The sequence below is a fragment of the Rousettus aegyptiacus genome, unplaced genomic scaffold (assembly GCF_014176215.1).
Source record: "Rousettus aegyptiacus isolate mRouAeg1 unplaced genomic scaffold, mRouAeg1.p scaffold_m13_p_12, whole genome shotgun sequence".
NCBI classification, from domain to species: Eukaryota; Metazoa; Chordata; class Mammalia; order Chiroptera; family Pteropodidae; genus Rousettus; species Rousettus aegyptiacus.
Window position 1 is genome coordinate 20417598 of NW_023416287.1, and position 69512 is coordinate 20487109.

At 46.5% G+C, this 69512-nt stretch overlaps 4 protein-coding genes across 7 annotated transcripts in view; 3 read left to right on the top strand and 1 right to left on the bottom strand.

The window, feature by feature from the left end:
* The first annotated feature begins 1338 nt into the window (after positions 1-1338).
* Positions 1339-7863, top strand: PDRG1 (p53 and DNA damage regulated 1). Its single transcript, XM_016148834.2, has 5 exons — positions 1339-1502; positions 3003-3078; positions 4120-4194; positions 6213-6293; positions 6909-7863. Exons 1-5 carry the CDS (start codon positions 1416-1418, stop codon positions 6989-6991), a joined length of 402 nt encoding a protein of 133 aa, XP_016004320.1. The 5' UTR covers positions 1339-1415; the 3' UTR covers positions 6992-7863.
* A 382-nt stretch (positions 7864-8245) lies between these two features.
* TTLL9 (tubulin tyrosine ligase like 9) lies at positions 8246-44393 on the bottom strand. 3 transcript variants are annotated; one of them, XM_016148831.2, is made up of 15 exons: positions 44321-44386; positions 41565-41608; positions 38601-38693; positions 34690-34801; positions 33749-33934; positions 26812-26880; positions 26072-26146; positions 24794-24884; positions 23169-23209; positions 22273-22360; positions 17826-17884; positions 16748-16944; positions 15136-15249; positions 13893-14017; positions 8246-9973 (listed from the first exon to the last, which is right to left on the bottom strand). In XM_016148831.2, the coding sequence occupies exons 1-15, from the start codon at positions 44333-44335 to the stop codon at positions 9897-9899; spliced, it is 1386 nt and encodes a 461-aa protein (XP_016004317.1). In that variant the 5' UTR covers positions 44336-44386; the 3' UTR covers positions 8246-9896. The 3 variants fall into 3 exon arrangements, with proteins under 3 accessions (XP_016004317.1, XP_016004318.1, XP_016004319.1); XM_016148832.2 differs by lacking the exon at positions 26072-26146 and having other exon boundaries at positions 44321-44393; XM_016148833.2 differs by lacking the exons at positions 41565-41608; positions 44321-44386 and having other exon boundaries at positions 38552-38629.
* A 6552-nt stretch (positions 44394-50945) lies between these two features.
* On the top strand, positions 50946-59324 carry DUSP15 (dual specificity phosphatase 15). 2 transcript variants are annotated; one of them, XM_016148839.2, is made up of 7 exons: positions 50946-51086; positions 51876-51909; positions 53462-53544; positions 55580-55629; positions 56595-56669; positions 57781-57952; positions 58830-59324. In XM_016148839.2, exons 1-7 carry the CDS (start codon positions 51066-51068, stop codon positions 59100-59102), a joined length of 708 nt encoding a protein of 235 aa, XP_016004325.1. In that variant the 5' UTR covers positions 50946-51065; the 3' UTR covers positions 59103-59324. The 2 variants fall into 2 exon arrangements, with proteins under 2 accessions (XP_016004325.1, XP_016004326.1); XM_016148840.2 differs by lacking the exon at positions 51876-51909 and having other exon boundaries at positions 51016-51086.
* Positions 59325-62083: 2759 nt separating this feature from the next.
* LOC107512883 (interferon regulatory factor 4) overlaps positions 62084-69512 on the top strand; it is an 8549-nt gene continuing 1120 nt past the window's right edge. Inside the window, exons 1-5 of the mRNA XM_036229539.1 lie at positions 62084-62440; positions 67191-67380; positions 67688-67788; positions 68599-68713; positions 68827-68892. Coding sequence (XP_036085432.1) covers positions 62210-62440; positions 67191-67380; positions 67688-67788; positions 68599-68713; positions 68827-68892 — 703 coding nt within the window. The 5' untranslated portion in view covers positions 62084-62209. The remainder of the gene's footprint in view (positions 62441-67190; positions 67381-67687; positions 67789-68598; positions 68714-68826; positions 68893-69512) is intronic.

A 69512-nucleotide genomic window follows, 5' to 3' on the forward strand; every position in this document is an offset into this window, starting at 1 on the left:
TTCTCCCTTCCTTCCCAGGGCTTGTGTCTGTGTTTCTGAACCAGAAGGTGTTTACACAAAACACCCTGATTTTGGCGACAAATTCACCCTCAATGAGGAATCCTTAATGAATCTTTCTTTCCCTATACCAGGCGGCTACAGGGAAAATTAGCTCTGCCTCTGGCAGTTGAAGACAGCCAAAAGCCAAGCAAAGAGGAGGTGCCACTGAGACTTCTAGGGCCACGGTTCAGGGGAGGGCTTTTATTCAGGATCCAGAGATAGCTGCGGTATGGAGACCGGAGAGCTTCTAGACCCACGTTGGCTCCTGATTTTCTGCCTGACAAGACATTGATTGCCCTTCTTCCAGCCTGAATCTGCAGCTGTGAAATGGGGAAGGAATAACCCACCCATACAAGGTTGTGAAATTCAAAGTAAGGCAAGGGATGTAATAATGCTTGGTCACAAGGAGCCAAAAGGATAAATAGAAAGCTAGACTTAGGGAGGCAGGAGGTAAGAGTTCTAATACCAGGCCTGTTCTTGATTTTTAAAAGTCCTCGCCACTCTCTGAGCCTTGGTTTTCCAGCTGTACAATGAGGGGTTTGGGCATGATCTCTAGGGAATCCTCTGGTTCTGAAGGACAGCCAGTTTTCACTTGCCAGCCTCTTCTTGGAGGTCCTCTTGGATCATACGGCCCACACGGATTCACTTCCCAGCACTTACAGACCTTCTTTTTCAAGCTGGCACTTCGTTGCTCACTGTCTATGGTTTTCCAGCCCCTTCCTTGGGTCTAGATCAACTACTCCCGACATTGAGCCCAACACAAGGGGTCAATGAACACTGGTCAAAGTGAATTAAAAATGATTCCTGCCTCCTTCTGATCCTGGGGAAAGACGAGGAGGGTTTTTATTCACTTCCATGGAAACTGAAGGTGTCAGAGGTTAAATATGTCACACTGCCACACAGGCCTCCTTGGTGCACCCCAAACGGCGGAAGAATGATATATTTTTCCAAAGCCCTATCACTGCCTGCCAGAGTATATAATTATTTGTTTTGTCATTAATTGTCGGTGTTTCCCACTAGAATGAAGTTGCAATGAGGGTAGGGACTTTGTTTTGTTCACTGCTGCATCCTCAGTACCTAAAACTGCCCGGCACATAATAGCTGCTCAGGAATACGTAAAAGGAAGAAGGGAGAGGTTGAGGCCGCATTGCGGACAGCGCTCTCCGGGCCTGCAGGGGGAACTCCAGCCCCGCCCCCAAACGAGGCCCCGCCTCTTGCGTTCTGCTGACGCGCGTGCATTGGACCTTGCGCACCGCCGTGCGTGTTTAATGCGCATGCGCACCGGAAGCCTGCCTCAGAGCAGCGCTTGCGCAGGCAGAGCTAGAGGGGAGCTTGAGGCCTGGTGTCGCCTAGTGGGGTCGGAGCTGGCGGGTACCATGCTGTCACCTGAGGCCGAACGGGTGCTGCAGTACCTGGTAGAAGTGGAGGAGCTCGCCGAGGCGGTGCTAGCGGACAAGCGGCAGGTGGGCGGGCCGTCCGTGGCGCTGGGGCCGGGGTTCGGCGGTTGGGGCCTGGTGGCGAGCGCTGTAGGGAAGCATAGGGAATCTAGCTCCAGCACTAACTGGCAGTGAGTTGACCCTAGTTGGTGCCCTAACAGCTGTGACCATAGACAGGGCAGTTGTGAGGTAATGTGGTCGAACGCTTGGCACAGCGCCTCGCTGCACCGATTTAAACGGCACATATTAGATGATTGCCTGCCCTGTACTAGGCATCCCCTCTCTCTGTCCTTCCTCTGCCCCTTACCGTGCTCTCCGGATCCCGATCCATTGCCCCTTGGATCCATTGGGCGCTTTACCTGAACCCTTTTTTCAAAATGCAATTCCTGGGCCCCCTCATTGACCTGGCCTGTACCGTCCCAATCAAGTCCCTTAGGGGGAGGAGAGGAATTGAAGAGAGGCCTGAGTTTTTTGCACAAGGGTGGGGACGCGGGAGGAACATGGGTCCTGAATCATGGAGGGCCTTGTAGACCTTAACAGGAAGTTTAGATCTGGTTCTAATCGAAGTGCCAAGTGTTTGAAGGGATTTCATGGGGGGCAGAAGGACGAGATCATTGGATTTGGGTTTTAAAAGGATCCCTCTGGCCGCTCCGTGGAGCACAGAATATACTGGGACAAGGGCCTGGTGGGGGCCATTGCCAAAGACTAGGAAAGGGATGGGTCAAAATATATTTTGGAGATGGACCAAGTAGGTATCGAACAGGAGTGAGGGAATAGGAGGAGTCAAGAAGATGGAGTCATGACTCTTCTCTAGTTAAAATGATTGGCCTGCGGGGTGTTTACTGAGAAAGGGAAGATATGGGTAAGAGCCTGTATTAAACACTGCATCATGGTGTGCTTGTTGATGATAATAGCAGTTCACCAAGTACTTACTGTGTGTCAGGTACTGTCCTAATTCATTTTGTTGCTAGCTCAGGAACCTATGAGGTAGGTACTGATCATATCTTCATTTTTCAGAGAAGTAAATAGGGAGGTGAAATTGTACAGTGCACAGCAGGCAGCAGGATTCAAACCTGGGTATTCTGGCTCCAGAGCCACCTTTCTCTAGCACCACATTATACTGCCTCGCTTCCTTGGTAGCTGTTGTGTTGTTACCATCCCAGTGCCCTACCCCCTGCCGATCCAATCTAGTATTGTTGGGCTTCTCTTGATACTAGTTAAGGATCAGCTGGAAGAGCTTGTTTATTCTCCTGGTGATTCTGAAATGCCCTAAAGCTTGAGAACTAGCATTCCAGTTCTCTCGGGGCGGGAAAGACACCTGCACAAAGCATGGTCTTTAAGGACCTGGAAGCTGAGTGGGGGTAAGAAAGACATTCACACATCAATCTATTTTAGACTGGACACTAAAAGTAACCCAGGAATGATGTCTTATTGTTTCTGTTAGGTTTTAATAGCTTCTGGTCTATTGGGAGGTGACAGGCTGGGGCAAGAGGTAGCTGAGTTCCCTCTTGCATTTGTGCTTCTCAGATTGTGGACCTGGACACCAAAAGGAATCAGAACCGAGAGGGCCTGAGGGCCCTGCAGAAGGATCTCAGCCTCTCTGGTAAGTCAAGACCCTCACTGTAGCCCAGGAGGCCTGTTCAACTTTCTGTTTAAGGCCTTTGCCTTGTCCTTAATAGAGACCAGGCAGGAGGCCACAGGTATGTGACACAGCCTGTGGAGATAGGAGAGAAAATTTTGCAGGTCTGACACAGACTGTGGTTCAGTATTTTAGCTGCTCACCTCGATGACAGGTCATCAATGATGGCACTGGAAAACTGGGAGGCAGGGAATAAAACAGTTCGATTTCTAACCTTGTGTTCTACAGATGATATAACAACATAAATACATCCTTGAAAACTGAGAAAGCTGAAGAAAGGACTGGACGTGAGATAGGTGTTGTGTTGAAGGAGGAGCTCTTTAGAGGTCAAGTAGCTGTGACAGAGTAAGCAAGGGGGAGGGGCATGTGACAAAGTTGGAAAGATGGGTAGAGGCCAGGCCATAATGAAGGGAAGAAGTTTGAATTTTGTTTAAAGTACATTGGAAAATCTGAAACCTTCCAGTTGCTTCTCATCTCACCAGAGTAAAATCCAGAGTCCTGTAAGACCCCATGTAATCCACATGCCCTTGAACTCTAATATCATCTCTACTCTCCCCCTCACTCATCGACTCCATTCTCACCGGTCTCCTTGCTGTTCCTCTAACACCCCAAGCATGTTACTGATCTTCACTGTTCCTGATTCCTCTGCTTGGCTCACTCTTTCCCCAAATGTCTGCAGGGCTCATATCCTCACTTTATTCTAATCTCTGACCAGATGTCACATAATTAGTAAGGCTTTCTCAGACCACTTGGTATAAAAAGTCCCTCTCCTATTATAGCATTCTGTCTTACCCTGGTTTATTTTCCTCTACAGTTCTTAAGACTTGTCAGGGTCTGACAAATGATGTCTTTGGTTGTTTATTCCCCCTCCTCCACTTTAACTTAAGCTCTGCAAGAGCAGGAACTTTGTCTTGTTCTTCTGTGTTCTCAGCATCTAAAACAATGCCTGGCAGGTAGTAGGTGCTCAAAGATATTTGTTGAAGGAATGACCATTTACCATTTCAGAAGATGTGATGGTTTGCTTCGGGAACATGTTTATCAAGATGCCTCACCCTCAGACAAAGGAAATGATTGAGAAAGGTAAGACTTTCCAGGCATGGGTCAGGGACACAGCTGCCTCCCTCACCAGCCTTAGTCTAAACACAGAACTGAGAGTCAGGCTTTGGACAGCTCTATGAGAACTGGCTGTGTTAAAGGGTTCAGACCGATGTAAGTTTCAATACCTGCCTCTATTTCATCATCTCTAAAGGGGGTGGTACATCTCTAAAGGGGGTGGTACATCTTTGTAGCATAGTTGTGAAGTTGAAAACAAAATAGTGTGTGTGTCTAGCATACTGCTTGTTTAATAGTGAGAAACAAGTTGGACCACAAACAACAGAAAACCCAACAAATTGAGGCTTGAGATAATACGGTCTGTTTTTCTCATGAAAGAAGTCGTATAGAGGTCAGCAGTCTAAGGCTGGCATTGCTGCTCTGCATTGTCACCTTAGTACATCCTCATGGTTATGGTACATCATTGCAGGCCTCATGCCCACATGAAAGCCTGGAGGAAAGGCAAAGGGCTTTCTCCATATTTGGCCTTGCCTTCCATTTTGGAATTAAGATTGTCATCCTCTGCTCACATCTCTATGGCCAGAATTAAGTCACATGGCCACCCACAGCTGCAAGGGAGCCTGGCAGAGTGAGCTTTTATTTTTTACATCCCCAGCAAGACACACTGGGCTGAAAATGGAGGTTTGGACAGAGTGAACCTCTAGGGTCTACCACAGCTTGGGTGCTCAATAGATGTTACTCAGTCTCACCACAATCCTTGAAGCTCTTTGGAGAGGCATCATAAAGGCAAAAAGTCAGGTGGCAAGTGAGTCCTTAGCTGGGGGAAGGGCAGGTTCTACATATTTTGTCTTTCCCACCCTTGAAAATGTAAGGGCCAAGAGGACCAGCAAGGTTGTCTCCATCCCTGAAGACAGATTGTCTTTATTGAAATCAAAATTCTAGCAAAGGAAACTAGACAAGGTTGGGGGAGAATTTTCCAGCTGCCCTGTTAAACCACATACACTAATATTATGTTTATAAAATTAAGAGTTGTCATTGTACTTGGGTGGTGGGCTGGAGGCCACTCAGGCTAGGCTTTCATAGGGGTCACTTACATGGGTTCAGAATCTGGTCCTCAGCTCTCTTGGCCCACAAATGTGGTCTTGTCACCAAATTAGAAGGATTCTGGGACATCATCATCTCTGGTTCTCAGAGATTGACATAGGCTAAACAATCTCATGAGATACTGGGCTGATTGTTTACATTGAGTAAACCACTTTAAAACATTGAGTAGAACCATTTCCCAGGCCAGGAGGCTCGGCTGGTCAGGAGTTCTCCCCATGAGAAAGAATGAAAGTATGGGGAAGACAAACCTGCTGGAATGTCTCTCATGAGCAGGGAAAAATGGAGCAGGTAGAGTGGGTTGGGTGGCATTAATCAGTTACATCATTGAGCTTATTAGCCTTCACGTCTCATAATGCAGTTTGCCTTCAGGTACCATCTGTAAGATAACCTTTTTTATTTACTGTGGCTAATTAGGTTAAACTTGAGCATTTGGCTTGCCCATTGATTGTTTAGGTTGTTTAGTTTGTGTGTTACTACAATCATGCTTTTCTAAAAACTCCTCACCTTCATGGACTTGGGTTCATAAAATCCATTAGTCACCCATTTTCCAACCATCTTAGGGTAGACTGAGTCTAGGTTCTTCATTTTGTCCTCACATTTGAATTTCCATAATTTCACTATGCGAGGGTGACCTAAAATCGTCATGTTGCCTTATATATTGACCAGCCCAAGGTACTTTGCATAATGAAAACAGATCAGGGGACTGAGAGGGGACTGGTGTGCTCGATCTGGTTCTGGGCTCACTCAGTGGTTGTGAGCAGGTCACATCCCTTTTCTAGCCTTTAGGTATTTTCCTCAATTGGTCTCCGAAGTCCCCTTTTCCTTCCCAAATGCTAAGAGCATTTGCTGTCAAGGAGAGCTAGAGAGAGGCTGACATCCCCAACTCCTTTTCAGTCAGTCTGTAGTATAACCTCATCCTGTTTGTTTATCTCATTTTTCAGATCAGGATCATCTGGATAAAGAAATAGAGAGACTCCGGAAACAACTTAAAGTGAAGGTCAACCGCCTACTTGAGGCTCAAGGTATTGGCCTGGGAGGTTTGGAGGGGGACTAGAAACCAGGAGGGGAGAGAACCGTCAACACGGACTTGAAAGGGCAGGGGTGAGAAGCACCCCCAGGTGGGCAGTGGCCTGGGCAATGGCCTGAGTGGCACTGAGGCTGTGGGAAGTGGGCAGTGGGCAGTGGTTGTCTCTAGTTTATGGGGTCTTGTTTCTGTCATAGGTTCTTTTCCAGGTACCAGGATGAGACTGAGGTATCTCACATTATATGCCAGGGCATGGTGTAGGGACCAGGATAGCTCTGACTAAAAGGACTCAGAAGGCCTGAGTTAGGTGATTGAGGTCAGAGCTGAATTTCTAGGTAAACCTAACCACTCCAGATTGGCTGGCAGAAATCTGGAGGTCTCTGTGTAGCAGAGTCATGACTCTGCAGGTTCTTGGTAACTCAGGAGTGGGTGTCAGTATATGTTAGTCAGTGCATTGCACATTTGAGGCCATTCCCCATCAGAACCCAAGGTCAAGTGTTTGGCAGCATGAATATATAGTATAAGCCCCTTTCTTGGGCCTGACTTCAGGGCCAGTAGGTTGGAAAGCAGGAGGCCTGACTCACTCATTGATAGATTGTTTTTCTTCCCCTAGGCAAACCAGAGCTGAAGGGTTTTAATCTGAACCCCCTCAACCAGGATGAGCTTAAAGCTCTCAAGGTCATCTTGAAAGGATGAAACTCAAGAACCAAGATGGGAGACCTAAGACCAGCATCCACACTGGGGTCATGAAGGACCTAGGACTCTCCAACCTTGAAACCTAAAAGGACAGGATTTACTCTGTAAAGGGACAGGCGTCAGGAATTCAGCCATGACTTCTGTCCGAAGCCTCTTTATCTATAGCACTTGGCTGCTGTGATGGCGGGAGGGAACCCTTCACTTGCCAGTGTCTGCTTGGCCTAACCACTGGGGCTGAATGGACACAAGACCCATTGACAGGCCTTGGCAGCCACCAGTGAGTGTGTGGGGGTATGAGAATGACTGCAACAGGCACTTCTCAACAGTGGCCTGCTGTTCAGATGGGCCCCGGGCAAGAACGAAGGGCGAGGGGAAGAATAGGAGCTTCATTCCAGCATTCCTCTAAGAAAAGGAGAAAGACATTTTCAACAGAATTAGAATAAAAACAGGAGGCCCACAGGTGGTTTCTGAACTAAGGACAGAATCTTGGTGCTTCATGGTTCACCACAGTCATCTGTGGAGGAGACACACCATTTTCCTCCACTGTCTCCATTTTAACCTGTTTTTCCTACTTTCTCCCAGATGGAGCCCTGAGTGGGCACTGCTTATCCATCCCCTGCAGCTGCTTTTTAGTCAGGAACGCCTTGTAGAACCCTGCACCGGAGATGAGTGAGGGGGACTGCCTCAACATGCTGCGTGCATTCAGGATGTCCCTCCACCATCTCTGAAAAAAAAGCAGGTCCTGGGGCCAGTGCTGCTTTCAGAGTTCCCGTCTGCCTTCAGTGGTCTCGGGTCCTAATGTAAATGTGCTGTGAGGACAACACAGTGTCTTTCCTGTTCATTGAGGGCTCAATAAATGTTCCCTAAATGAATGAATAGTACCTACTAGTCTTTACCACATTCAGTCCTTGAGAGCACACCATTCCCTTTAGGATGCCACCTGTGAAGGGACAGTGGTTCCTCCTTAAAATGATGGGATTAGACGGGCAGTAACAACAAATGGCAGAATGGAGAGGGCTCACTGCCATTCCCCTTGCTCCACTCAGCGCCTGCCAATAATTATGTGGGAAAACAGGCTGGTATGGCCAAATCTTAAGTTTTCTTTAAGAGGGCTAGAAATTTGGATTTTTAAGTTGAATTTTTTGTTTTTTAAATCTTGCTAATTTAGAAAATTTTGGTAATGGGTATTGGCCAAACAAAATACATAAGTCAGATTTGGCTTAGACCTATGATTATGCATCCTCTTGAGTTTTGTTTTTTTTTTTTTTTTAGTAGAAATTCTTGTGTTTTTCCCATGATGGCCCAAGAAGTAGGAAGATGGACTTGGAAACTAAGTCTGCTCACAGTAGACTAATTAAAGGAACTGATTTAACTCTAGGTAGTGGAATACTACACAGCTATAAACAAGAATAAAGAAACTCTTTGGGCACTGATTTGGAACAAGTCCAATTAAGTCAGAAAAGCAAGCAGCAGGCAGGTGTCTAATAAGCTGGTGATTTGTAATCACTAATGATGTGGTTCCGTTGGAACAGAAACTACATGGTTGGGGTGAAGAGAATGTTGCCGTTACTTGCATATTTTTAAATATAAATTTTAAAAGTTGGGAGTTGCAGCATTCACTTTGGTGGATACTATCTGATATTAATGCCTGTTTTATAATTTCTGTGTGAACATTGCCCCTGCCTGTCTGGCAAGGTGGATGCTATGCGAAAAAGCCAAACATTCTGCTGGAAAGGTGGAACCTATGCTTGAGGCTGTCTGGACTTGCCACAGTATCAAGGATGGAGGGAAGTCACCATGCTCAAGGCAGGCCCAGAGTGGCCTGGCTTCCGGCCTTCCAAGGTTAACCGGATTTGCCAGTATTTTCCTTCCAAAAGCCCTTCTCTGGGCAGTTAGATTCTGCTATCTGCAGCCAATAGAGCTATCCTGAAGCAGAGAGAATGGTAGAGGAAGCTGCCTGGGGTCTGATGTGAGGTCCCCCATGGAGTAGTTAGCCTATCAGACCACTCTTGCCGTAGCCCCTATTAAACCAAGAGGTGGCATGGGAGTGTAGGAATGAAAAATGCAGACATTTTTTTACTTGCGCCCAGCTCCCCAAGCCATCTCCTTGTCTGCCAGCCCAAGGCTTTCCGGTACAAAAAGCTCAGCTCCCAACCTGAGCAGGAAGGCCCAGAAAGGCACCAACATCACCCAGCTGATTTAAAGTACACCTTTGCAGGGAACCTCACTAAGCAGTTCTGCCTTCCTTATCGTTCCATTATCCATCTGAGAAATGGGGATGCTCTGGTGTACTGGTTTTCAGATGATCAGGAGAGCTCTATGGCTTCCCTGACATGAAAGGTCAGGGTATTACAAAGAGGGGAAGATGTACTTAAGGTTCAGTCCTCCATAACCCCAATAAACAATCTCATTACTTGCTTTGCAAGCGCAGCTTAAGACAAGTTCCCCAGCCCCTGAGCTTTTGTTCCTGGAGGATCCTTTCAGCACTGACCTCTTGGGGGACATCAATGGGTCAAAGTCAGGAGGATGTGGCTGCAGTTGATAGCATCCCCTGAGTGAGGCCCGGTGCCCAGTGACTGAGTAAGGGCTGAGCTCATTTATTAGACGTGATCTCTCTGGTATAGCAGAACTTGCTGCACTTACTCTCTTTGGGCCTGATCACTAAGCCAATCTGTTAAGGTTAAAATCTATCCAGTCCTAGGAGACCTATCTGTCTCCTGGTGCAAATGCCCAGGGGTGAGGTGTGGAAATCCAGGGGGCCTGGCCCAAGCAGCAAGCAGTAGGCATGTCTCAGCCAGAGAGAGGGAGGAGGTGATCTGAGGTGCTGCTGTGCTGGAAACGGAGTGAGGAGAGGACCGGCTGGCATGGTACCTCCCAGAGTCGCTTTCCTCCCAGTGGCTGGGTATTAGCCGGAAGCTTTCTTCTGGCCTTGAAGGGAGTGGAACAGCTGCCTCAGCTGTTTTTTCCGATCATTGATGCAACCTGGAAGGAAAGTGGAGTTAGCTGGGATGGTCTGTCCTTAGGAAAGGGTGTTGGGGGGGCGCGGAGTGGAGTGGCCTGTACTTCCACCATCTGGAGCCAGGGGGGCATAGCGGGAGCCATGCAACCATGGGTGGCCTATGGTTTGCATCTTGGCTCCACTCCTGAAGTGCCGTGGCCCTTAAGCAGGTCATTTTCCTATTTAAGCATCAGTTTTCTCATCTGTAAACCAGGATACCTGCTTCATGGGATAAGTGTAAGAATCATCAAAAGAAGGTAACATTCATTTGGGACTTAGCTCAGGTGCTAAATGTCAATTAACTTGTTAAGCACTTGCCAGAATGATGTGTAGAAGAGAAAACAGGTTCAGAGTGGTTAAGTAATTTGCTCTAAAACACACAGTAAGGAGATCCAGGGTTTTAACCCAGGTCATCTAGCTCCAGAGGTCAAGCTCTTAACTACTGCCCACATTGCCTTCCTTCTGGGCTTTGCTCAGTGAAAATGCATTTATAGCTATCACAGTGCCTGGTACCTAATAGGTTAAATGTTAGCTTTCTTCCCTTAGTCAACCCTACGTGTCAGGCACAATCAGCTAAGAGATGAATCTTCCCCACAAGTGGCACCTAATGGAAGTGTGTTCCAGGCAGTCCATACTGAGAGGCTGATGTGAGCCTCCGAGACACCTCCCCCAGTTCATGGTGTCACCCACTTCCTTTCTGCTTTCAGAGCTGATCCTGAAGGCATTTCCATTGGTCATTTAATCTTCTGCCAGGCACATTAATGGCACTCTCAAATGCTGGTTGAATGACTGAATCCTCAAGGCCATAGCTACTGACCAGGAGGTGCTAGCCAACTTTCTTAGCACTTCAAAGACTGTCCCTGCCTCCTAAGCACTCACAGGCCATCAAGGCTTCACTGAGCTGAGAGCCCACTATCTGCAGCCCCAGGATTTTCCAAAGTGAGTTCCATGGAACCCTAGCTTTGTAATTGGCTCATTCATAACTCCTAAATCTTTGTGTTTAACGCAAACCTCTTCTTGGAGTTCTAGACTCCTCTCTGAGTTACTTACTGATCTTTTCACCAGGAGATCCCTCAACACATCTCTAAATCATCTTATCAATACTCTTCCCATTCCCAATCTGCTCCTCTTATATTCACCACCATCTTCCCAGACACTCCACTGGAGACTTGGGGATTATTCTAGAGACTTCTGAATCAGTGGTTCTTAACCTAGGCTATGCTTTAAGAGTCATCTGGGAGCTTTAATAAAAGACTGATGCCCAGACCAACCATATCTTTATCTCCAGCAGGCATTAGTCTTTTTTAAAGCTCCTGTGTGATTCTAATATGCAGCCAAGGTGGAGAACCACTGTTCTGAATCTTTGCTACTCAAATAGGGTCAAGGAACCAGCAGCACTGATATCTGAGGTGGATTGTCAGCAGAGAGCTGCAACAATTTCTCCCATTCCTATATGCACACCTCTCTGCAAGGTGACTTTGTCACCCTACTCACCAAGAGGTGGGCTCTATTTCCTCACACCATGAAATTGGGCTGAACTAGCTTAAACTAGTGGATTGTGGCAGAATGACACTGTGGGACTTCTAAGCCTACCTCAAGAAGCTTCACTGTCTTCTCTCGCCTTCTGGGAATACTGAGACTACCATGGGAAGAAGCCCAGACAGCACTGCTGGAGAACAGATGGCCACCTGAAAGAGGCCCAGCCGACAGTATCAACCGCCACACATGGGAATAGGCTATCTTAGGCCATCGAGTCTCAGTAAATCTGACAGGTGCCTGCAGCCCTATGAGTGATCCTGGGTGACACCTGAAGAATGAATAGCAAATAAGATAGTTGTTTTGAGCTATGAGGTTTGGGGAAGATTTATTTCACAGTAATAGTAACTCATAGAGCATCACCTGGGAGCTTGTTAGATATGCAGAATCTGAGGCCCCATCCAGACCTATTAAATCTGCATTTAAACAATACTTCCATGTGATTGTGTGCACAGCTTAAGAGCACTGTATAGTCATCCTCCAACAACACAGTGTGGCAGACACTAGGGATCTGCTGTGGAAGAGCCATTCACAAATCCCACTTTTGCCTTCCTCAAGGCAAACTATCTGACACCCTAGGCTTCCTTGAAGCTGGGGTGGCTATGTGACCCAGTTCTGGTGGGTAAGGTATCAACAGAAATCTCTGAGAGGGCTCCCCTTTTGAAATAAAGAGTCAAAGCTTGAAGGAAAGGTTTTGGCATTAGGGCTTTCCTATTTCTTCCTCCCTGGGACAAAGACATAATGTCTGGAGTTAGAGCAAGCTATCTTGCAACCACGAGGCAACGAGCATGAGCATCATGGCAACCTGCTGAGTGGTGAAGCAGAAAAGAGGAAAGATCAGGGTTCTTGGGGGCCTCGTGCAGCCATTGTGTCAGCCCTGTATGGCCAACCCTAAGACTTCCTGTAGCTCAAGACAAGTCAGTACCTCTCTGTGTAAGTAGTTGGCTTTTTAATTGCTTGCAGCCGAACCCGATCCTAAATCATACCAAACCCTCAAGTTTTAAAACATCATCAAAAAAGAAGATGCTGCAAACAAAATTTAAAAGGCAAATTACAAACTCAGGAAAATGTTTACAGTAAGTTTGACAGAGGGGTAATATCCTCAACATGTTACTATCCAAGGCCTTTATACATTTAGGAAAATGTAAACAACCCATTAAAAAATAGATAAAGAGTATGATCAGCTTACAAAAAAAGATATGCAAATTTAAAAATCTGAAACCTTACCAGTAATCAATGGAATGCGTAAACTGGCAAAGTTTTTTGTTTGTTTTTTTGTTTAAATTCAGTGCTAGCAAATTCATGTACTTTTTTAGAAAGCAATTTGGCTGTAATAAGTCCATCCCCTTGACCCAGGAATTCTACTTCTAAAGATCTGTCCTAAAGAAACAGCCAGATTTTTAGTTGAGCTTTATATGAAAGGAAGTTCATCATGGCATTATTTATAAAAGTAAAAAATTGAAATCATGCCAAGTGCTCAATTATAAGAAATTGGTTTAGCAAATTTGGCATCTATACAAGCTAGAATATTTTGTAGCCATATGGTAATTTTATCTTTAATTGCATGAAGGGACAGGAGAACCTAGCAGTCAGGCATTCAGGTTTTGGAGTCAGACAGATTGGAGTTCAAGACCCAGCTCACCACTTATAACTGAGACCTTAAGCAAGTTGTATAACATCTGGAGACCATTTCTTCATCTATAAAATGATAATAAAAGCCTAAAATGAAATTAGATAATATATGTAAATATTTAGTCTGGACCTGGCCAAAAAGTGTTTCCAAAAGGGAGGCTCATATTAATGTTGCTGAATAATGTGGAAAATGCTATGTGGAAAAATGGGACTCAAAACTCCAGCCTAATGCCAATTTCGAAAAAGAAAAAGTATGAATATATGCATTTTTGAAAAACTGGAAGGAAATACACCAGATTGTTAAAGATGGTTATGTCTGGATGTTTTTTAATTTCCTTCTTAAGTTTTCAAATATTCTACAATAAGTGTGAATAATTTTTATAATCGGAGAAAGTTTTTATTTTTTTAAATACCAAGTTTAAAGTCCTGAAGTCCTTAGTTTCTCTTAACATATTGTGCAGGGTTTTTTTCCTAGGCCTTTTGAAATCCATTTCCTGATTAGTATCTCTCAGATGTGCCAGGCAGTATTCTAGGCACATATTGAGATAGTAAATATTTAATCTCCATTTTACAGATGAAGAACAGAGAGGTTAAGTCCTTTGCCCAAGGTCACACAGCTGGTAAATTGTAGATCAAATTAAAACGGTTTAACCACTGTGCCAAGCTGCCTCCAAGAATACCTGGCACCTCCCATGATATATCCCTGGTACCCCTTCCCCACCTGGCCCCACATACCGAGGTGTGTGTTGGTCACAAAGTTCCCCATCCCCGACAGGTCAGGTGTCCCCTCTTCTCTGCTGACAGGGCCATCATTCCACATGAGGTCAAAGCCTCCTACTCGCTTCTCCCTTCCAGTGAGTCTGGACAGACAAGAGACATAAAAGATTAATGAACGTGCATCTGGTGGGGTCTGAGGACCCGAGCCAGGTTCCTGATTCACCCTGTACTCTACTGGTTCCCACACTGTCAAAATTCCTTCCTTTGTCCGTCCATCCATTCACTGGCTGTTTCCCAGGTGCCCACACAGGTCTCAGAGGGGTTGTCCTTAGGCTCCCACACTTGCCCTTGGTAATGTACACCTACTTGTGCATTCTGGTTTAAAGTCTGCTGTCCTCCCCAGATCATAAACTCCATGAAAACAGAGACTGGGTCTATCATGTCCTTTACTGTGTCCCCAGGGCCTGGCACACAGTAAGGGCTCAGATATTTGTTGAATAAATAAGCGATGGTAGACATAGTGGACACTTGAGTTTCTGCCTACTCAGCATCCATTTCACCTTCTTTCAGTCTAAGAGTACCTTGGTTTTTCCTTTGAGAATCATTCCTTCCTCTCTCACTCATATGGCTCAGGTGGGTTTAATCTCACCACATGGGTGGTGGGCATAAGACTTAGGCCTGCCCAATCAGAGTCATAATGATTGGTTAATAGATGGGCATGTGACCCAATCCCCACCAATGAGCAATCAGAGTCAGCCTTCAAACTCTTGCTGGAATAACAGAAAAAGCTAATATAGCAGAAAAAGATGAGAGAGGGGGAAGATATAGGAGAAAAAGAGAGAGAGGAAGAAGATAGATCAACCGACATTGACTGAGCACCTGGATTCAGCCACTCCTGAAGTCAGACTCTGGATTTTTCCATTATATACAAATTATTATAACAATATATAGTCTCTTATTGAGCACTTACTGTAGCAAGATGCTTGGCTATAAATTACCTTGGTAGATTAATCTAACAGTTGTGAGAGGTAGATATGATGTTTCTTATTTTACAGAAGAGGAAACTGAGGCTCAGAGAGGTGAAGCAACTGGTCCAGGTTCCCAAAGTCAGGAAGTGTCAAGGAAATCTTGCTGGACAAAATCCAGAAAATGCAGGGCAGGCCCAAGTCATCTCTGAGGGCTGCTCAAGTCCCAAGGTTCTGAGTTCTTCCTTGGGGGGAGCTCTGACTGTCATGTATAGGGGCATATAAGCAATGCTCACCTGGCCTCCATGTCCACAATGTGCAGGGTGTCTTCCAGGAGGCAGGTCTTGAGCTCGTAGTCCTCCTGGCTACTGGCTGTCAGAGATGGGGATGCATTGACCTCTAAGAGCCATCTGGGAAGGAAGGGAAATGGGAAGCCTTAAGGTTACCTGGTCCCTGGAGTCCATGGAATTTCATCGAGAGGCTAAATGAGGTGCCTGGGTCCTACCCTCAATGCAACCAGAGTCCACTTTTCCATTAGAAGAAAGATTTCAGTGGCTAAAAATTTTAAAAACGATTGCCACAAACTTGAGAGCCCCACAGGGGCCAGGAGGTAACTTGAATGAGGGGAACGGGTGGGCTTAGAATGATTATTGCTTTTCCTTCTTCCAGTAATGCTGTGAGGAAAAGAAAGCCTTTCCTTCCCTACCGAAAGTTTACCCACCTGCCCTGTCAGAAGCTGGGGAGTAGGAGGGGAGAGGCGGGGATTGTCGCGAACAGGAAAGAACATTGCACCATCTAAAGGGGTGGCTATGGCCAGCTCCGGGAAAGTGTTGCCCTGTGTGAATGTGAACCCAGAATTTTGAGATTGTCTGAGTTTTCGAGAAAAGCCCAAATTCCAGATTTTTGTGTAAACATCTCCCAGTTTTTAGAAATTGTCGATGAATTTAAATAAAAACCAAACAAGAAAAAAAAACATTCTGAAAGTCAAACTCAAAGTGTCTGCAGGCCGAAGCAGCCCAAGGGCCTCCAGCTTGCAATCTCTTGCTTTGTGCAACCTGGTCATTTATGGACAGAAACGTGGGCAGAGAGGGAAGGGCTCATTCGGTAGGATGGTGGGAGACTGGGGCCCTACTTTCCACTCTTGGCTGCCTCCTCCCAAACTTGTTTCTACCATCAGTCTCCACTCTAATGCCCAAGGCCACATCTTGTCCCAGGGACAAAGGAGACAGACCCACTGCTGCCAGGACTCTTTCTCTTTAATATGGGCCCAACTTAGGTCTTGCTCTATGACTCCTACTCCTGGCTCAGAAAGCCCCTTAACACCAAACTGTGACTATGGGGAGGGGCTGGGTCTAGGAGCTGCAGTGCTGGGGGGGAGTAACTCAGCCCAGGGACTATGACCCTGAGCCTGGCTCTGCCCTTGACCTATTGTGTGACCTCAAACTCCTAGAACAACCCCACTGGGCTTCCTCGTACTATTGTATCATGTGAGGGCCATTGCTGTGGTCCTGCCATCTCAGGCTTATTCTATTTGTCAGCTCACCTTCCTCATGGGCCCTGTAGGAGTGCACCAAATTCCTGGCAGGGGTCGACATGGTGACAATACTCTCTTACATGGCACTTTGCATCCCCAACGCTTACAGAGGAGAAGTTCTTGTCTAGTACCAGGGTGGCAGGGTGGGATCTCTCACTCAGAAGTTATTCAGGAAAGGCCTCTTAGTGCCAGGCAAAGGGCTCAGTGCTCAGATGATACCTCATTCATTCCTCGTAAGAATGACCATTTCGCAGATGGGCAAACTGAGGCACTGAAGAAGGAAGCGGCAGAGCTAAGCTTGAACCCTGGCAGTCTGAGTGCAGGGGGTGTAAAATGTCCCCCCGGATCTCCAGGCGGCCTGCCCACCCACTTACGGCTTAAGGTCCTGGTCTATGAGGATGTCGTAGCCGTACAGCTCGAAGCAATGCTTGTCACTGATGATCACCTTCTGCACACTCTGCAGGCTCCTGATGAAGATGTTGTCCATGTCACTGAAGAGTGTCTCCACTGCCTCGGGCCCGTGCTTGGACGCCAGGTACTGTCGGAAGCGTTGGAGCATCCACTTGCAGCCCTAGGGCCCAAGCACCAGGTTGGGAGAGGGAACCTCAGTTAACCGGGAGCCAGCTGCGGGGGCCCTCCAACAGTCACCATCAGCATGGCTCTCAGGCTTAGACAAGAGGCCTGGACCTGAGTCCTGTGGTTAGGAGAACCCCAAGTGTGCCCCTCCTTGTCAGGTGAAGGTTCTGTATTCCCAAGGGAATGTGCCTACCCAGAGCCTGTGTCTCTAGAGCACAGCCTGGGTAGCCAAGACCCCAGATGTTCCTGCCCCAATGCCCTGCACAGGCCTCTTCCATGGGCCTGCTTCCCTGGGGACAGACTGCACTGACCACGTGTGTACCCCAAGGCCCAAGGGGTGACCAGCAGGCTGCTGTTTGTGGTGGGGGTGGTGGGGGAATGCAGGAGGTCCCCTCTGTGTGTGACGGAGCTGGGCATGAAGAGAGTAGGTACGAGTTGGGGACTAGCATTCCTGTTCTGGAATGTCAGAGTTCCAAATTTGAACCCAGCCTTGCAGATTACTAGATGATGGATGGATGGATGGATGGATGGATGGATGGATGGATGGATGGATGGACGGACAGATGGATGGACAGACAGACAGATAGATAGATGATAGATGGGCAGGTAAAGCATATCTGTCAAGACAGGAGGATGGAACACATTTTGTTAAAGGGTGTGTTGGTTTAATTTGTAGCTTTTACATATCTAGATATATAATGCACAGGCCTCCATTTTTGCTCTTGCCTTGGGCCCTGCAAATGGGAGGATGGGCCTGACCTCGTTGGTGAACTAAGAGTCCAAGACAGGACTGTCCTGGGCTCCTCAGCACTCTACCTCCCCACCCAAGCAAGTCCCAGAGACTATACCTAGAGGGCAGAAGCCAAACTTTCTCACCTTCTTTGGGTGGTAGTCCGGGGACGTCTTTTGCACTGCAACATTGGTGAGGTGAACATCTGGCAGAGGATGATTGTCAAGGACCAGTGTGAGAAAGAAGGGGAAGCCCTGTTCCACGTAGTCCCTATGGACCAAACTAAGGCCCTTGCTTGGAAATTGATGGGGAAGGCTATGAAACAGTCCAGAGGTCATGTGCATGGGCTTTGGAGTCAGATGGGCCTGAGTTCAAATCCCGCCTTAATGTTTACTGGCTGTGGGCCCCTGAGCTAGTCACTTAACCTCCCTGAGCCTATTTCCCAGCCTACTAAATGGGGGTACATAGTAGCATACTGACCTCGCAGGGTTATTTGCAAGATCAGATAAGATACTATATAGAAGTGCCTCTTACAGTGCCTGGCATAGCTGATATTATATTAAGATTTTTCAGCTCAAGAGGAGAGAACACTCTCTAACAAAGAGAGAGACTAAATGTAGAACAGCCATCTCAGGACATTCTGGGCTCTCTGCCACTAGAGGGGTACAGGGATACTGGAGAAGTGATCCAGTTTAGGGTGAGGTCAAGACTGGTCAGCTGACCTCAGAGTCTCCCCTCTGCACAGATGGACCTGAAATCAGGTTCCAGTGGACCAAACAGCCAAGTAGCAAAGAGTAAGCAAACAACCTGAACCAATCCACAGAGTAGTGGAACTGATTAGTTGTGAAATCTTTCGGGGGAAACAATTTTCTGAGCTTAGAAATGATAGTAGAAATCACAAAAAAATCAGTGGACAGAGTCAACTATGTCAAAATAACAATAATGAGATACCAAGAAAAATGAAAGGCAAATATGACTAGAGAAACGATTTCTGGACGCGGTTCCACAGTATAATAGTCAGCACGTCTGCTTTATGTGCATCTCAGTGGAGCCATAATCCATGGTCTGTGGCCATGACACCCTGAATAAGCCCAATGTCTGATTTTGGAACCTAAGCAGGTTTGGGCCTGGTTAGTATTTGGTATGGGAGACCACCTAAGAAGACCAGGCACTGTAGCATAAATAATAAAAAAAATTTCTTTTAAAGAGAAAAGATTTATAGCAAATATGACAGGCTGAAGTTTTTGTCACATGAAAAAATCACATAAATTGTTAACAATGAAATTTTATGATCCTAATAGATAATGGATATGAAAACATAAAAGAGAAAATATAACTGGTAAAGACCTTTTGGGAATATGCCCAAAGTTTCTAGTAATAAAAGATATACAATCTTAAAGGAATGCAAACGGGAACAAAATGCTAATTGGAAGACATGGAAAATCTAAGGCAAAACTCTGCTGCTTCCCCATCAAGTCAGTTACATTTTTAAAAACTTTTTATCTGGAAAAACTCAAAATCCACAGAATAGTTACAAGAATAATATAGTGACTACCCATATATGCTTCACCTAGACATGCCAATTCTTTCAGAAATGACTTTAAAAAAATGATTGTCCCCAGTACTGGGTAGCGGGGGTAAAATGAATCCTGTCAGTGGGAGGGTAAAAATGCCAAGAAATCTTCTGGAAAACAATCTGGCCACACACCCTTGACCCAGTATTCATGTGACATTATCCAAAAGAAAAATTATAATATAGTACAATATTTATGAAAAAAATATTCCTTTGCAGCATTGTATGTCATACTAGGAAGAAACTGAATACTTCTCAAATGCCTGCAGCACGGAGGCTTAGTAAACCAATAAATTTACCCAGTGGAATATTCTGTAACTGATAAAAAATGTCTACAAGAAAAATAGTGATATAATGTTTAGTGAAAAAAAAAAGGTTATATTTATACAGTGGAATCACTTGTAAATAAAAGGCAAACAATAATAAAAAACTGTACAAATGAACCTGGGAGGAGTACATCGGAATAGTAAGTAGTTATCTCTAGAAAATGTGACTAAACAAGGTTTTTCTTTTTTTTTTCCTTTTTATACGTTTCTGCATTTTCTGATTTGTCTTTAAAAAGTCATACTACTTTTATTATGAAAGCTATGTTCTTTAAATGTTTTATTAATTTTATTATTTAAAGTAACACATATCAGTTGTAAAAACAATTCGTAATATAGGAAAATGGGTAAAGTTGAAAATAAAGTTTCCTGACCTGATTCTAATCCTCTGCTGTTTCAGAGTTAATAGATTAGTGAACATCTTTCATGCCTCCTTAAAAGCAAAAATGGGATTACAAACACACCAATGCTCTACCTCGCATGTTGTTTTTCATTGAATGGCCTATCTTAAATTCCTTTCTGTGACATGTCAATCAACTCATTGTATTTTACAGCTGCACAATCTCATGAAGATGCTTTATCATTCATCTCACCATCCCTTAAGGGTGGTTTAAATTATTTCTATTTGTTTACTATTATGGTGTTAAGGTGAATATTTTTGTGTTTTGTGTTTTGTGTGTGTGTTTGTATGTGTATATATTTAAATAATTGTGTGTAAAGTATATATATGTGAATATATATTTAATATCAGGTTAAAAAAGTCATATTATTTTGTGATCCAAAATTGCTTTATTATTTTAAAAGTCAGTATGTACCACCTGAAGCAAATATGGCAAAATGTGAATATCTGTTAAATTTGAATGGTAGATGTATGGATTTCTGTTATAGTCTTTTCTGCAGTTTTCTACCTATTTTAACTCTTTCAATATTAAAAATTAAAAACAATTAAAAGAAAGGGTGGAAAATTACATGCATTCGCTCACTGTGAAAACAACAAAGCTTCATTAACTAGAAACTAGCACTGGGTCTCTGTTTGTTTAATGAGGCCCCATGATGCCCAGAGGCCTGCAAATACTCGGAAAAGAGGGAGGGGAGACCACTATGTGTCTTGAGTAGTCATTCTGGGCTCAGTACTGTTATAAATGCTTTACCTATATCATTTAATTTTAATAAGATATGAGATGACATACAAAATCAAAACTAAAATAAAGTTGATGACTTGCATTTGATAAATGCTTGTTAGAATTACAGAATAAAAAAACAAACACACTGGAAATGTCGAAGTTGCCGAAATAGAAAAATACAAATTATGAAAAATTCCCAGGAGGACCTACTCCCATTCTAACACACAGGCAAGGCATATGCATTACCCCGGACACACACTTAATTGAATGATGAAATTAAGGCAGAGGGCTGTGAATTAGCTAAAGGCATTAGCTGGACTGTCCGAGCCAGAAGTTTGGCAGCCTCACCTTCCATTCCCATCTCTCGCATATGCAGGGAATCTAGTCCTGCAGAGCTAGTTCTGATATTTTTTCTGGGTTGTTTGCTCCTTTTCTTCTGATGCTCAGGTCAGAAATCTTAAAAACGTTTTTTGATGTTGATATTTTAACCAGATAATATATTTACATGGTTCAAAATTCAGAAGGTATAAAAATGTGTATAAGGAAATCTTTCCTTCCCACCCCTGGCCCCACCCACCCATTTCTCCTCCCAAAGGTAACTTCTGTCTCCAGTTTCTTATACATCCTTTCAGAGATGTCTATGCACAGATAAAAATATAGAGAGAGATATCATTTTTTTAACATGAGTGGGCGTATACTTTTCACAGAGTTCTATACTTTATTTTTTCTTCCCATTAACAGTACATCATGGAGATGATTCATATCAGTGCATAAAGCACTTCCCCCATTCCTTTTTTAACAGATACATAGTATTTCACTGTATAAATGATTCATTTAGTTGTTTTCTTTTTCTTTTTTCTTTTTTATTCTTACAAACAAGGCTGTGCAGTGAATAACCTCCCTTTCCCTACATTCTAAGTGTACCTGAAGGAGAAATTCCCTGAAGAAGAATTGCTGGGTCAGAGGGAATGTGCATTTTTGTCTTTTGATAGACGTTTTCCAGATTGCCTCCCAAGAAGTACCAATTTACACTCCTACCAGCAACATATGTATTCTCCCAGACTTGCCAACACAGTGTCTTATCAAGATTTTGATCCCTGTCAATTTGATGGGTAAAAAACGGCATTATATGTGAGCGAATGAGTGAGCCAATGACTAGGCACTCAAGAAAAGGCAGTAAAAGGATGCAAATGTTCTCCAAAGGGGCTTAAACTGCCCAGTCTTATGCAAATCATTGTGAATGTTAGATCCTATGAATACGAATCAAGGTGAATGTTAGGCATGCCACCAATATGAGGATCAAATAGAGCAATTTGGAGTTAGTTTTTCTGAGCAGAGCAGGGCTGCTTTCCTCTGGTCACTGGGGGATCCCCTAGCCCCACAAAACTGTAAGCTTTGGAAGGAAGGGAAGAGGCCTGCCTTTTTCACTGTTTTACCTCCTGTGCCCAGACCAAAACTCGGCATTCAGCAGGCCCTCAGCAAACATTGTAGAATGGATGAGCTCTCTCAGGACCCGCCAGAGGACAAGAAGGGCAGGGTCCATAGGGGATGGGGAGGTGGGATTCTAGGATACACTGGTCATCAATGCTGCTGAGCGTGAAGCGGGTGTTGGAGAAGCGGGCGAAGCCATCTCGGTACAGCCAGGCCCGCAGGGGGATGTACTGTGGCACACGGGGGAACAGAGGGAGGAAGAGGGAAGGGGAATAAATGCACACTAATAACCTCCTGGCTTTTGCACGTGTTATTCCTTCCATCTGGAAGGCCTTTCCTTCCATCCCGAATCGCCCTTTAAGAATCTGCTCCAATACCAGCCTCCTTTGAGGCTGGGAAGTGAATAAATTAATGGGACTCTTCTCTGCTCCACCGCCAGCTCTGGGTGTGTCCTTGGTCCCCACCAGATGTTGAGCCTGTCTGGACACCTCTATCTCCTTGTGCCCAGCAAAGAGTAGTACACCATGAAGGTTTTATGTGTTTGTAGAATGAATGAATGAATGAATGAATGAGTGGAGGTAATGTAGCAACTACTTGCTTAAGAGACTAGGCTCTTGGGCTTGGCTGCCTGGATTTCTAATTCCAGCTGAGTGACTTTGGGCAAGTCATTCAAACCCTCTGTATCTGTTTTCTCACTGGTAAAATGAATAATAGAACTTACCTCCCTGGTTATTAGAAGGACCGAATAAGATAAAACCTACTAAATAGCTGGGCCTGGGACTTAGTAGTGCTTAATAAATGTTCACTGTGGTTACCATGGATGACTGAATGAATAAAGGACAGGTGGAGGACAAATCCGGATGCTGGGGAATCTAAGATGGTAAAACTTGGATCTGTTTAACTGTCCCCACCTCCTCTCCCAGGGGGGTAAAAGCAGAGAAGCTCACACAGGCGCCCCAGAATGGCTTCTGCTCCCAGTCTCTGAGTTCGGCTGCCCCTTACCCGCTGCTGGAGGAGGGCCCCTGTCTTATTGCTTACCGACATCACCAGCACATAGACACGCAGGTCAAACTTGCGGCCTGTCAGGCAAGGAAAAAATTAATTGGTGTGACAAATATTGATCGAGGGCCAGGCACCATGCTAGGTTTGGGAGATACAGCAGAGGACAGACAGAGACAAATCCCAATAAAACCACATGAGGTACAAGATGCCTGCCTAGCCCAGAGGGGCAGAGGCCCAGAGTGGGCAAAGAGCACGCTCCAAGGGCAGAGCGGAGGAAGACAAGGTCGGTGAGGTTAGCAGATACTAGCTCATGTGCAATTTTTGGACTTTGTTTCACCGACCATGGGAAGCTGCTGAAGGGTGTCTGATGCCTCTGGCTACAGTGTTGGAGAGGGAGAGAAGATGGCTAGAGCAGCAGCAGGCAGCACCAGTGAGGAGGCCAGCACAGTTGTCCAGGAGGAAAATGACAGTGGCCAGGATTGGGCTGGAGATGGCCAGACAGATTCAAGAGCTGCGTGGGAGCTTGATGAAGAACCGATGTGAGAGGGGGAAAGAGAGATGCACCCAGAACGGTCTCCGACTTCTGGCTTAGCAAGTGGGGGGTAGAGAAGCTATGTCCGCAGATGGGGAGGCTAGGGAATGAGCCAGATGCTGGGGGAAGTACAGAGGCTGGATTTCAGTCGTGTTGGGTTTGTGTTGCTGGGAGATACCCAGGAGGGGATGTCACAAGCTGTGGGACATCAAAATTTGAGGTGTGGGGGCAAAACCTTGGCTGGAGATGGAAAGCTGGGAGTCACTGGCAACTGGGGGGCATTAAAAGACACATAAAGAGGATAAGGTTGCTGGGGGAGGAAGAGTGGAGAGGAGAAGAGACCCAAGGACTGCCCCTGGGGAAAGACATTACCCACGGAGGTGAGAAGAGGCAAGTGGCATGAACGCTATTTAGTGATGCCTCTTACAGTACCTGGCCCCTCTGAGATGAAAACTTCCAGAGCCATGCCCCTTCTCACACAGAACCTGATATGCTGTATTTCAGACCCCATGTGGCAAAAGCAGATGTATAGACAGCCTGGGGAAATCTGTGAAGGCTTCACGCGGGAGGCTCGGTTCTACCACAGGCCCTAGGCCCTTGCAGCTCCCTCTTCCTCCAAATCTACCCACAGGTGAATCCTAGTTGTCACTCAGGTTTCATGTGACCTTTCACCTCCTCAGAGAGGCCCTCCCTCACTCTGTCCCATCGTCCTGCTTGATTTACTTCATAACACTCACCATGTGTGGAACTATCATTTCCGTTTCCGGTTTATTACTCTCTACTCATCTGGGGTATAAGCTGCATAAGAGAAGGGTGGGCAGCCAGCTCCCTGGACAGTAACTGGCACTGAGTAAGCTCTTTATAAATATTTGTTGGAATAACACATGAATGAGTTGGTTCTTGACAACTGAGGGGAATTTTAGAGAACCAAGAAGGGAGTGGGAAGGGCATGCCAGGCAGAGGAAGTGCATAGGCAACGGCTAGGAGGCAGGAGGGTGCAGGATAGATCTCCGTCTTTGCAGCCCATCATGCCTGGTGTCAGGTCGAGCCCACAGCAGGCTGCTAGTCGAGGTTTGTTGACTGACTGACCATTCAGTGGAGGGGCAGGGAACACAGACAGGCATCTTACCTCCTATCAGGTAGGGATTTTCAATATACCGCTGAGCTACATAGTTCTCCACAGGAATTTCTTCTTTCTGGTCATCTGAACTTCTTGCATCCTAGTTGTAATAATAATTATGATTAACATGAGCACTTTCTGTGTATTAGGCATTGTGTTAGGCACTCTACTTGGGATATATCGTTTGATCCTTAAATCAACCCTATCAGGGGAGTACTAATGTTATCCCCATTTGACAGATGAGAAACTGAAGCATAGTGAGGGGGGATGACTTATCCAAGGTCACACAGCCGATTAGTGGTGCAGCCGGGAAGTGGACCCACATAGGCTGGGCCCCGGGTCTGGGCATTTAACCTCTAGACATGTGCTGCTCAGTAAGTCAGCCACTGGCCACAAGTGGCTATGTACACTTAAACTGATTAAAAGTGAAATTACATGCTACAACATGGATGAGCCTTGAAAATAGAATACTAAGTGAAATAAGCCATCCATAGATGAACAAATATGGTATGATTCTGCTTATAAGACGTACCTAAATCAAATTCAGAGAGACAGAAAGTAGAATGGTGGCTGCCAGAGGATAGAGGGAAATGGGGAGTTAGTGTTTAATGGGTACAGAGTTTCAGTTGGGGAAGATGAAAATGAGTTCTGGAGATGGTTGGTGGTGATTGTTACACAACAATGGGAATGTACTTACTGCCATTGAATTGTGCACTTAAAAAGGGTTAAAATGATACCCTTTATGTATATTTTACCACAATAAAAAAGGAAATAAATTAAACATCCAGTTGTTCAGTCACACTAATCACATTTCAGTGGCTCGATATCAACACATGGCTAGTGGTCACCATATCAGAAAGCATAGGTATACACCATTTCCACCACTGTGGAAAGTTCTTTTGGTCAGTGCTGCCTAGAGCACCACACAGGCCCTCAAGGACACTCCTCTTCTTTCTCTGCCTGCTAATTCTTTCCCGGCCAGCCCCGTTGAGGAAGACAGCAATGCTCTCTCATACGTGCGCATGGCACCTCGTAGTCTGCAAAGCTCTTGCCTACCCACTGTCCCCTTCACAGTAACCCAGTGAGGAAACCAGGCCCAAAGGCAAGTATCACATACTAGGTGCGGTCACACAACAGTCCAGCGATGAGGAGCACTGGAACCAGGGCTTCTGGCTCCAAGGGCAGAGCTTTAACCCCTACCATCACCCTCTGGCCTAAGCTGCTTCAGGACAGAAACAGCCAGGCCTTCCCTTCCTGGGGCTTGGGGCTGCCCCCAGGTATACTCACATGGCTGCCAGAGGGATTGACAGTGTTCCTGGCCAGTTGAGCCTCCATGCTGGTGAGCTTCTTCCCAGCAGTACCCTGACAGTTTCGTGGGAGGAATCAGGACACATGGTGGAGGGGGGAAATTCATTTACTGAGCACCTGCTGTGAGCCTGCTAGTGCAGTAGGTGCTGGTTGTGTAGGATTTTGGTCATCCTGCTCCTCCTGCCCGCCCCTGCTCTATTACCATCTCTAAGGTTTAGAGTGGTTCAGAAATTTTCCCTAAACCACACAGCTTCTGAGTATAGAGGCAGGACTGGAACCAGGATTTCTACTACACTGTATCTTGGGACAAGGATTAGGGGCAGGGGGAGCAAGGGAACTACTTCAAGCTCCGTCTAGGACTTAGAGAAATTAAGCCAAATTCTCCCCAGTCAGGTGAGCAGGGGGTCCAGGTAAAGAACGAAATGTTCTCAGGTTTTGGGCATATTAACTCATTGCATTCTCAGCAGGTACTATTACTATTCCCCGTTTGCTTGGGCGCAGAGAAGCGAAGTAACTTGCCTAAGGTCATACAGCTATTAAGTGGCAAGGTCTGAATTTGAACTCAGGCAACCTGGCTTCAGAGACCCCGCATCCATGGGCAGGTCCTTGGGCAGAGCCTCTCTGCCAGCCCTCCAAGCTCTGAGGGCAGGAAGGAGGGACCCCTCATTCCACTGAGGGCAGAGGAGAGTTTGGGGAGGAAGGGGAAGAGGTATGCTCACCTTCCTCCAGTCCATGATGTCCTTCAACTTCCGGAAGAGGAAGATGCCCTTCCCCTGGGACCGGGCTACCTGGGGAGAGGGTAAATGCAGAAAGGTCAGCTCTCAGCTCTGGGTGGTTCTTTGATCGTCCCTGTGCCTGTGTCACACACACACACACACACACACACACACACACACACACACACACCGCCCCTTCCTGCCCAGCACTTTTCTGTTTCCATTTCCCTCATCAGCCCCCAGCAACCCCCAGAGGAAGAGCCCAGTCCTGAAGGAGCTGGAACAAAAAAGGTGTTAAGCCTGGCAGGAGGGAGAAAGAGAAGCAGAGAGGAAAAGTGAGAGACCAACTTAGCTCACAAAGGCTTACAATTGTATGAATAATACAAAAGAGCAGACAATTAAAAAGCCATTTCTAACAGTCCTGGGAACATATCATTCTTTTTTTGGAAATCAATTTGCCTTCCTAATTAGGTTTTTGCTTTGGCTAATACAGAAATCAGTCTGCCTTCACAGAATGCCGGCATGGATAATTCATAGCTTCACCGTGTCAAGGGGCTGGGAGAATCTTTAATATCATGCAGAGTAGTTGGCACCAAAGGCGTTACTTCCTCCTGTGACATCCCTTTATCATGGTCACCTACCTGGCCTTGCACATCCACAGTAAGAGTTCACTTCTCCTACCTCCCGACACAGCCCATTTGTTGCAGGATAATTCTATTAAGCAGTCATCCAAAAGGTATATAGTAGGTGTCTACTGTGTAGTGGGCATTATGCTATAACAGTAACCCACACACCTCATGGAGTTTTCACAGCTTAGCCTGTGTTAAGCTAAATTTTGCCCACGTGGCTCTGGCCCTTAGGGCCTCCTAGAACAAACCCGATTCTTGGGTTCCAGGACAGCCCTTTAGTTATCTGCAGTCCCCCTGAGTTGTCTTTTCTTCAGCATGAAGGCACCCAGCAAATGTAAATTCTCATTTTCCTCTGTTCTCTGAGCATGGCCCAGCAGGTCAATGTGGGGCCCTCCGTACAATGTAGAGGTGGGCAGAGCTGTCGGGCATGGCTGGACAGATTGTCCACTGCGTGACGAGATCCCAGTCCTGGGTTCAGTGGGAGCTGAAGCCCTGTCCTGCGTGGCCTGCTGTGCTGTGCACCCTGGTTCAGGAGTGTGTGTGCCCAGAAGATGGAGTGCCTAAAAGACTGATGACTCGAGGACATCCACATGTGAATAGTTGTTTAGGAAAGCACCTAATCAGTGTGTGACAAGGACTCCCAACAGTTCACAACCAGGCAAAAGACTTAAATTCACTTCACAAAAGAGGATTACCCAATGTAAACAATGAAAAGGCCCTCAACTTCATTAGTCTTTGTTCGGTTGCTCATGGGCGCCATTACGCCAGCGGGAAGGTGGCTCAATACCTAAGATGGCTGATGGCTCACGACCACAGTTACAGCAGAGACTTCCCGGGTGGCAAGATCAGCCAAATAGAAAAGTCCCCGCCCTGTAACCCCACCGACATCCTGGGCCCAAACCTTTAAAAACCGCACCTATACCGCAGGCACACGCGACTTCCCTGGCCCCTTTGCTGGACCAGCGAACCTTGCCCGCAGACCCTAATAAAGCCTGTTTCATGCTTCGTTTTGGCTCAATCTCACCCTCCTTTTCGTCTCCTCCGGCCGATCAGTCTTCAGGGAAATGCAAATGAAAACCCCAATATGACACCACTACACACCCCCTGAGAATGGCTTAAATGAAAGACAGACGACATCAAGTATTGGGGAAGATGGGGAGAAATTGGAACCCTCACAAGCACTGGTGGGAATGCGCAGTGTTTGGAAACTCCTTGGCTGCATTCACTAAGGCTGAACACAGGCGCTCCTATGACCCGGCGATTCCTCTCCTAGTATCTACACGGCAGAAATGCATGCACGTGGGCACTCGTCACATGTCTATGGAACCACAATTCATAATAGCTCCAACCCTGAAACTCTCGAATGGATGAATATTCACTCCATGGACGAGTAAACAACAATGATTATTAATAATTGATAATTACCCACATCAGTATGGATGAATCACATGAACATGATGTTGAGGGAGAGAAACTAGATACCATGTAGCCACACTATATGATTCCAGCTACATATAGTACAAAGGCAGACAGACAAATCTATGCTGTTGGTGACTTAGGGGTCTGAGGGGAGCTGCTGAGGGGCTGGTAATACTCTGGTGGTCTGGGCGCTGGTTACTTGAGTGTGTTCACTTGGCAAAGATTTATCAAGCTGTACCCTTATAATTTAGGCATGCTCTGTTTTATTAAAATTCAATTAAAAAGTGTTTTTTTTAAGAAACATACATTTCGATCTAGGAACCCCCATCCTTACCCCTGTTGGCTGCCCACCCCATAGCCATTCCCTTCCTCTTTTTCCTGGCTGCCAAACCAACCTCTTGAGATAGAGGCTGGAAAGACCCGATACTTGTTTTACCAGCCTCCCTTGCAGCTAGTGGAAACCATGTGACTTGTTTTGGCCAATGAGACCTAAGGAGACATCTGCTTTTTGGATTTGGGGCTTCTGAGAAAAATTTTCCTACTTGTTAAAAATATCAGGGTTGAGGAGGGAGGAAGAGAGAGAGAGGAGAGGGAAAGAGAGAGCGAGAGAGAAATGCCTGGCTTCTTTCCTTCTTTCCTCAAATACTACAGTCTGAGGAGATGATGCCTGCAACCACGCTAGCCATCTCGCCTCAATGAGATGACAAGTCTGAAGACAGAAGTCCAACACAGTGAGGATGCAGTGTGGACAAAAAGAAGGAGCCTGGACTTTTAACAGCATCGTTGAACACATCACCAAACCTGAAACTTCCTACTTCCAGCATTCTTCTTATGTAAGATAGTAAAATGCCTTTATTGTTTAAAGCATTGTTAGTAATTATCCTCCTAAGGAATAATCCTAAAGAGTGGAAAATAAACTTCCCACACAGCGATATCTCAGGGTTGTTAATACTAGAAGCCACTTAATATCTAGTTTGGCAGATTGAAGTTTCCAAAAACAGTCACAATATTTCCAGTTCCCCGTGTTTTTCTAGAGCCTTGCTACCCCCACCCTCCATCAAGAGATAAAGTCAACATCCCCTCCCCTTGAATCTGGGTGAGCCTCTAAGGACATCTCAACTAATTGTGTGTGGCAGAAGATACACTGTGCGGATTCCAATGCTGGATCATCAAAGGCAATACAGCTCCCACACAGCTTTCTCTGTAGGGATGGTTGCTTTGGAACTCAGCCACAATGTTGTGGGGGAAGCTCAGGACACATGGAGAGGCCCATATGGAGGGCAACTGAGTCTACTAGGCCTCAACACTGTTTGTGCTCCCAGCCAACAGCCAGGACCAACTTGCCAGCTGAATGAATGAGCTAGCTTGGCAGTGAATCCTCTAACCCTTAGAGGAGCTGCCCCAGTAGATGCTGGAGCAGCCATGAGCCTTCGCTGTCCAAATACTGCCCAAACTGGAGGCTCATGAGCTAAATAAGATATGATTGTTGTTTCAAGTTGCTGCATTTTGGGCTGCAGCAATAGAACCAGAACACCAGCTTAAGGAGAATGGTTCATAACAATGGTAATAGTAGCAGCTAATACTTTTCAGATGTTTCCTATGTACCAGGCACAAGGATTTACACATATCACCTCATTAGAGCTTTAAAAAAACCTGTATGTAGTATTAATATCATCCCCATTTTGCGGCCAAGGGAACTAAAGAACAGATTGGTCAAGTACTCTGCTCAAGGTTACCCAGCCAGCAAGTGACAAATCCAGGATAGTTAAATCCGTGCTTCACAAGCTTGGGGCTCATGCACCTCCTACAAATGACTGGGAGTCACACGATAAACATAGTGCTATTTCTGGGAGTATGAATCTTATTTGATAATTTGGGAGATAATATTTTTATATTATTTTTATAAAAAGATATGTTGTTGATTGGAAAACTACATGAATGGATTATTAGAATGAACCGTATTTTGATTTTACACCCCTAACTTAATTCATAGTATGGCATTCATCGATATTGGAGATGTGACTGGTGGTCTTCCCAGCAACCATTCCCTTTTTCCCCTACCTGCAGAACCCCCTTTGGATCACCTCTTCCCAGTGTCCCTCCCCTCTGAGAAGGTCTGAGCCCTCATGGTGGTCCCACACCACTGCCACTGGTTCAGGCATGGGCCAGCAGGATGCCCGGGGACATCTACTGCAGGGACTTCTGGAAAGTTTTTGTCTTTTTCAAAAGGGACACGAGACCAAGGTGTTCCTTTATTCTTGTTGCAGGTGGAGGTGTGAGGAGGTGAAGCTAGAGTGGCAGCAGCCATGTTGTGACTGAGAGGAGCAGCCAGCTCATTGGGGTGGGAATTGATGATGATAGTTGAGCCACCCAACAAACCATCCCTAGAGTTGACCTTTCATCATTAAAGGGAATTCCCTGGGGCCTGTAAACTTGAACAAGCAAAAAAATTTCGTCTTTATTTTCATGAACCCCTAACCAGATTTTCATGTTTCTTTTTATCAGGCAATAAATCATAGTAGTACTGGCCATGCCTGTGACTTTGTTCTCAAAAGAAATTGCAGTTATTTTTACATATTGCATTATAATTGTTGCAGGTATCTTAAATATCATTTATGCTCATGATGACTTTAAAATTATGATAACTATTCGGCCTGCTGTTAGATTCTCTTTAATTATTAATGAAAAACACCTATATTACTACAGCATAAAGAACGTTTGCTAGTTTGTGTGGTGGCCATGAGAATGCACTAAAGGTCTCTAACTGCAGGAGGGTGACTGACCGAGAGCCCAGGCTGCTACTAAAATCCACGCTGTGCTTGCCAGGCCTCAGGTCCCAGACGACAGCTGAGGACTGCAGGGACATGAAGGCTGGCCCACTCCTGGGAGGCAGGGGACTCCTCGAATAGCGACTTTGGCTTGAGGCATCTCATCAGCCTTGCTAATCATCTCTTAGGCTTGCATGGCAGGCTAGGAGCTTCCACCCACCTTCCTTCCCTCACTGGGTCTGACAGCTCTCCTGGCTCTCTCCTCCTATTCTCTCGCAGGCAAAATTCTGCATGGTGAATGTCGTCTTGGCATCTGTTTCTCAGAGGACCCAGACTAACAGTTTGATAACTGTTTTCAATATAGTTGCTTTATTTTATAATCAAATACACTTATCATATGCTTTTTAAAACACTATTTTGTGACAGGGTCTGCACATTTCACCAGATGCTAACGAGGCCCAAAGCATGAGAATAGTTCAGAACCCCTGCCTTCTTGTTTGAGCTACTGTTAGTTGGGGTCTCTGTTATTTGCTGCCCAAAGATTCCCAACTCTTAGGAGATTTCAGTGAAATAGTGTGAGGAGCTCTGATTGGGGTAAATGCACGAAACAAAATATTAAGATGCTGTTCTTTCCGTCCTGCAGTTTGGACAGAGGTCCCCAATGCTGAGAACAGTCCAGGTTGCCCAGGACACTCACAGCCCTCAGTGAAGTATTAGACCAGCTCTGCAGACACAGAGAGACTGACAGACAGGCTGGGGCCCTGACCACCAGCACCTGCCTCCCTGCTGCAAGAGGGGCTGGAGGAGCAAGTGTGTTCCCCACCATATGAGTCCAGCAACCTTCCTGCAAACCCAGGGGGTCTGAGCTGGTGGGAGGGGAAAATGCTTAGATGGAAAAAAGTTTGGATGTGTGCAATTTATCTCAAGACTGGACTTCTAAATCTCCAACCCAAGGGTTTGTTCTTCTCTCCCCTGAGAGTGATAGCAAAGTTCTACCCCATACCAAGCCTATTGAATCAGACACTGTGAGGGTGGGGTGCCTTAATAAGCTCTCCAGAAAATTCTGATGCGCTCTCAAGTTTGGGAATTACTTCTCTACAGCCTCATGACTCAGAGTGTATCTGTGGACCAGCAGCAATGGCGTACTCATTAATTCTATTTTACGGATGAGGAAATGGACTGAAAGGGTCAAACAGCTCAGAAATGACAGATACAGAGTTAGAACCCAGGCTAGTCTGACTAGAAGCACCCACTCTCCACATCCCATACCCCAGATAGTGTGCCTCAGCTATTTGTGTGTGTGTGTGTGTGTGTGTACGCGCACGTGTGTGCGCGCACACACACACACACACACAGAGTGAAGATTCCTCCTCTTAATTACAGCTGTAAAGGCCGTGGGCTGGGAAAGGAATCAACTTAATATGCAATTGCTCGTTCCCAATTAGCACAAATTACCGTTTGTCTGAGAGCATAATGCCTGCAGGGAGCTGGAATTCGCAGGCGGGTTGCAGTGTTCATCTGCCTAAGCCCTTCTGCTCCAGCTTCCGAGCCCTGCACACTGTGCCTCCTGGGAAAGGGATGCCAGCCTTCACTCACCAAGAAGGGGCTATCAGGAGGCCTGGGTAAATCCTGGATCAGGCTTTTCTGTGCTTGGCACATGGCAAGTGCTCAATAAGTATTGGTGGAAAGCTTAAATAAATAGGTCTTAGGCTCCTCATCTTTACAAGGGGGCTGGTAGTAGCCTCTCTCCCAAGGACCATCATGAGACCTGGGGCAATGCAAGTACAGCACTTCTCATGCCTGGCCGTGGTTTTCTTTTATGTCAGGAAGACAGGCAGGGATCTGAGCGCCAGTGATCCTCTGGATTCCCTACCCTGGTGTCCTGAGGATCACTGGTTCATCTAGTAAACACTTATTGAGCACCTACTATGTACTAGCAGTCAAAGCTGCTGGGTCCATATCTTGCTCTAAGGAAGAGATAAAGTTGGCCCTTCTGGGAAGGCAGATGGTTCATCTAAAGCTGAATCCCCAGGCAGGACCCTGTCTTGAGATGTATGAAAAAGGATCCCTGCTCTGGTGCCTGGGATGTCCCCTCCCCCAAGTTCTCAGGCACTGGGCACTCACAGGCTTCATGATCCAGGTAATTCCCGGGTTTTTGCGAAATTCCTCCACAAACAGGTGGTACTCGCAGGGCATCTCAAAGGTTTTGGGAAAGAAGTCGCACTTGGCTGCCTCCAGCTTTCCTGCCTCACGCTCCAGCTGTTTCCGGAAACGCTTCAGGTTCTTCACCATGTAGTTCTTGCGGGTCAGCTGGGTAGCAGGATGGGCAGGGAGGCCGATAGCGCTTGTGCCCACTGCCCTATTCCACCCCCTATCCTTGACCCCTCAACTCCAGCTGTCCCACCCACTCCTACAGCCTCCATTCTCTGGCTCACAAAATAACAATAACAGTAAGAATAACTTTAACTGAGGGCCTGCTGTTCTATAATTATCCCCATTTTACAGATGAGGAAACTGAGGCTTAGAAAGGTTAAGTCTGTTGCCCAGAGCTACCAGTCGATGGCAGCACAGCCAGGGTCTGATTCTGAAGTTCATGTTTCTAATGACTAAGCTGCACTTACTTTTTAAAATCTCCCATCACTGGCTCCTCCAGTCCCACCTTCATGATCTGGTTCCCACTGGACCTCCCTCCCATCTCTAGACTCCAAACTGCTCAATTTGTCTCTACCCTAAAATGACCATAACCACTCAAGCATTCTGCTCCTTTGGCCCTTGGACTCCCAAGACTGCCTGCCCCTCACATCTCTAGTGCTGAAACACCAACCACCCTGTGACCTCCATCTCTACCCCAAGACGGCCGTTTGCTCAGGTCTTGGGCTCTTGCTCCCTCTTACTAGTTAGTTAGCTCATCATATATATACTGCACATAGTCCCCATCCGGCATGTGCCCCAAATTGCCTTACACTTTTCATTCTGGTCCTTGTAACCCCAAACCAGTTGCTGCTCTTTGCCACACCCAGTGACATGAGTTGGCTGACTCAGTCCTCTCGGCCCACCCTGCTCACCTCGTAGTGGTTTCGGAAGTGACTGATCCGCACGTGCTCGTCCATGTAGGTGTGGTCAAAGTTCTCCCGGAGCCAGCTGACATCACACCAGTAGAAATCCCACTCCCCTTCACTGGGGGTGAGGTGAAACAAAGGTCATGACCAGAGGACCTCACACCTGCCGGGGGACTGGGGCCGAGGGAGGTACAGCTGAGGGGTAAGTAGCAGTGTGTTTATCAGGAGTCTCAAGGAGGTGGCCATGGGCGGCTGCTGACCATAACTTGCTTTGTTAGGCCAGAGCGAAAACTAGAGATATGATCACACCAAACTCCAGACTGCTGGCTTCAGCTGAGCCCAGATGCCGCCTGGCATGTATCGGCAAGACTGAGGAGCGGCCGCTACATCAGACAGGGAACACTCTCTCCAGATCACAGTCCCTACCACTTTCTATGGCCCATGTCAACCTCATCTGATCATGTTACCTGCCTGGGTCCTGGAAGCATCGGAGCTGCCACCCTGCTTCCCAGCCCACATTACCAAGCAGTAGAATTCGGTAACGTGTGTAAGCCCTTCCTGGTTCAAAAGGCCCTCCTCTCACCGAATCCTCAGAGCAGCCCTGAAAGTGACTATGATCATGCCTGGAGCCCTATGACCAGGTCAGCCTTGTTCACCTAGGACATAGCAGCACCAGGATTCACACCCAGGCCTGACTTCAGATTCTGACCCCATTTTTCACCACCATGCCAGGGAGAGGGATAGGAAACCAGACTCATCTACCAAATCCAATACCAGAGCTGAGGTGTAGAGAGGAGGTGCTTGGAAAAGATGTAGCAAGAAATAAAACAATGCCACTATGATTGCTTCTAATTTTTTTAAGTAAAAAATTGCATATATAACTGAAAGCTCATGTATATTCCTACTTGATTCTATTGCCTCTTCTTTCCCAAAAGAAGTCATTAGCCTGAATTTGGTGTGTATCGTTTCTGTGAGTGTTTTTAGGGCCTATCTATGTATACATGTTATATGTGTATATCCATATATAGCACGTGACATTATTTGGCATGCTTTTAAACTTTCTAGTAGCTAACATTTATTGCTTACCATGTGCTAGACACTGTTCTAAATACTTTACAAGTATTAACTTATTAATTCTCATAGCAGTCCTAAGTGTGTTAGATTCTATTATTAAACCCATTTTACAGATGAGGAAACTTAGACAGAGAGACATTAAGGAACTCACCCAAGTTTATATAGCTAGTAAATGGCAGAGGCAGGATTTGAACTCAGACCATCAGGCTCCAGAATTCAAGTTCTGTAGTTAGAACCGCTTCTTATTGTTCCCTTTCACAACTTGCTTTTTCAACAATCTTTTGTTTCAGATGAATGAATAAATAATGGATAAATGAATAAATAATGTATTATCCATCCACTTGCCCAACGCACATGTGTTGAGGTTGTCTTGGTGTCAGAGACAATGTTGGGTGCATTTCTGGGTACAAGGATACAGGAGGAACCAAAACTGGCCAGGTGGTCTATATAATACTCCGGTGAAGAATAATAATAAACAAGGAAACAAATAACTCTATAATGAGGAATTGTGAAATGTGCCACAAGTAATCCAGGAGAAGGCCATGAGGCAGGGCAGCTGAGGGACCTATGTTGGGTGGAGGTCTCCCTGTGGAGGTGATATTTCAACTGAGGTCTGAAGGGTAGAGAGCAGCAGCCAGGTCAAGAGCAGTGGGGAGAGGGTTCTAGGAGAAGGAAGGGCAGGGAGTGAGGCCCTGAGGTTGGAACAGGCATGTTCAAGGATGTGAAGAAAAGTGGAAGGAGAGAGATCAGGGATGATGCTAAAGAGTGTGGTAGGGCCCAATGAAGCAGGGCCTTATAGGCCACGGTACAGATTTTGGATCCTTTTCTGATTCTGAAAGTTCAGTCATTTGCACACCAGCTTCTTGATTATCATAGTTAAGTTGCTCTTAAATCACCCAGCAAGACATTAAACTGCTCAACAAGGGCAGCAGGGATCCAAGTTCTTTCTACCTTCCCATTCTGTCATCCTTAACTTGTCCTCATGCTCATCATCTAAGGGTCACAAGACGGTTGCTGCAGTTCCAGGCGTCACGTCAGCTTTCTTAGTGGGAAGCAAGAGAAGGGACAGCTCTGGCCACATCTGTTCCAAACTCTTGACAGGCTGATGGTCTGGACCGAGACCTCATTCTACCTAGAAATATTAGACTTCAGGTAAGGTCCTAAGAGATGAGGTCTCGTGTTCATGGAGCCATGTCTGGTGTAAAAGGTCCTGGCCTCTGATCCTTTCTGATTTGAGGACTCTTGAGACAATTTGGGATCAGGCATGGAGCACACTTCTTCATGGACTACCAAACCATCAGCGCCAGACACTCAGACTCTCTTTCACCTGACCATGGAGCAAGACTGAGGAGAAGCAGGGGGTGGCTTTAGGTCACACAGCAGGTCAGGACAGAGCCCTTTCCTATATGCCACCTTCACCTGCTTCACTCTCCTCTAATTCATCCCCAACCCCTCCCTCCACATCTACATCCTACCAGGCAGTGGGAATCATATATTCATCCACTGACTCATTTGTTCCTTCATTCACTGAGAGGCTGCTAAAATAGGGCAGAGATGATCCTGGGACTCTGCAGACAGACAAAGTACAAATCCTAGCCCAAGCCCTTACAAGCTGAGTGACCTCAAACATGGCATTTTTTACTCTTTTGTGTCCAGTTTTCTCATCAGTAAAATGAGGACGATAATAGCACCCCTCTGGAAGGTTTGCTGGATGATTCAGATGTCATTCATGTTAAAGATATCTTACTGAAGAGTGTCTACCAGCCTTAGCTATTGTTATGCAATCAATATTTACTGAGCACCATAACAGGGAAGCTGGTTGCCCTCACCCCTCATATCCATCCTTCTCTTTTTATACAATAATAGATTTCCCAACATTTACCTGAGAAAATTCCCACATTTTCCAGAATAAAGACTACATTTTCCAGATCCCCTTGCAGCTAGGTGTGGCCACATGGCTAAATTCTGGCCAGTGAAATGGGAGGGACTTCTGGGTTGAGTCTTTCAAGGGCAGGGCATGCCTTTTCTTGCCACTTCATATCTACTGTTCTTGGAGTGTGCATGCAAGGCTGAAGCTTCACCTCAGGCCGTGGGAACGAAGGCCTCACTCAAGGGATAGCAGAGAGGAAAGACAGAAGCTGATGGGTCCCACATTTCCATACCATCTCTCAACAGCCTACATCTTGACTCCAATGGGAGAAGTAAGTAAACGTCTAGTGTGTCAAAGCCTCTTTTACTTGGAGTCTCTGTTACATGCATCCAAACCTTAACCCTAGTAACTAATATTAGCATCTACTATGTGCCAGGCATTGTAAACTTATTCATCTCAGTATCTCCAGGGCCCGGCATAGAAGAAAAAGTGTTGGCTTAAGGATCAAATTACTTGTTCAAGGTCACAGAACTAGTAAGTGGCCAGGAAAGAGCAGCCCTTGACCTGAACCTGCCATCACTGGAGGATTCAAGCCAGCTGGTCTATGATGGCTGCATTCCTTGTTTCTACAGAGAGACATAAAATGAAGATGAGCCTGTGACTCTGTGGAAATGTCAAACTAAACTGGGTTTGAATCCCACTTACGTGCTGTGTGACCTTAATACCTCTGTATTGGCTTAATACCTCAGAACATAATCGTACCTTGTTAGATGGTTGTAGGACTTAAATAAGACAGGTGGAGTCAACGATGTACCTGACACATTGTGAGTACTAAATAATTGTTGGCCCCTGTCACAGCCAAATTGGGACAAGTCCCAGTAGCCACCTAGGGGAACTGGGAGAAAAATGAAAGGAAACAAGGACCTGTGAGACAAAGGGAAGGAGAGATGAGGGGGTGGAGGTGGTGTCTTACTCCTTTACTTCCACCCATCCTGGCCTGTGGCGAAGGACATCCATGAGAGTGTTCATAAGAGTAGTCTTGAACCGGATCGATGCTCGCTGTTCTCTGAAACACAAGGCAACAGAATGCTTGCTGAGGATAAACTATTTACTAGGATGATTTGAGGACAGAAAAAATGGAGAAGGAAAATGCCAGGAGGAGAATTACTGAATATCAGAATTACTGAATATCAGAATTTAGGATCATAGCAGGCAACACTTAAAATCATCAAATTGAGAATTATAGAATCTTTGGGTCATTGAAAAATAACAGCAGTCATTGTATTCAGTGCCTACTATGCACCAGGCATGATCTAGCTGCCTTGACTAATCTTTATATTTAATGATAAGTACTTGCAAATCCCCTTCTCTGGCACTCATCAGGGATGATGAAGCAGATGTACTTTTCCCGATTCTTCCTACAAGTACAACTAAAACCCAAAACATTATATATAAAACAAACAAAAGAAGACTCTATAAGGTGGACAGACCAGCTAGAGAGTTCAGGACCCAAGGAAGAGCATGGCAGTGAATTACCTGCATTTCTTTTCTGTCTCGTAGATCCCAGATGTTAAAATAAAATGTTCAAAATCAGATAAATACCAAGTGTTTGCAAGAATGTGGAGGAATGATAATTATCCTACAATGCTGATGGGAGAGTAAACTGGGTAAACCTTTAGAGAACAATATGGCATATTAAAACCATCAGCTACTATTGCATACACATTAGACTGGCAAAAATCTCAAAGTCCAAGTTGTGGCAACATTGTGCTAAAATGGAAACTCCTCCTCTGCCCGTGAAGGCAGTCTGGAGAGCCACATGGCAGTATTTAGTACAGCTAAGCATGCACATACTCTGCATCCAGCAATTCCATCCTAACTCTACACCCTAGATAGATACCCTAATGTGTACTGGGCAATATATGTACAAGGATGTTCATTTGTAACTGTATTTTTTTTTATGGCACTAACCTGCAGCACACACTGTTGGTGATCTGCCCTTATCCTTTGGGCATTCACCATTTCCTGTGCATGCCAGTCAGAGAGCTTTCCACTGCCAGCACCTGCAGCTCTTTGCCTGAGGGCTTTTCTGGCTCCCAGAGTGTACCAGCCAGTGCTTGGAGCATCTGAAATATCAGGGAATTAACTGCCCTCGCCCAACAGCATATAACCAATGAGTCGATGGATAAACCCTCCAGCTCTTTCATCACTCAATTGGGTTAAGTTTGAGGTACATTTTATGCTATATCCTAGGAATCTCCGGTGGGATTAAACCCCACTTGCCTACAGCAATAACCTGCCAATAGCACACCTTTTTTTGTTTTCCTTCCCTTAGCTGTCTCACTTCCCCACTTCCCTGACAATGCTTACCGGTATCACCTTCTAAATAAACGACTTGCACTCACATCCTTGTCTCAGGGTCAGCTCCTGGAGGAAACTAATACTAAGATACAACCTAAGTGCCTTTCCACAGGAAGATAGATTAATAGCTTGCGGTATACAGTGGGACACACATAGTGATTAAATTTATCCAGAGCTATATGCGCCAACATGATAAATACCGAAAATATGATTGTGTGTGATAAAAACATGGTGCAGAAAAATAACAGTATAATGTCACTTATGTAACTTGTATTCCTAGTCACTCATGCAGCTAGGGGTGTCCATGTGACACAATTCTTGTCAGTGAGATAAAAGCATAAGACTGCTAAGGAGGCTGGGTTCCTGGAAGTTTTTATCCTATAGATGAGAGAGAGTGAGAGGAAGGGGCGGGGTGGGGGGGAGAGAGAGAGAGAACCGAGTTTTCCTTCTCCAATGAAGGCTAGAGCTGAAGCAGCCGCTTGGTGTCCATAAAGAAAAGGTCAAGACAATCACAGAGGCACCAGCTCTGACATCACTGAACCACTGTACCAGCTCTCTAGATTTCTTGTTACATAAAGAAAACCAATTTTTAAAACCGGCTTTTAGTTGGGTTTCCTGTTTCTTGTAGCTAAACACATTTCTAATTGACATCAACCCTAATAAAACAGACGGGTGGGTCCTGTCCCACCTGTTAACTAAAATGCTCTTTGTTTTGTTGGGGTAGGAGTAGGTTTGTATAAGTTTAGGGCCAGGATCTGGAACAGAGCTGAATTTGTCTGCATAAAAGAGTAAGAGATTTGAAATTATTGGGATAGAGTCAGTATGAAGAGAAAGAATGCAAAGAAGATGTGTGTTGCATGAGAGAAGACCACACATGCCCTCCTTAGTGGTAGTATAGCCAGGAGGGACTTAAAGAGAGAACAGAAATATCTAATGAAATAGAGAATTGAAATATCTAAAATATTTGCCATGGTGTGTGTAAAGTAAACTACCTCTTGTAACTCCCACAAAAAATTTCAGTGAAGTCTCCATTGCTCATTCCTGCTTTGTGCAAGTGGATTCTGTTTAGGAAGTCTGAAGAGGTGCTAGTTATTGATGCAGGATGAAGCAGTGAATCAGGATGGAGCTGACATTTGAGTTAGCAAGTCAACTTCACTTGGTTGTTGAAGGAGGCAGGAGAGCATAGCTAGATAAAATATGGGCCCTGGAGTCCAACAAGCTCTGCCACTAATGATTCTATGGTCTTGAGCAAGTTAGTTAGCCTCTCTGAGCTTCGGTTGCCCCATCTGTAAAGTGAACACAATAGTATCATCTACTTCAAAGGACTGCGGTAAGAATTCGATGAGATAATACAGGTAAAGTGACTAGCCCAGGGCTTGGCACATGGTAAATGCTCAATAATTAATTATTATTATTATCATCCTGATTATTAAAGAGAGGGGGAGAGAGGGATGGATGAAGGGGAGGAGGGAAAGAAGAAAGGAAGGAAGGAAGGAAGGAAGGAAGGAAGGAAGGAAGGAAGGAAGGAAGGAAGGAAGTTATTTCTGTGTTTATTGGTTTGGGTGGGACCACTCACCGCTCTTTTCCCTTTGATAATCCATGGCCCTTGTAATTTTGGATCTGCAGTGAAAAAAGGAAAGTGATGTAACTGATATTACATATTCACCTTGTATTACCAGGTAAACCTACTGCAGATATTTAAATGCTCAAACCATCAGACTTGACATTGCACTGATCCTGAGACAGGAAGGTCCAGCCTGGCCAAGTTCTCATTGGTCTCTCTGAGCCCAGCAACTTGGTCCTTGGATGAACCCCCAAGTATCCAAGGCCCACCCCACTATAGGCTTGCTTCACAGGCATGACCAGCAGAATGAATACCTAGTTTTTAATGCTCCACAGGTCCAATCCTGAACCCCAATTTTGAGGGCTGAGCTCACCAGGCTCTGTGAGAAGGATCTGGACCCTCTACTCTAACCTTGAATGTTCGATTAGATCCATGATCCAGGAGAAGGCTAGGTCAAAGACTCAGAACAAAGTCAATTTATTCCACTCAAATTGGACCTTTCAAACCCTCAAAGGGTGGTTGATTTTTTAAGCTTCTACCATATCTAAAAGAGCTTGGCCCTCAGCCCTGGTAAGACTGATCCTTAATGGTAGGTATGAAAAAAGAAATCAGAACTGGTCTTGTGCAAAAAGACCTCTGAAACTAGACAGACCTGCCATCAGCATTAGCTTTCTATTACTGCATGACAAATTACTACAAACTTAATGGCTTATAACAGTGAAAATTTGTATCTCACGGTTTCCATGGGCCAGGAGTTTGGACATGGCTTAGCTTGTTCCTCTGCTCAGGTCTCACAAAGCTACAATCAAGGCGATGGCCTGGGTTATTGTTCTCATCCGGGGCTTAGGGTCCTCTTCCAAGGTCATCCAGATTGTTTGGCAGAATTCGGTTACTTGGAGTTGTAGGACTGAGGTCCCTATTTACTTGCCAGCCATTGGCTGGGGACTGTTTTCTGCTCCTAGAGAGTACTAAAAATTTGCTTGCTTCCAAGCCAGAAGGAACATATCGTCTGACTTCCAACCCTCCTCTCTACAACTCAGCCACAATGGAGTCTTAAACAACCTATCATAATTACGGTAGTAACTATCTCATCAAATTCACAGGCTCCACTCACACTTAAGGAAAAGGAATTATACTAAGTGTGCACGTTAGGGATAGGAATCTTGAGGACCATCTAGAATTCTGCCTACCATCCTACCCCTCAAAGAGTGGTGGAGGGGGAATAGAGGATACTGCTTTACAAACAGGCACAAGCAAGCTCCCCTACAAAAGCAAGTGAAATTTTATCCCATTAATCCATTCAAGCTCCCCACCACACACAACTTCTTCAGCATGAGTCGAGTGATCTAATCTTTTTTTTTTTTTGGGTGGGGGAGATTTTGAGTGCTATAGCAAACCATATGTCCCAATCTTGTTTTATTTTACCTTTTATAGTCCCTCATGTTTTTGATTCCATTTTCCATGTTTATCTAGTTGCTCCAAAGTCTTTGGTTGAAAAGTTTTCCTCACTGAATTGCACTGGCACTTCTGTCAAAATTCAATTGACTGTGTTTATGTGGGTCAGTCCCTAAACTCTATTTTGTTCTATTTACTTGTCTATACTTATGTCCCTACCAGTCTTCATTGCTGTAGCTTTCTAGTAAATCTTAAAATCAGGTAACATGTCCTCCAATTTTGTTTTTTTCAAGCTTGTCTTTGCAATTTGGAGTCCTTTGCATTCAATATACATTTTAGAAACAGTTTGCTGATTGCTACAAAAAAAGCATGTTGGGATTTTGATTGGAATTGCATTAAATCTATAGATCATTTTGGGAAGAAGTGGCATTATAAAATATTGATTCTTGTAATCCATGAATAGTGTCTCTCTCCATTAAAGTCTTCTTTAAATTTTCCACAATGTTTTCTAGTTTTCAGTATCTTGAATGTTTTTAATTAGTTTTTTCATAGGTATTTGACTTTGTGATGCTATTGTATATGCTACTTTTTAAATTTCATTTTTAATTGATTATAGTATGAGGTAAGCAGCATGTCCATGTCCTAATCCCCAGGACCTAATATGTTACATTATATGACAAAGGGAAATTAAGATTGCAGGTGGAATTAAGGTTGCTAATCAACTGGATTATCTGGGTAGGCCCAATGTACTCACTCCATTTTTGTTGCGAGAGGGAATTAAAGAAACAGAGGTACCATTCATGAGAGTTGGAATATGGGGTAAGAAACAGGTTGGGGGTGAGGAAAGTGTATTCTGGAGTAATTCATTTCCCTACTTTGGGTCTCATTTTTCCCATTCTTAAAATGGAGACGACCTCTGCACTGCTAGAGGGTAGAGGCTTGCCTGATTCACTTTTCTGTACCCGGCCAGGACTGGGTTCGACTTGGAAAAGGCACTACTTGGCTTTTTTTGACTGGATGGATTATGAATGGATGAACAGGCAGACAAGCAGGTGACAGGATGAATAGATATTTAAGAGCTTTTCTAAATCAGAAAATGTGAAATTCTGAGCTTCCTCGGGGGTCACAGAAACCGGTGTAGAATCCCAGAATTTTATAAATTTCCCGCCAGTACGTCTGGTTCCTTTGACTTGTTCAGAGGCCCCGGCGGCGCGCAGCATGCCGGGACTCGTAGTCTTTTCTCTGTGTTCATAATTTTCTCCCACTCTATAAGGAATCCCTCCGCGAAGACCACCACGATCCTGAATCCCTCCGCGGCTTCCCTCCCTCTCTCTAGAGACGTTGAAAGCGTCTGAGTCTAGCAGCACCCCTACCTTTGGTCGCGACATGACACGATTCCCAGGGCCCGAGCCAAACCGCCACCTTGCCCCGCGCAAGTCTGTGCGTCCCGTTACCAAGGAGACGGAGAGGGCGCCTGGATCCGCCGCTCTGATTGGTTGAGCCAAGAGCACCTTTCGGTGCAGTAGACAGCTCCGAGTCGCTGGCGTTGTTGCGCGCCCAGACCTTTCTACTCCTTGAACCTTTCCTTCTCAGCCTCACGCCTCCGCGACCCTAGTTTCCTCCTGGCTAGAGATCGGCTGCCTGCCTCGGTCATTCACTGCCTAGCGCCTCTCCCAACTGCACTTCGCTTGACTTAAGAGCGCCGAGTCTGAAAAGTTATCAGCTTTTGGTAAATGCAATGGTTCTGAGGTTCCTGACTCTTTCCCTCACTAAGTCACCGGGTCAGTTGATGAGTTGGTAACACAGCCAGTCATTTCTGCCCTCTCCCAGTCACATTCTAATTATCAGGCACCAACTCTATGCCAGGACTCACCTCAAGGCCTACAGTAGCCACCTGAGCAGCCTACTAGTTACCACTCTTGCCTTGCCTATTCCAGTTTATTCTTTTTACTGCAGCCGAAGAGCTCTTTAAAACACAAACCTGAAGCGGCGATTTATTCTCCATTGCACCCGGTACTGGCTTCCCGTCCTTCCCTGCCTTACTTCCGCACTGCCGCGGGATCTGTATACCAACCATAACCGATTAGAAACTATTTTTTAAAAAATATTTTGTTTCATAGCAACAAAAATATAAGTTATGTAGGAATATGTCTAACAAAACGTATGCAAGACATTTCATTACATGACAAATTCTTATGAAACATCTACTCTCTGTCATGTCCCAGTCTCAACTCTGAGGATATACAGCAATGAACAAAACCAACAAGTGTTTATATTTTCGTAGATAAAATTTCAAAACACTGAAGGACATTAAAGAAGTCCCGAATAAATTGAACGATATACTATATACGTGGATGGGAAGACTCATAAAGATGTGTGTTTTCCCAAATCCAGTCAGGATTTTTGAGAGCCCTTGTCAAACCAAAACAAGAAAGGGTATGTGTTGGGGTAGGAGATATTTCTCTGCCTATCAAGTCCCAGTATGATGCAGGGAGAGGCAAATATCAATGGAATACAATGGGAATCCTAGAAACAGACTCTGTGTGTGTGTGTGTGTGTGTGTGTGTGTGTGTGTGTGTGTACAATAGAGGTGGCATCATAGATCAGTGTGGAAAAGATGGAAGGCTCAGTAAATGACACCAAGAAACCAACTTTCCTTAGGAGTGAAAAATAGATGCCTAATTCAAATGAATTAAAGAGTGAATATGGCTAACAAATATTTCAGACTATTAGAAATATATGTGCATACATATAATATTTTTATGCTCTCAGGGTGGGGAAGGAGTTAGATAAGCAATAATAAAGCACAACTCATAAAGAAAAAAACCTAATCTGTGACTCTCTCAAAATTAAACTGCCATATAACAGAATAAATTGTAAATTAGATTAAAAAACAAGCTACAGACTAGGAGGAAATATTTGTAATATATATAACAAAGGACTAGTACTTAAGGGACTCCTACAGACAATTAAGAAAAAGACTCCTCCCCAACTTACAAAAGAAAAGAAAAATGGGCAAATGATATGAATAAGGAACTTTCAGAAGAAACTTGAATAGCCAATAAGCAAGTTGAGATATGTAAATCAAAACAATTATAACATATCATTTTAAATCCAGCTAGATAAAAATAAAAACATTTCAATGCCAAGTATGAGCAAGTTGGAAAATGGGAATCTTTATGTGTTGATGGCACATTCACACTTTGGAAGGCAATTTGGCAATATCTTGTAAAGCTTTGAAAATTCACACACCTTACAACTTCCAATTTCACTACTGCACATATAGGCTCTCCTAATACAGCTCTACATCCCATGGACTACCTATCATTTTGCTGCTAATGTGCAAGGCGACAACTTTTCCTAAAGAAATACTCACATATGTGCATAGGTCATATGTATAAGGATGTTCTTTGCAACATTCTTTATAATAGTGGAAAATATTAAAACTATCTAAATGTCCATTAGTAGGGTTATGGATGAATAAGATGGGGGTATATTCTAATAACAAAGTACTACAGTGATAAATAATTCAGATTTATATCAATAAAGAAATATCCCCAAAAACCTATTATTGAGTGAATCAAAGAAAGTTGTAAGATGAAAAATATTTTTAAAGATTACACTTCGTGTTAATTATAAACACACAAAAGGATATTCTATATGTTTATAGGTATATAGGTATTAAAATTTCAAAAATATGGATTGACAAGCTGCATGCAAAATTCATAATTGTGGTTGCCTCTGGGGAGAGAGTGAAGGAAGAGGAGAGAGAAAAGCGAACTTCAACTTCTTCAAGTTTATTTGGAATGCTTTGTTTTATTTAAACAACGCAGTTGAAGTAAATAGGTCAAAGTATTCTTACTTGGATTTTTTTTGCTTGTTTTTTTTCCAAATAAAAAATTGTCCACATGCTATAGTAATGAAAGAAAATCAGTACTATGATAGAGGAAATGTAGGATGCTTTGGAAATGCCTAACAGTGGGGTCTAACCAACTCTAGTTGAAGTCAGCAAAGGCTTCCAAGAGGAAATGTGAGCTACCCTGGTACAGGGGATGGGAAGAGCATTCCAGGCAGAGGGAATGGTATGTGCATCAGAAGTAAGGGAATGTGAAGCATGTTTGAGGAAGTGAATGCAGATTGCTGACCAGGAGAGTGAAGAAGACAGGAGAGATCAGGCTGCCAAATCTGTGTTTTTGTTTGTTTCTTTTTTTTTCTTCTTCTTTTTTTTACAACTATGGAAACAGAGCCCTAGTGAAGGAAATAGAACTCAGGCCTCCTAACTCCCTGTCAATTGCTCCATAATAAAAATAATGATGTGCCAGTCTCTCTACAAGGTACTTTAAATATATCCTTTCACTTAATCTCATTACAGACCTATAGTGATTTTTGACCTCCTGACTTTACAGATGATGAAACCAAGCCCTATGGGAATTAAGAAATTTGTTCAAGGTCACAATGGCAGAAGCCAGATCGCATAAGGCCTTGTGTGCCGTGCTAAGCAAGCTAGACTTTTTTCTAAGGGCATTAGTAAGTGTATTAGGTTCCTATTACTGCTGTCATTGCCACAAATGGGGTGACTTTAAGCAATACAAATATTAGCTTACAGTTCTTGAGGTCAGAAATCTGAAGTGGGTCTCACTAGGTTAAAATTAAGATGTCAGCAGGGCTGAGTTCCTCGGGAGGCTCTAAGAGAATCTGGTTCCTTGCTTTCTCACCTGCATTCCTTGGCTCATGGCCCCTTCCATCTTCAAAGCCAGCAATTGTGCCGACCTCTGCTTCTGTCATCACATTCTCTCTGACTTTATTCTTCTGACTCCCTCTTTTATTTATAAGGACTCTTGTAATTACATTGGGCCTGCCCAAAAAATCCAGGATAATCTTTCCATTTCATGGTCAGCAGATTAGCAACTTTAATTCTATCTGCAACCCTAGTTCCCCCTTCCCATTTAACATAACATATTCACAATTTCCAGGAATTAGAGCATGAGCATCTTTGGGGGAACCATTATTTTGCCTACAACAATGAACCAATGGAGGGTTTTAAGCAAGGAAATGACAAGGTGAGACCTACATTTTAGTATCTTTTTATTATTTGTTTTATGAAACAATTCACTTCATGACTTATTTAAGGCAAACTGGCTTTGCAACAACACTTTCAAAGGCCGAACACTTAATAGATATTAAATGTGTTCAATCTAATAACTATATCTGTTGTTTTTTCCAGGTCTTTTAATCTGATAGAGTTCTTTCATTACCTGTGATTTGATTATTTTGCCAACAACCAAGTAGTAGTTCAAAGAGCTGTTAGAATTGCCCCTTTATGGATAAGGAAATGCACCCAGGGGCATTTGGTCACCTGCCCATGTTCACAGAGCTGCTAAGGACAGGGCCATGATGAGGGACTGATCTTCAGGCCCATTAATCAGCATTTATTTATGTTATCCATTGGGTGGGACATTCAGGGAAATGCAAGTCAGACATCAGCCCATCTTTGGTGCAGTTTTTCATCTATAACCTGGTGCCCAATAAACATTTGTCAAATGTATGAATAACCCTGCTTTCACTTCTGTGGCACAGACGGGGATTTTCAAGGCAGGAAAACCAGGAATTGTGCTAGAACTCATATCTTTCCCCCCACATCCAATCAATCTGCAAATCCTGTCAGCTGCACTGCCAAAATATGAATATATGCTGAGTTTGTCCCCTTCTTTCCAGCTTCTCAACTCCCACTTTGTCCTCAGACATTTCCTGTCTGAGCTGCCACAGTAACCTCCTCACTGGCCTCCCTGCTTTTCTTCACTAATCAACACTCCATCTAGGGGCCAAAGTGATGGACTTAAGATGTACATCAGATAACATAACATGGCTTTCCCAGTTAAATTTTCCCATCGGCTTTCCATCATATTGAGAAAACACTACACCTCCAATCATGGCCATACATGGTCCTGTAACCTTAGTCTCCACTCTCCTCTCCAGGCTCACTCTTACCACCTCCCTATGGCTCCCTCCCCTCCAGTCCCACTGATTCTTCCCAAAGGCCAAGCTTTTCCATCACAGAGCCTTTGCCCACGCTGTTCTTTCTGCTAGAAACCTCTCCACTCTTTAAATAGCTCAGTCCTTCTTCCCTATCAGGTCTCGGCTTAAATGTCACTTATTTAGAGAGATTCTACCTGTCCCATGTTTGTTCCCGCACAAAAAATTATGACCATTTGTAAGTGCTTTATTTGTCTACTTGCTTATTTGCCTTTCTTCCTAGACCTGAGATAACCAATATGTAGTTACCAGCCAGATATAGCTATGAAGTATTTGACATGTGGCTGGTCTTAATTGAGACGTACTTTAAATGTAAAATACACACTGGATTTTAAAGACTTAATACAATCAAAAGGATGTAAAATATGTCATTAATAATTTTAAAATATTGACTAAATGTTGAAATAATATTTTTAATATACTGGATTAAATAACATTATTAACAACCTGTTTCTTTCTACGTTTTTCATGTGGTTACTAGAAAATTTTAAATTACCCATGCGGCTTACATTTATTTCTCTTGTGCAGTGCTGGTCTAGACTCTTAGCCAATAAAGGTAGGAACCATCTCTGCTTTATCCACCTCCACGTCTCCAGAATCTACCATGTAGTAGGTGCTCAGTATTTGTTGAATAATTTGGTTTTCATGAAAACACTGAGCACGGACAGAGCCGAGACAGGCAGCCTCATGTACACCGTGAATTCGAGGAATTAAGAAACTCAAGAGTTTTATTTTTCTCCAGTCACTGCATTTCAAACGGGTTCTGTCAACGCTCTGACCTGCTCTGTACTGTCGTTCCTCCCACAGTCACCTACTACTGTCAATGGGAGGCCAGGGGAGTGATGGCTGGATGATCAAAGCTGGTTCAGCTGCTTCTATTTCAGTCCCATCACAGGTGTCTTGTCTCAATTACTTTACATTCTCCAACTTTGGTCCTAGTAGCAGGAAGGGCTCATCTCAACACAGTGGATATACAGATAGGGTAGCTGTGACCCCCAAGGAGATTTTCCCATGGCCACCCACCAGGTCGGAGGTGAATAGGACCTGGATACTTGGTCTACAGACTGACCTTCCAGGACTCTTGCTCGGACTACATCCTGTCTTACTCTCCTTTACTCTAAGGGGCCCAGGCCACTGCAACTCTCTCCTCCCCTCACATTTGCCTCTGACTTCTTGAGGGCCCTGAGGGCAGGTATGCCTGGTCCCAGCAGAGCTGACCCAAATGGCACCATCTACATAGAGGCCAAAGTGGATGATAGGAGGGGACGAAAGAATGGTTGGATGGATGGATGGATGGATGGATCGTTGGATGGACAGATGGTCGGACAGATGGACCAGTGAATGGATGGCCTGGAGGATGGGACGACAGACGGTTATGAGTTGGGGAAGAGGATGGTTGGTTAGTAGGATGCTCATGGGGAGCAGGGCAGGAGAGGGGATTACAAAATGAAAGAATTACCCACTTCACTTGACTCAAACAAAATCTGAATATCAGAGGACCCACAGCAGACCAAGTCCAGCCCCCATTACATTTCTGCTAGAAAACCGAGGCTGAACGAGCTGGAGGCCTTGCCCCAGCACCCTCAGGAAAGTCCAAGCAGAGTCGGAACTAGGATTTGAGTCTCTAAGCCCCCGACCCCGCCGGCGCCTGACAGTGCCAGTGTGGGGGGAGCGCCCCCGCCCCCACCTCCGGAGGTAGCGGTCCCACGCGGCCCCAACAAGCTGCCGTTGTCCCGCGGGCCCTGGGCCTGGCACACTGGGGCTTTGTCCAGCCCCCGGCCGCGACCCACGGGAGGGGCCCCCACATGACCGAGGGGGTAGGAGGAGCCTGCGGCAGCGGTGGTGAAGGCTGCAGCGGCGGCGGCGGCGGCTCCACCATCATTTCCCTCCTTGGCTGGGGATCAGCGGGTAGTGGCGGCGGCGGCGGCGGCGGCCGCTGGGCAGGGCTGGGCGGGGCCGCGGACGCCAAGCCCCCTGTTCCCTGCTGGGCTACAGGCGCCGGGCTTGGGCCATCAGGGCAGCTGTGACCCAAGCACTCTCCTGGCGGCGAGCTGGGGGTGCACCTGGACCCCAGTCCCCGGGATCATGGGGAATGGCATGACCAAGGTAGGGTGGGGGCGAATCGCGCAGCCCGCACCTGCCGGTCCCCAGTCCTGGCTGCGGCCCCCGTCTCTGACCTTCTGACCCTCTCTGAATCTGTGTCTATATCTCTGTCTCCCTGCGACTCTCAGATTGTATTTCTCTGTGTGTCTCTCTGGAGCGGTATCTCTCTCTGAGTCCATATCTCTGTGCTCTGTTCACGGCTCCGTCTCTCTCAGGTCTCTATCTCCCTGAGTCTGTCTCTACCTCTTTCTGTGACTGTGTATTTCTTGCTATCTTTCTGTGGTTTCCTGTAACTCCCAGACTCTGTTTTTCTCTGAGCCCCTTTCTCTGTCTCCGTGTGTCTGCCTCCCTTGTCTCTGACACCTTGGACTCTCTGGAGCTGCTTCTTCATCCTTCTCCCCCTCTACCTCTGCATGATCCTCCTCCCGTTCCTGCTTTCCCACTCCCTCCTCCACAGAGCTCCCCACTACCCATCCTGGCAGGCCCACCTCTTCCCTTGCCCCCTCCTCTGTGCTCCCAACATCTCCACCCCCCTACCCCCAACCCATCCCCCTCTTTGTGTCCCTCCTCTTTCCTCTCACCCCTACTGAAGCCAGCCTCCCTTGGTGCTACCTCCTGCCCTCCCTAGCCCTCTCACGGAGATTCCAGGCCCATAAGAGGGTAGAGAGTGCTCCCCAAGTCCTGAGGTTGACACCCTCTGTGGACAGAGAAGTGCTGTGGGCCCCAGCTGTTGGGGTGGGAAGGGCATGCTACCCTACCCATCTTCCCCAACCCTGCCTGTCTCTCCTGTAGGTACTTCCTGGACTCTACCTCGGAAACTTCATTGGTGAGCACTGCCCACTCTGTCCCAAGGCCATGGCACTCTGCCTGTCCCAGGCCTTTGTCCACAATTCATGCTCTGACCCACACACCATGGAGGAGCCCAAGCTTCGGGTTGGGGGCAGGGAAGAGATGCCATGCTAGGGGTGTGGGGGTAGGGCTCATAAGGACTAAAGGGCACATGGGTGGATAGTGTTCCCATTGCAAAGGGCTCAGAACGCTGGATGCTGGGCAAGTCTGCACCTGCTCTGAGCCTCAGCCTCTCCCTCAGCACAAGGCCCACCACCTCTAAGGGCTCTTCCAGCTCTGAGGTTCTGAGTTGAGGTCTGTTTGGAGGTGTTGCTTCTAGCTGGGGACCCTTCCCCCCACAATCTCCTCCTCAGAGGAGAAGTCCTGGAGATTGGACTCTACCTCAGAAACTTCATTGGTGAGCACCACCCACACTGTCCCAAGGCAATGGAACTTTGCCTGTCTCAAACCATAGAGACAAGCTGATCTGGGGCTTGGGGGACCCAAGGTAAGAGGAGTTACTTCTATCTGTGGAGTCAGAGAGGAAGGGACATCTGAACTGGGGCAGGGCCTTCTCTACCCACCCTGTCTCCCATTGGCTTAGGTGCTCCACTTTCATAAACCCTTATCCCTTCCTCCCTGGAGCTACCTCAGCACCTTACTCCACAATGATTTCAGAGTATTTGGCCAAGTAAGGTCTGAATCCCCATGAAGGCAGGGGCCATGGAGTTGACCACATACCTCCATGCATAGCCAAGGCTTACATAGCAAGCACTCAATAAATGTGTTGAATAAAGACATGGACATATGGAGAAAAGGGGGATATGTGTTATTTACTCTGATTATAATAGGTTTTTATATACTGGAAATCCAGCCCCTAGAGATGACCACTGATAGCAGTGTGCGGCATACCCCTGGGTCATTTTTCATATTTCTTTGTAGATACAGATGTAACAGTTAAAACAAAAATGTAAACCTATTCTGCATGCTATTCTATAACCTGTGTTTCCCCCTTAATAATATATTGTGGACATCCTTGCACATCAGCCCATAGGAATCTTTTTAGTGGCTGCATAGTATTCAAGTATGAATATACCATATTTTATCCAGCTCCCTTTTGATGGACATTCAGCCTGTATCCATTTTTAACTATTTCTGATGTGTTTACTATTATAAGCAGCTCTGCAGAAACTATTGCCCTGTATGCTTGGCCTTCATGTAAGCGAACCCTTGTCTAGACACTATTCCTAGAATTGCTGGGTCAAGGATATGCCAGGGAAGATGGAAAGAACAGCATGGACAAGGTGGGGGAGATGCTGAGCAGTTACTTGTGGGTGCCCCAGAGACGAGACTGTGGCCTAGGGGTGTGGCAGGACCTGTCATTCTGGGAGCAGGAGATGGTGGAGGGGTGGGAACTGGTGGAGGGTCAGCCAAGGTGGAGAGGGTGGGTTGAGGAAGAGAGCTGGGCAGGGAGTCCCTGCCTTACTTGGGCCATCAAGTACATATGAGTCACACCTGCCAGTTTGGCTCAAGCTTCTTGTTTCTTTCAGATGCCAAAGACCCGGATCAGCTGGGCCGGAATAAGATCACACACATCATCTCCATTCATGAGTCACCCCAGCCTCTGCTGCAGGTACTACTTACTCCCACCCCAGGGCTGCGAATAGATAAGGAGGGGGCTTCAGACCCCCCCACAGCACCCATTTATCACGTACCCACTATGTGCCAGGTCTTGTACTGACTTCCTGACTTATGCTAACTCATTTGGTTAAAAATTGGTCTGTGTTTCATTAGCATCCCTATTTGATCTTTATTTGGTAACTGAGGCCCTGAGAGGTTATTTGCCTAAACTTACACATCCAGGGAGCTAAGGAGCTGAAATTTGAACACAGGCCATCTGGCCCCAGTCACCTCACACCAAACTATAAGAAGGCCCCACATAGGCTTCTCATTGCCTAACTGAATAGATGACTCCAAATAGATGATTCTGGGCTCTATGTCTTGCTGTGTGACCTCACCTGTCTGGACCTCTGATCCCTCAGTCCTATCTGCCACCAGGAGGCTGTTGTGAGGAGGCAAAGGGGCTGTGGGATGCTGAAGATGCCTTGCACACTGTAAAGCATGGCCCCCACTGGAATTGTTGGCGCTGGTACTATAGAGTCCTGGAAAAGAGTGAGTGTGGGTATTATGACCCAGAGGGGGTAAGGAGGAAAGCAGGAAATCCAGACGACGTGTGCTAAAGTCTGGAGGCCAGGAGGCCAGGGTTCACATCACCACTTTTTCTCTGTAAACCTGGGCAAAAAGCACTTCTCACCTCTCTGAGCCTCAGTTGCCTGCTCTGTAAAGGGAATTTTGTAACAATACCAACCTCACTGAGTTGTTAAGAGCCACAAAATAAGTGTTCAACAAATTACAGATAATATAATAACAAAGTTAATCATAAACAGGGTCTCTTCCTCCTTATCCATTGGAGTCTGTTACCCACTGAAGGGAAAGAACGAGGGGTGGGAAAGGGCACTGGAGATCTGCGATCCGGACCAGGGTCTATCACAGATTTGCTATGTGACCTTGGTTAGGATCCTTCCCCTCTCTGGCCTTAGTTTCCCCATGTGTCTGATTTGATGATCTCTAAGGGCAACCTCCAATAACTTGTAATTCTCAGTGTCATTCTAAGGAGAAATTTCGAGGTTGATGGAGTCTGATTTTGCTTTATAATACAGGTTTGTTTTGGAGTAATCGGAGTATGCAGTCACTAGATTGCATGGGGAAGGTTGTCAAGTCATGAATACATTTACTAAGGAAATGATTGCTTGCAAAATAAACCCTGCTCTAACAGTCCTCCCCTCGTCTCACAAGCATCTCTCTCGCCCCATCCATCAGTGAATTTACTAGTAGGGTTTGATAATGCCATGCAAATCCAGTGCCAAATGTGTTGCAGAATGAAATTGCAATCCTTGCAAAAGATGCAGGATTGCATGACCTTAGGGAAAATGAGTTAGAGAAAGGCTGGACTCTGGCATGAAGCCATTAACAACTGAGGATCTGGCTGGGGGTCCCTTGGGCCCTGGCCGTATGGCCCAGACTCCTGAAAAGAGCCATCTGAATATCAAACAATTAAGAGAGGTCCTTGAGGAAAGTGATGAGGTTCTTAGAACATGGACAAAAATCATCTTTATGATCTTCTGTGAAGGGGTACACATGAAGTTAAGGATGTCAGAGCAAGTGTTTTGGAAAACTACTGACAATTGGTTCCTTGATTATTTTAATAATTAGCACAAAGTTCTATAACTACAACTCATGAACTATAAACTTATTTTCATAATTTTTATTTCTTTTCAAGAAAATAAAAATCTCCTTTGCCCTTCTTACTACATAATTTTATAATCATCATTTGGAGGGGAGCCACTTCAAGTGGCCCTTTCCCAGCAGTTAAAAGAAAGGTCCTTTGATCTTTTTTATCAAGTCCTCAGAAGGTTCTAGAATTACAGATAGTCAGAGCTTGGAGGCCCTCAGAGTTGCCATCTACCCTCTTTGAACAGAGCAGATAACAGTGGCCCAGAGAGGGGCAGGAACTGGCCTGGGGTCACAATGTGCTTGAACAGCCCAGGCTAGGGTGAGGAGATGCAGGCAGGGGCCCCCCACTGCCTGTGTGTGTTTTGTACTTGCAGGATATAACCTACCTTCGCATCCCAGTGGCCGACACCCCTGAGGTACACATGTAAGTCCCCTGGGACTCACTGATAGATGGACAGACAGCTGCATCCTGTGGTAGTGGGAGGGAGATGGGAGGTGGTCTGAGGAAGGACAGAGAGGACTCAAGCCAAAAAGCTGTCCTGGGACCCTAGCACAGGTGGTCTTCCTGTCTCATATTTGACTCTTTCTCAGCCACTCCCTTGCCTATGCCCCTAACCAAGACCTTTAACCTCCCAGAGCTGAGTCTCTTCAGATGTAAGATGGAGAAAGTACCGTCTCACAGGATCAGCTGCACCAGCAGATTTGAAAAGATCAGGCTCAGCCTATTCCTGACCTTGGAGTTATGACATCTGGGTTCCAGCCAGACTTTGCCATTTACTTACTGTATGATCCTGGGCAAATCACTTCTCCTCTGTGAGAGGGAAAATGGGGACATGATCAGCATCTAGGAGACTTTCCAAGATCAGATGGCATGGGTTGAGGGTCTAGGACAGGGCCTAGAGTGTATTGGGGGATTTTTGTTCATCTTCGAAGCAGTGCCTCCTTCCCGGGAGGGACTCAGATTAGACACTTCTGCCCTTTGGGACTCTTGCTGCCAATCCCATTGCTGACCATCATTGTCCCCAAGTGCTCTGATTGCAGACCCCAGAGGAAGGGAGACGCCTGTGTTTCCTCCCACCCATTTCCTTAAAAGGTCAAGATAAACCCCTGCCCCATGAAAATAGGATCCACGGGACACACTGGGAGGTGCTCCTGTCTCTGTGATGGGATCTGCCATCGCTGGCCTCTCTCACCACCTGAAACACCACCATTATTGTGTCACACCCCTTCCCTTCATGTGATAGTATTGGCTCCTGCTCATTGCACTTGCTAGATGACCTGAGGACCCCCAGGCTCTTTGTCTTTTGCCATCCCGTAAATGGGGAGGGGGACAATTCCCAAGAGACATGCCCCCCCAGGTGCTCCCTACCCTATTGTTTTCTTCTCTAGCAAGAAGCACTTCAAAGAATGTATCAACTTCATCCACTGTTGCCGCCTAAATGGGGGGAACTGCCTAGTTCACTGGTGAGTTAAGAGGGGAGTGGGAGGAAGTAAATAAGTGGCTGTCCTTCATCCCGAACATACACTCATCTGTCACCTGTGACAGATCTTGTCCAGCAGTCACTATGCCTGACAATCCACCATTCATCTGATAGAGGCTGATAGGGGGCTCAAATCAGGGCTGTGTCCTTTACCAGCTGTCTGGCCATGGCCAAATAGCTGTTGCTCCCTGAAACTCAGTTTCCTTATCTATAAAATGGGGAAAAGAACGCTGACGGACAGCGGTTACACAGGTAGCCAAACATCCTTCAATAGTTCTGGCTTCCTCTCCTCCCCTCCAGGCCTTTGAGGCAATAGTGCAGAACAGTGGGGAAGCCTGGGCTGGGAGACAGGACCCCCAAGTCTTTCCAGGCACCCCTGGCCTAGTCGATGTCATTCATCCCATAACTTCTCACTGAGCACCGACCCCATTCCAGAGTCTCAGCCGTAGGAATAACTCCCCCCAGCCTGTCTCTCACTCTCTTACCCTCCTTCCCACGCTCCAGCTGCACTGGCCATCTCCCTGCTCTTCAAATCCACCAGACTCCCACCTCATGGTCTTCCTACAAGCTAAGCTGCCTAGAACATTCTTTATTAATCCTTACCCCTCTTTCTGGACTCAGCTTGATATCACTTCCTTGGAAATAGCTTTAATCCACCTTATCCCCACCTACTAGGTTAATACCTCTTCCTATACCATCTTGTAGCCCCTGGACTCATCTTCAGAGTAATTATCACCATCCGCAATTGTTTCCCTGGTTAAGTGTCTGTCTCCCTCAACCATACCTTAAGCCCCAGGATAGCAGAGACTAAGTCTGTTTTACTCCCACTATATCCTCAGTATCTGAAAAATAACAGATGATCAGCAAGTGTTTGTTTCACTCAGGACTTCAATGTAGGAGAATGCCTGGGGGATTCTCCAAGCAGAGGGAACAGAATGAGCAAAGGCCTGGATGTGGGAAGACAGGTCCTGGCAGGTTTCTTGTGGTTGGTGCTTAGGAGGCAAGGGTGGGGGAGAGCTGAAGTGAGGACGGGGTTCTGGAGGGCACAGAGGAGATTGGGTCTTACTTAAAGCTTGGGGGTGGGGGTGTCCCAGCTTTGCAGGCATCTCTCGTAGCACCACCATCGTGACGGCATATGTGATGACTGTGACTGGGCTAGGCTGGAGGGATGTGCTTGAAGCCATCAAGTCTACTCGGCCCATTGCCAACCCCAACCCGGGTTTTAGGCAGCAGCTTGAAGAGTTTGGCTGGGGCAGCTCCCGGAAGGTAAGGACTGGGGCAGGGGCTGAGGCAGGGTGGGAGACTCTTCTTCCCATTTGAGTTGAGCACTGATTGGAAAAAATTTAGCCTGTGCTTCAGACCTGGCTGATTTTTCTCAGATCTTAAACCCATGGCCCTTTGGTAATATAGCCCCTAGGTGTGTTTTGTTTGGATAGCCAGTTGTTTTCTTTCTCTTTTTAATTTAAAAAAGGAAAATGCCTTTGGGACAGACTGTGGACCCTTCAGTTTGATCAGGTCCCAGAACTGCCTGCTCCACTTGCCCAGAACCTGAAGGCATTTGAGCATTTAGCCCCTTTGGAGAGAAATGTCCATCTCCTACTTCACTCCTGGGTCCTTGATGAGGCCAAATCGGTTCCTTCTCTTATGCCCACTGGGTAGAAGGCATATGGAGGTGTCAGGAACTGCTGAGGTCTCCCTGGGAACAAGGGATGAGAAACAGAGACAGAGACAGGAGCGGCAAGTTCAGAAAGGTTTACATCAGGTGGCAGGCTGGTACTCAGACACTTATCTGCAAAGCTGCTTTAGGAAAGGAGCAGGCAAAGAGGCCCAGGGTGAGTGGAGTTGCTGTGCAGGAAGAGGGATTAATGTGGCCCCCACTGTGCAAGCAGGGGAGTCACTTTAGCAGGTCTGAAAAATGGAGTGTCAAAAGAGAAAAGGGTTTAGGGAGTGGGAAGGGACTCATGGGAGGGCCTCGGTAAAGGGGATGGAAACTAAGGAGTCTACGAGGATGCTCAGGGAGGGGAAGGGCTTAGCGAGGTGTGGAAAGCTCTCAGAAGCGCGCAAGCTATGAAGATTGGGGACGAGACCGAGACCGGGCCAGTGGCCTGATACCAAGCCCCAAACTCCTACATCCCCACCCCAGCTTCGCCGGCAGCTGGAGGAGCGCTTCGGTGAAAGCCCATTCCGGGACGAGGAGGAGGTGCGGGCGCTGCTGCCCCTGTGCAAGCGCTGCCGGCAGGGTTCTGCGTCCTCCGCCGCCTCCCCCGCACCGCAGTCCTCAGCCTCCGAGGGAACCCTGCAGCGGCTGGTGCCGCGGACGCCCCGGGAAGTCCACGGGCCGCTGCCGCTGCTGGCGCGGGTTAAGCAGACTTTCTCTTGCCTCCCGCGGTGTTTGTCCCGCAAAGGCGGCAAGTGAGGATCCCGCCCCTCTTCCCCGCCCCGCCCCCCCGGACTGGCCTCCTGAGGGGGCTGTCAGGGCCTCCCACCGCCTCCAGGACCGGCCCGGAGCCTGTGAGAGCCTCCGCGGCGGCCTGGTTCCTGCTCCTGCCCCCTATGGCTACCCTGCTTATCTGTGTCTGCAGTAGTGTGACCCCTGTCTGTTCGTCTCTGTGTCTGGGCCGGCCTGCTGCAGCCACCTGGTGCCTTAGTCCTTTGGCTGGGGGTGAGGGCACCTGTGCCTCGCCTCTTAAAGGCTTTGGGAGTGGGAGTGGGTGGGTGGTGGGTGGGGGTTGGACGAGCCTGGAGGATATTAAAGAGACACAGAAGCTGCCAGTCCGAGTGCCTCCCAGTCATTGAGCAAAAGCCAGACAGCAGGACTCTGCCAAGGGCCAGGAGCCTGCAAGAAACTTGGATGGAAGGGGCTCTGCCTCCCCCAGGGCCTGCCACAGCTGGTAAACTGCAGTCTTCAGGGCTGAATTCCGAGACTACTTCTCTGACTCCCCCCTCCCCCCTAATACATGCACACTCTTTCCCTGGAGCTCTGGTCTTCTGACAAGGGCCCTGAGACCCTCCTTCCCTCTGAACCCCTTCTCTTCTCTGGGCCCTTCTCCCCCTGAACCCCCTCCTCTTCTCCAGATCCCTCTCCTCCCCTATTCAGAAATATTGGCTAGTAAGTGCCTCCCTCAGTCCTGACCTTCTAATCCTGGACCAAAACATGCCCTAGCAGCTTGCCTGAGGACACACAGCTAGAGCAGGGGAGGCTGGATTTGAACCGGTGTAGTTTGCATTCCATGATGGTTGTTAAAGAAGGAGCTTCTGGTCTTGGAGGTTACTGGAGAGGAGGATCCACCTCTTTTAGTTTAGTTTTTCATAAACTAAAACTAACCTGGAGTTGAGAGGGGTCTGAAATAGCTATAATCTATAGCCACCTGCATGAGGCTCTTATTATGTACCAGGCACTGTGTCCAGGGCGGTGGGGAGGCCCAGAGCCCAGCTCTGGGGGTGGAAGGATGGATGAAATAACCACCTGCTACCCAACTTCTTGCTCCACATTCATTCAACAAATGTCCATTGAGTATCTACTATGCGCCAGGCATTGTGCTGAGCGCTGGGGAAACCAGCAGTGAACAAAACCTCTGCCCTCTGGTGTTGCTGTCATTCTGGTGGGAAAGACACCAGATAGACAAATAAAAGAAAAAATAAGTCAGGGAGTGAGAGAGTGAACTGTTATATTATCTGGTGAGACGCATTCCAGGCAGAGAACTGTAAGTGAAAAGGCCTTCAAGGAGCATCCTGTGTGAAGAACTAGATGGCTGGACTCATCAGAGTGCAGGGAGCCTGCGGCAGTACTGGCTAGCTAGTGTCACCGTCCGCTGGGTATTTCCACTGGTGTCTTCCCCTATTTAAAAATCTCCATGGCCCCCATCACCTATAGGACAAATCAAAGCACCTTGATCTAATGTTCCAGGTCGTTCGTTAGGCTCCCCCTGCTTCCATCAGTACTTTCACCACCCTCCGACACAACAGCAATAATAATACCGCTCATTTATTGAGCACTCACTATGGGCCAAGTAAATGTGATAAACACTTTACCTGCTTCTCTTTTAATTCTCAAGCAACCCTATGAAGTAGGCATTGCTATTTAACAGATGAGTAAATAGATTGGTGCCCAAGGTCACCAGCTAGCATGTGGGGCTGGGGTTTGAATCCAGACAATCTGGCTATGGACCCCATCCTCCTAATTACTATGACTCTGCCACCTAGAGAAATAGATTGTCTGACACATTCAAGACTTCTGCCTTAATGCAATTATTTTTTTTTATTATTATTTGAATATTTTAGTATTTAATCACATGAAATGCTTTGTGCCCTATTGGAACTCTGCAGGCCTGAGTTTGAATCTTGGCTGTGGCTAGAAGTGTCAGAACTGGGTGTCTGCTGGAGTATGGAGACGGAGGGTGTGAAGCATGAAGGCCTCCTGATAGGTACACATGAGGAACGAGTGCTACCAGCTTGTGGTCAGTGCTGGCTCAGTGCCCAGCTCTGTGCCGCTGCAGAGGGGGTAGTTTCTTGGAACCACAGTTTCCCCATTTACACAGCAAAGGGTGGAGCAGTCTGCGCTACTTGCCTTCTTTCACATCACAAACCCCATTTGACAACTTAATAAAAGATACAAACTCTAGAAAAAATCCATAGACATGAAAAAAATTGCATACACTTTCAGAGGGGGGTCATAGACCCCACTAGTAATCCATATACTCCATAGGTAGCTGTTAGGAGGTGCCCGTGGGACTTTGTTTAGGCTCCTGGGCTCTGGGGACAGAGAAACACAGGTTGGGATCCTGGCCCCCCTTGTTATAGAGCTTTAACCTTTCTGAGCCACAGTCATCTTAACAATAAAATAGGTCATTATACCCATCTCACATGCTGTTGTGAAAACCAATTAATACACTGCAGGAAAGGCTTTAGCCAGGCCAAGCACTGTGGTGAGCATCAGTAAATGGGGACACCCAAGATCTAAGGTAATAAATAGTTCTCCAAGTGTGGCCCATGGACCACCTGGAATCAGAATCGCATGGGGAACTTGTTAAAATCTGATTTCGCAAATCGGGAGTGGAAGCTTCTCAATTCTTATGGGACTTAGTTTGAGAAGCACTACATCTTTCCAACTTCTACAGTTCGGGTTCTGAAAAGAAACTGACAAGTTTCTGGTAGGCTGGGAAGAGCAGAAAACAGGTGCAGGGTGGGACAAAGGCCACCTCTGTGTGTCTGCCGCCTTCCATTACCGGGTACAGGCAGAGCCCGGGCTGCCCCACGCCACACATTCCGATGAGTATTGGCGTCCCATCGCACCTCTAGCTGCCCCCTCCCAAAGGCCCGACGACCTCGTGGCCGGCTACACGGGGAGGGGCGAAAGGAAAGGGCCTCCTGGGAGAGGGGACAAAACGGAAAGCGAAACCTGCTGGGCCAGACTTTCGCTTTCGCCGCTTCCGTGCGCCACCCAGGTGGCCCCACGATCGCCCCTCAGCGCTGGGGTCCAGTCGCCGCGGGCCCTAGACTTGCCCCCAAGACATTGCATCCCTGATGGCCAGTGACCCCTGGCGGAGGGAGGAAGAGAAGGTTCTCGACAGCAGGCGACCTATGGCGGGGGCTGGGGGTCCCCTGCGCCTCCGCGACTGGCTGGTGGCGCAGATCGAGAGCGGGCGCTACGCAGGGTTGCGCTGGGAGGACGCGGGCAAGACCCTCTTCCGCATCCCCTGGAAGCACGCAGCCAAGCACGGGTACCAGGCGCAGCAGGACGCAGCGCTCTTCAGGGTAAGGGGACCGCGGCCAGCCGCGGGACGCCGGTCTGGCCCGGCCCGGGAGGCCTCTGGATGCGTATGGCCCTTAGCTTCAGTCATCTCTAAGTTGAGGGTAATGTTTTCCGTGTATGAGAGACCCTCAGACACCCTCTTGAAGCAGAATCTCCGCTGCTTCATGACCTGCACCTCAGGGAGCCTTTCCTCCCTTTCCAAGGAGAGATTAGAGGCCACCAATGGGAACTCCCTCAACTTCCCACTCCAAAACCGCGATTCCAGGGACATTTTCTGTGCTTTCCAATACCAGATCTTCTCAGGGACCCCTCCAGAGAGCCCCTGCCGCTTTCCTTAGTAATCATTAACTTCTTCCTAACTGGCTCTTTCCTGTAACATTTAAACTCTGGAATCTCTCCCATGAGCTATAAGGAACCAAGGAACCAATCGACCAACCAACCAACCACATGTCAGACTACCACCGTTGTTCCAAACATCAACGAATGCCTCCAGCTCCCCATGCTCTGGCCTCTCCTCTCCTTTCACAGCAAGAAATACCTGGAAACAAGTCTCCTGATCATCAGCTCCCTCATTCAACACCGTCTCCAATTCCTTCTCCCCCTCCTCCACCCCATCTGGATTCTGCCAGTGTCTCTAGGTGCCAAATCCAAGGTTGCCATCACTGTCATTTCTTTGACCCCTGGGGGAGGATGCATTCTCTTTGAAACACTCTCACTTAGTTTTTAGAATCTCTGCCTCCCAGCCCAGACTTCACTCTGCATCTCAGCCTCCATCCCCTCCCCTCCTATGCTGCAGCTCTCAACACTCACTTCTAGACCTCCCTCTTCACGTCCCACTCTCCCCTTCCACAGCTTCAGCACGGAGCCCCAAGCCTCCTGGTCTAGCAGCCCCCAGACCTCTCAAACTCAGCGCATCCTCAACAGCATGCTGATCAGATTATGCCTACAAACGTCTACTGTTTTTCAAAATGGAGGATGGCACCCATTGCCAACCAGACCCCAGAACTGGGCACCTGAACCTTGGCTGCTCCCCTCTCTTCCAATCTCATCCTACTCCATCCACTACCAGGGCCTGCTGGCTCCTCCCACAGAACTTCTCTTCAGTCCATCTACTTAGACTCATTTCTGTAATCTTTCGCCAGGACAACTGCAATGAATTCACTGAGCCCCCTGCTTCCCACCCACCCACCCATCCCCCGCCCCGGTCCGTCAGCCCTCCCCTCGGTCCTCCAGAGGGATCTTTCTAAAGGTAAATCTTCCCTTGACATTCCTCTACTCAGAATCTTTGGCTCCCCATTGTCCTTGTAATGAAATTTCAGCTCCTTACCACAGACTCAAAGACCTGCAGGAACTGCCCCTCCCTGGCCACATCTCTCTCCGCTCCCTCCCTTCCCCAAGGGTAGACCCAAGCCTCGCAGTTCTTTCAGTTTCTAAATGCTTCATATCTCTCTTACCATGAGACCTTTGCACATGTTGGTCCCTCTGCCTGGAACACCCTCTCCTTTTTATCATGTTCAGCCCAAACGTCTCTTCCTCAAGAGTCTTCCCTGATGTATTCATTTCTTTAATGTATTTATTAAGCTCCAGTTCAGTGCTTCTCCCAAGTCAACCCTGATTCTTTCTGCTTTCCCCACTAGAACAACTTCCCCTATGAATTATCAGTCCCTTGTATGGGTCTATCTCCTCCAACTGCTTGAGGGTGGAGCACAGTTTCTGGCACAAAGTAGGTACTCAATAAGTGTTTCATCGTTTGTCCTTTAAGATTTATGTGCTATTCAGAGGAGAGAGATTCTGGGGGCTGGCCCTTCCCATCCTTCCTGCTGCTTTGACTGGCCACTCACACAGATATGTGACACCCTGGCTTAACGCCTTCCTGGTGCCCAAAGCCCACCTGTCTCTTCTTCCTTAATTTCTCTTCCTTTTTTTCCTACCACATACTGTTGATCCTCTTTATTTGTGGATTCTGTATTTGCAAATTGACTAAATTTAAACTCCTAAAATTCGTAATCCTAAAATCAATACCCTGGGCACTTTTGTAGCCTTTCAAAGACATGTGCAGAACAGCAAAAAATCTGAGTCACTGACATGCACATTCCAGCTGAGGGCAAACAGGTGATTCTCTACCTTCTTGTTTCAGTTCTTCTGCTATAAACAAGTGTCCTTTTCAACATCTATCTAGTGCCACATTTTTAGTATTTTTGTGCTTTTTTTTTTTTTTAGTGATTTTACAATTAAAAATGTCCCCCAAGCCCATGTAATGCTGAAGTTCTGTCTAGCGTTGCTACGCACAAGAAAGCTGTGATGTACCATACAGCAAAAATGTCTCAGATAAGTTTTGTTCAAGTGTGAGTTACTGTACTGTTGGCTATGAGCTCAATGTTAATGAATCGACAGTTTATATTAATAAAGTGTCCCATAGAAACACACATAAAACAAGGTTATGTATTGATCAGTTGATGAAAATGGTGTGACCAGAGTGAGGCTCACAGGAACCTAGCCCTGTATTTTCCCTAGGAGCGACTCAGTATTCACTAATACAGTGTTTGTGTAGATTTTATAGAACATAACTAGAACTGAATTGACTGTATCTACCCTCAGACACACATACTCAGCTCCAGCAACACCAGGCTGCTCACTGTTCCCTGAAGGCACCATGCCCTTTCACACCTCCGGGCCTTAACTCAAGCTGTTCCCCTTGCCAGGAATGTCAGTCACTCCACCTGACCCTTTCCTACCCACCCTTCAAGGCCCAGCTCAATTTATTCCATAGATACTTATTAAGTGTCTCCTTCGTACCAGGCAGCACTCTAAGTGCTTGGGGGTACAGCAGTGAATGAAATAAAGATCCCTCTCTCATCATGCTGATAGCACCCTATGCCCTGTGCCCAGGTTACCTTTGAATTAGAGTATCCTTGATATAATGAATAAGTACTACAATAAGTCAGCACTGACTGTGTGCCAGATGCTGTGCTTAGCATTTTACATAGACCTCTCATCTTATACCTACCACAACCATGTGACGCTAGGAATCAATGATATAGTTTACAGACAATAAATTCAAGCCTTAAAAGGTCTCATGACTAGCAAATGGCACCAACATAGGAATGTGGCTCTTTTGTTTGGTGTTTATGTTTCCTATGACCTGGGACCTCTGAGGGCAATGACTAAGTGTGACTCATCGGTTAAATACCTCCAAGCTCTGAATGTGATCAAAGCAAACAACCTCTTCTACCACCCTCCTCTTTGACTCTCTGCCCCAGCCGCACTGGCCTTCCTCAAGTCTATCAATGTTTCCCACTTGCTATTCCTAGAATACCCCTCAGTCCTCTGTCAGACTTCATCCATCCTTTCATTCAGGCTTCATCTCAAATGCCATTTCCTCCAAGAGGTCATCATCCTCTCTAAAGCAGTCCCTGATATTTCTTGTTTATTTAGTCCCTCTACCACAACAATTATTCTAAGGTGTTTAATAATTATCCTGGGTTTGTATGTTTTCTTGCAAAGTGAGCATTGCTGTTTTGTGTATATTTTTACCTGACACACAATATTATGTTGTAGATCTCTGTGTCTTACTTTACACTTAGGATCATGCTCTGAATATCTATTCTTGTTCTCTGTACATTTAATTTGCTGCTCCTAGATGCTTCTAGATGCTGCATAGACTCTGTAGTCAACATCTATTACACACACACCTCTATCCACTTGCTCAGGGGTGGACACCAGTCTGCTTTCGAACACCGTAAGTAATGCCGCAGTGGGTATCCTTGCCCTGGTCCCCTCAGGAGCCTCTGTGAGAATTCCTTTGGAAATGGAATTTCTGCTCACAGGATATGTTTATACTTAATTTAATTAGGCATGCCAGATGACCATCCAGAAGCTCTGCACCCACTCCACACCCGCCAACAGTGCGCACATCCCAACCAACTCTTGCTATTTTCCAACTGGCTAGGTTTGTCAGCTTACAAGTGATATCTCATGTGCTCATTTGCATTTCTCTGACACTAATGACTTTAAGTACTTGTGTGCCTATGGGCTTCTGGTTTCCTCTTCTATAAACTACCCATTCTTGTCCTTTGATGAGAATGTTTTCTTTAGGGGCATGCTCTCTGTTTCTTGTTGATTTTCAGAAGTTCCTTGTCTGTTCCAGATCTGAGCCCCTTGCTGATTTCAGACATTGTAATTTTTTTTTTTTTGCCTTATGGTTCATGCCTTTGAAATTTTATTTAAGAAGAATTCTCTGCCCCTACAATAGTTTCACCTACATTATCTTCTATTAATTTCACAGTTCTACCTCTTACTCTTTTTTTAATCATCTAGAGTCCACTTTGTATGTGGCAATAGTAGGGATTTGGTTTTATGGTTCTCCAGATAGCAAAGTATGGCCATTATTTTTTATATCCCATTATCCAGTTTATGTTTTATTTATCACAATCCATAATTTGGAATACAGCTATTTCCACTGAGCTGTTTGCAGATGTCTTTTCCCATTAGACTTGATTTCCTTGAGAGCAGGGACGATGTCTGTCTTGTTCCCCATTCAGTCCCTAACTCAGGCCTGGCACATAGTAGGAGCGCAAGGAATATGTGTTGGATGGAAGGAGGGAGGAAGGAAGAGAGGGGAGGATGAAGGGGTGGAGAGACAGAGGGTCAGAGGGAGAGAGAGAAGGATGAGAGGCAAGGCAGGCCCTCATTTCTTTGCATAATGCCAGCCCCCTGCCCCAGGCTATTCCAAGTGCCCCTGCTCATCCCCAGGCCTGGGCCATATACAAGGGCAAGCACCTAGATGGCGCTGACAAGGAGGACCCCTCCACCTGGAAGACACGGCTCCGTTGTGCCCTCAACAAGAGTGCTGACTTCTGTGAGGTGCGTGAGCGCAGCCAGCTGGACATCTCCGACCCCTACAAAGTCTACCGGATTGTGTCCAACGGTGCCCATGGCCCAGGTACCATCCTGCCCCTGGAGGTAGTGGCCAAGGATGGCTCTCTGGACAGCAAGGACCTCACTTTGCACATCTGTAAAATGGGAAATGGTGGAGTTATTGAGCTTAAACTCATGGGCAGATAAACACAAAAGAACTTTAACTACCCAGTTTATCTCTCCATTTGAAAAGGAGGAAACTGAGGCCCAGAGAGAGGTGGGTCTTCCCTGAAATCATGCAGTGAGCTGGGGTGTTCTTGTCCGGGATCAACTCAGTTGAGAGGTTCCCCTCAGGGCCCAGGAAACAACAGGCTATCTATTCCTCCATCCAGTTACCAGGGCTTGTGCTTCCCCTAAAGAAGAGGACAGTCCCCAGAGCCATCAGGAGGAGCCCCCTGGAGAAGTGATGAAGCCAGTATGCAGGACAGACCAGGTCAGTGTGTCCCTCTAGCCCCCGCAGCCTTGCCAGCTCAGTCATCTCTCGCCCAAACCACCCTCTCTATGGTCTCCAGCAAATTTATCTCTTTCCCTCCATCCCCACCACTCCTATCAGCTCTATTTCTTCTGATCACTACTCCATCTCTGCCATCATTTTCAGCTCCATCATTCTATTCACTTCACCTCCATTATCTCTGGCTCTGTCACTGTTCCCATCACCTCCATCATCTTCCGCTCCATCACTCTGTCTGCATCAACCCTATTTTCTCCAAAATCACCCCCATCCCTTACCTTCATTAGATCCATCACTCTGGCCCCACTCACCCCATCAGATCCAGTTCTACCACTATAGTCCCTTCCCCTTCATTGCCTCTAGCTCTCTCACTGTGGCCATTACCCCCATCATCTCTATCTCCATCACTGTCTGTAGTACCCTTATTATCTCTCCCCCATCATTGATAGTTCATTGCCCTGTTTCCATACTGCCATCAGCCTGGTCCATTCCACTGTTCCTAGTGCCCCCATCAGCATCCATTCCATCATCCTGTTTCCCTATCTCTATTACTTATTCACTTCTAGCACTTTATTCTCTATCACAGTGAGCTTCATCTCTGACACCATCACCTTCAACAACCCCATCAATTCTCTCTTTACTTCTCTGGGGGGAAGGGTCTTGGAGCTCTGAAACCTCAAAGTCCCTGTCAAACCCAGCTGGGTTTCAGTCCACCCAGACTTCCCTCTGCCCCAGGGGTGACAGTCTGGGAGCTCCTCTCCCATGCTCACAACCCTCTCTCCTGATGCTTAGGCTGGCTCCAGATTAGCCACAAAGGATAAGGACAAGGAGCAGCCCCCCAGGAGGCTGGCACAGCAGGGCTCATTGCCACCAGTTGCCCCGCTCCCAGGCCCTTTGGCTGACCACAGTAAGGACCGGTCTCCTCGCCCACCCCTGCCTCCTGCCTGGTCTCCAGAATCTTGATCTAGGGGTCAGGGGATCCAGGGTGAGGAGACCTGGCTGATTCTCCTCCTTCCCCAGGGTACCAAGCACAGCACCCCGCACAACCCTGGAGCTCCTTTCCCTCTGAGGACTTCAGCAACCCTGGTAAGGAATCTCCCCACTGACCACTGTGCAGAACAGGAGAGGGCTGGGTTGGGGGCAGCTAGCCTCTGTCTCCTACCCAAAGGACCCAGCCCAGACTCCCAACAACAACAGCAATGGCTAACATTTGTTGAGGGCTTAGTTTATACCAGACATTCTTCTAAGCTCTCTCCACAGCCCTGAGAGGTAGCTCCTGCCACTACACCCATTTTACAGATGCCGAAACAAGACATAGAAGTTAAGAACTTTGCCCAAGATCACATGTCTAGTAACCTGGGAAAGTTACTAACAGGTCACAGCTCCTAAGTGGCAATGAGTGACAGTCCAAGGGCCTGACTGCAGAGCCCACAGTCCTAACCATAGAGCTTGCTGCTGGCCACTCACATGGGAGGCTGCTGTGTTGTTGTTGTTGTTGTTGTTGTTGTTGTTGTTGTTGTTGTTATTTCCACCTGCATTAAAATATTTGCTGGGGAGAAGCTCCCAAAATCTCAGAAGTTGGTGCTGTGAGGGCCTCAGTGTCATGTCCCCATTGTACAGATGGCCCCAGACCCTATGTTTTTGAAGCTTAGCTACCAGTTTGTTTACACTTGAAACTGCAATTACTTACCACCACTACCACTATT

Bases quoted from the DNA above. Each gene is read 5' to 3' on its own strand.
- PDRG1 (XM_016148834.2), top strand. From the start codon at position 1,416: ATGCTGTCACCTGAGGCCGAACGGGTGCTGCAGTACCTGGTAGAAGTG. The intron at 1,503-3,002 runs GTGGGCGGGCCG...TGTGCTTCTCAG, and splicing joins TGCTAGCGGACAAGCGGCAG to ATTGTGGACCTGGACACCAA. The intron at 6,294-6,908 runs GTATTGGCCTGG...TTCTTCCCCTAG, and splicing joins CCGCCTACTTGAGGCTCAAG to GCAAACCAGAGCTGAAGGGT.
- TTLL9 (XM_016148831.2), bottom strand. The intron at 34,802-38,600 runs GTAAGACACCAC...CCTCACCCCCAG, and splicing joins GGATGGGTGGAAGTAAAGGA to TGAAGGGGAGTGGGATTTCT. The intron at 22,361-23,168 runs GTAAGCAATAAG...CGTGTGCCACAG, and splicing joins TCTATGTGCTGGTGATGTCG to TACATCCCCCTGCGGGCCTG.
- DUSP15 (XM_016148839.2), top strand. From the start codon at position 51,066: ATGGGGAATGGCATGACCAAG. The intron at 51,910-53,461 runs GTGAGCACTGCC...TGTTTCTTTCAG, and splicing joins CTACCTCGGAAACTTCATTG to ATGCCAAAGACCCGGATCAG. The intron at 57,953-58,829 runs GTAAGGACTGGG...TCCCCACCCCAG, and splicing joins GCTGGGGCAGCTCCCGGAAG to CTTCGCCGGCAGCTGGAGGA.